General features: G+C 40.7%; 2 protein-coding genes across 2 annotated transcripts; both read right to left on the bottom strand.

Moving 5' to 3' along the window:
* Positions 1–17,762: 17,762 nt before the first annotated feature.
* LOC147417255 (uncharacterized) lies at positions 17,763–18,501 on the bottom strand. Its single transcript, XM_086507764.1, has 2 exons — positions 18,406–18,501; positions 17,763–18,227 (listed from the first exon to the last, which is right to left on the bottom strand). Exons 1-2 carry the CDS (start codon positions 18,499–18,501, stop codon positions 17,763–17,765), a joined length of 561 nt encoding a protein of 186 aa, XP_086363890.1.
* Positions 18,502–19,732: 1,231 nt separating this feature from the next.
* LOC147417254 (uncharacterized) lies at positions 19,733–20,053 on the bottom strand. The gene has a single exon (XM_086507761.1). It carries the CDS (start codon positions 20,051–20,053, stop codon positions 19,733–19,735), a length of 321 nt encoding a protein of 106 aa, XP_086363887.1.
* Positions 20,054–51,392: the final 31,339 nt, after the last annotated feature.

The following is a 51,392-nucleotide window of genomic DNA, read 5'->3' as shown; positions in this document are numbered from 1 at the left end:
GAATATGACGAGAGGGTGTGTACTGCTACCCACCTCTTGTCAGTGCTAAGAACTCATGCAACAGTGACCCTTTTCATTTGTTTCTTCAAGACTCCTTCTCTTGCAACAAGTGGCCCTTCACCACCTTTCAGTTTCTTTATTTGCCCTTGATGACCCCAACTACCTTCTGCAAAACAACATCCCTCTCTCCTTCTGCGGGTTGTTCAGGTTGCTCACATTCTCTCTGTATATCTCCTACACAATAGCCCCCTCTATCATGCAACTTTCACTTCCTTATATTGTTCACGGTTTGCCTCCTTCTGTAGCGCCATCTCCAGTTGTTCGTCCTTCTCCTGCGGTGGCCACTTTTCACAACATCCCATTTTTGTCCTTCACTTGACCTTGCAACCTATGACTCCCCTTACCTCCATGTCTCGATGCTTACGGCCAACCAATTGCACCCTCTAAGGCCCTTCATCTTACACCATTCATGGCACCCCTTCCTTTGCAACCCCAAGGTGCTCACGGGACCCTCTTGCTTGATTATTGTAGCACCACCACCTTTATCTATTATGTCACATGGCCTCCACAGATCCCCCGCTATCAACCACCCCCTTGGTTATGCAACTCCCTCTTTCAATATCTGCATGCCTCCTATGGCGACTGCAATATCCATGTTTTTTGTGGTTCTCTCATACAGTTCCTTCTCTACTCGAATCTCACGTGATCAATAGTCACCCACAGTGCTTTGGAGTAGCACCCACCCTTCATCAATCCCCCATGCAGCTCTTGATTTTTTCTGTATCTCTCCAGTATTGTATGGTTTGCACCACCCTTAGCTGGAAAAATAAGGTCCACTATTTTTAAGAAAATCTCAACTTGGCCTTGTTTCACACCACTGCATTTCCCATAGTAGGAAAAAATCCTGCTTAACTTCACACTACACTCCCTTTGTTGATGACCTTGCCTTCACAACCACACCATGCAAAACTCTGATCCTCCACCATCCAAGTAGGAGAAAACTTTCTCTTTAACCTCTTTTCTTGCATTCAACTACACGTCCCTAAGATCCACAATCAAACTTTAGCAATTTGATCCTCGAAGAGGTCACATGTCCACTGCCAAATCAAATGGGACTTGCATATGAGCATATATCCATAGAGAGCACCACATCCAAAGCTTCACACTCATTTGTGAATATAGTTGGTTTCATAAAGAGGACTTTCAGAGAGAAAAACCTCCAAGAATAGCACGATCATCATGACCATCTTCGATTTTGAGCTCAATATGATGCTTGATTGGTGAACAACCATGCACCTTCTCTCAAGCACATAAACAACCTTGACACTTCTAATCTCTGTCACCAATTCAACATATATACCACAACTATATGGCCTTTAAGCTTCTTGACTAATAGAGCTCCAAATCAACAACTTGACCTGCAAAATGTCCCATTTGGCATGCACATCCCAGTGGTGCTTGTTGACCCCTGCATCAAATAGCTACCCGAGCGCTTTGCCATATGCTTGCAAACCTCCATATACCAGCTCCCTAGGCCGACCAAGTTTGACTGCACCACCGTGTTGTGCAATTGGGGTTGCGGCTACCACAAGCAAGAAAAACAACAACAAGCCCACATCCAAACAAGTGTAGGGCACCACCTAGCTAGAGAGCCAAGTAAGACTCAAGAGGGGAGAATCCACAAGCAAGAAGGAAGTGTACACTAACACTCACACCAATGCTACACACCAACACACCAAAACACACACACACAGAGCACCCACAGTGAGATCTTATGCAAGGATTTAACTTCAATTTTAATGATTGATGTGGATGTATAAACAACTTGGAGGAGAGTCAAGAAACACAATTAATCTTGATGATGTTGCAATCTACACATTATCTTAGGGTTATGGGAACCCCCTCACCGTAAAACCCTCTTACAATGTGTTCCCAAGCAACAAAACAAACACAAGCTCTCTTGAGTCACATACAAGAAAACGCTACAAAAGAACTCCAAAATGAGAACACTTAAACTTAAACCAAACAAGATGAGGTTGCCAAACGTGAATTGGAGAGACTCAAGATAGATTTTTGGACCACGGTTGCCCCTAATTATTGATTCATTTGATGTGCAAGAGTAGGTACAACCTTGATTGGAAGCTATGAATCACTCACTTCCTTGCAATGCCACAACTAGCTCTTAAAGAAGCTTTCATATGCACCACTAGTAATGGTGTATAGAGAGCTCCCGCTCTCCCTACAACTAAGACGGAGAATGATATGCTCAACATAGCGTGCAATAGTGTAGAGAGCATTCCTTTCACAAAGAGGAAGAGCTCTATTTATAGGCGAGGAGAGTCCTTACTAGGATTATCTCCTAATAAATATTTACATAGAAAAACATGTTTATGAATTTTTTATATGTTCTTATGAGATGAGGCTCTCTTGTCTCTTGAGTCAATGAATGTGGGATCAAGATTAGAGAGTTATGGAGGTGAAATAGAGAAAATTCAAGAGAGGTGAGTGATTATTTATGTGAGGTTGCCTTTTTCCAAGGTAGAGTAGAGTGGGTGAAATTTACAAGAGAGGGTTAGTAATTAGTGTCATTAATCACTAAAAAAAGGTTAGTAATATACTTACAACACGTAGAATGACTTGAAGGTCTAAGGAAAAAGGGTGAATGAGATGGGTGAACCCTTAAGAACGTGAATCCTTGGGGAATCTTGGGCTCACCCATGCAAAGATTGTCGATTATGACTATCGGTCTTCTTCTTCTTCTTCTTCTTCATGCCACCGCCATAGTTGAACACCAAAAAGAAAATGAGGGTTTTTCCATTTTGCAGAGGTTAAACATTGTTAGGTTGCTGAATTTTTATGCATTTTTGAAAAAGTGAAATAAATTTGTAATATGGGAGTAATAGAGAGAGATATAGAGATGGTGTATGTAGGTAGAGATTGAAAAGAGAGATATGGGTGTGATAGGGGAGGGTAATGTGAGGAGGGTGAGGAAACCATGGAAGGTGCAGGTTTGAGTGAGGTATGGAGAGAAGGGAATGTGTGTGTGTGTGTGTAAATAAGGGAGTGTAAAAAATTAGGAAGACTCTTGTGTGCATTATGTGGGCATACTAGGGTTTACCAAAAAATTCGTATCTCCTAGCCATAAGTCCAAAAAATTATGAAGAAAATTGGACAAAATTTATCAAGTTATAAAGTATAATTTTTGTATTTTTCATTGGTTCAAATGCGGATGGGAGATGGTCCTTTTTTTGGTTGAACCACCATGTGGATCCAAGAGTGTGTCCCTCCATGCATTAGGGCATGAAATTGATGATTGAGATGTTCTTTACTAGGTGAGCCCAAGGCTCTTTTTGTAGTATCTCAACACACAAGCCACCACATGGCATTAAATTTAAATTTAAAAAAAAACATCACTATGATGAACAACTCTTAAAAAAACTCCGTCGTGAAAAGCTACCAAAAAGAACTATGTGTTGCTCAATTGCTCTCATAAGCAGTTTGTTTGCAGATCATCAAGCTGGAGAGTACTTCGGATTGAGGTGATTAGGACTCTCAAATATCAGATATTTCTCGTGCTCGCTACTTGCACTTTTAACAGAGAGTGTGAGGGGATTAGTGGCAGACAACTGATCAATGTCGAGGGAAAGGAATTGGGAGTATTGTCACTTATAGTGCAAGTCGTGGTCTGATGAGCCGTCAACTTTAGTCGCACTCCTCGTCTAGTTCTGTTGATAGCCAACCTGATGAGGCAAGCATTTTGAAACAATCTGCAGACAAACAAAAATATCTCTCATGACCAATTCAACGCAGAATATGGTGTCTGCTGGATTTGGTTTATGTGTAGCTCCAAGGACATGCAACAACATTGCAATGGAAGTCAAGTACTCGATCACGCAGGTGCCTATGTTGCCGACCACGATCAAAATAATAGTCAAAGAGCACAAGCGAAAGCTAATTCTTTTTTCCACACAAAGAGATTTGATGTTGGAGAAACCAAAGAACACGGATTGCGGAGTAATGGCATTTTGGGAGACATGCATACCAATATGTTAGCAACTATTAGCCACCAGCAACGGTTCACTTTTACCCATTCAACAACTAGGTGAGAAACTTTACAGACAATATGACCAATATTGCAGCATGTAAAGATATTTTCTTGATAATAACCATGATTCGGTGGCGGATCCTATGAGCAAAGGTCCATGCACGCACCAAATATGAGATCAAGTTCAGATGGCTGCAGATGGTAAACATCAAATTGGAGGAGGGTTGTCTGGACAGAGGGGTTGGTTCGGGTGTTGCGGATTGGAGGGTCACCAAGTCTTGAGAAGGAGAGTTGGTTGCATGGGTGGTGGCGGCGACATCAATTGGACTGAACATATGGAATTTTGTTTTATGCCTAAAAGGGCCAGATTTCTCACAGGCTTCATGTTGCCACCTCACTTGTATGATTAACAGAACTACTATTACGTTTGTCTTAAGCATTGGCTTCTACATCTTTTGAGGGATCGCACCTTCACAGCCTTCAAGTTGCTTTTTTTGACTAGAGATATTAGTTTCTAATAGATGGTTGTTTCACACCCCTTGCACATCAAAAGTGGTTATTGGAGGCCCAAAATTCATGAATTTTTAGAGTTGTATTTTTTACTGCTGAAAGCATGGGACCCAGGAAAGTTTAAAATCAAAAGCTCAATGCAGAAAACAAATCTATTGCTCTTGAAAGTGAGATGATTGTCAAAGGCATCAATAGATCTTTTACAGTTGCTAGTGATGAGCTTGAGTATAATGTCTCTATGGCAAGAAGTCATAATTGCTGACTGAAGCAGCTTACAATACACACACAAAGAGAGATACAGAGAGAGAGAGAGAAGAGTAATACTGATCAGAGGACATAGGACATAAAGTTACATATGCATGTTTTGTGTATGGCAGGGAGGACATATATTCACAACACTATACGTTCCAATTGCACAAGCGCAGCTCCAACTCGATAACACTGCAAGGTTTGTTATCTCCATCCAATTTCCCATGCGCACGCGTTTGCTTGGTGCAACACATAAATGCTATGGGGCACGGCATGGCTTTTGTTTCTTATAATTTTTTACAGAGACCACAGTGCCAGATCTCCACCATACTTTTGTATGGCACCTCTGTATGGCTTTTGTTTCTTATAATTTTTTACAGAGACCACAGTGCCAGCTCTCCACCATACTTTTGTATGGCACCTCTGTATGACGTGCACTGTATACTTTGCACTTTCAATCTATGACATTCCATTGCAAGACGATATGTTTGACTATTCACTTTTCTTTTCTGTAGCTTGACTCAAATATTGCCCTGTAGATTGGACAATAAAAAAGAAAAAATACAATATTGCTGGTCAGTAAAGCACCTCATTTATTGTTGCAGCTGATTCATGATTTATCTATTTTCTTGCTTTAGAATTTTCCGCATTACTTTCTTTACTTCGGTTCATTTGGATCTCATTTTCAGAACTATACACTCGATGTCAATCAACATATGCATATGTTAGTTACACACGAAACTCTTGGCATACAATTGCTAGCCAATGCATTTGATATATTACAATACTGAATACACAAGTAGTGAATGCATGTGGTGTATCATAGTAGTGAATTAACCTTGTGCATCTTTACTTTAGCTTTGAATAATTGATACCATACCAGGAGTCTAAATAATTGATTCCATACTATATATGTCCTCATTTCTCTCATACTAGGTATCAGTATGAAGTTCTCGAGACCTAGAAGATTACAGTCTAAGCATCAATAAGCTAGGGAGCAAACCGGAGCCAACTTGAAACTATCTTACCATCCATATTCTAGGACATGTTTTAAAATTACTGCATTGTATAAATATTGGAGCATGCAATGTCACATCTTTGCTCGCAGTCTAGAAATATATCCCTCCTGCGCAGTGGCATACCTCACATATATAGCAGTTAACGAGATCGACAGAAAAATAAAATAGACACTCCTGTTGCCCTCACTTTTGTATTATTGTTGGGCACTTTGCCATTCGAGCGGCAGCAACAAGACTTAGTAGCATTGCATCTACAGTCCGTTACCAGTTCAAGATACCAACCATGAATCAACAATATCCCCTCTCTATTCATGAGACCAATGAGAGATATTTGGACATAAAAGAGGTAGATATTATAATTATAGATGATCTATCCATGTTAACCCAAACAACTTTTTACCTTATCGTAAGACAAAATCAACGTAACAAGAAGTACATTGGCAGATCCCTTCAATAAAAAATGTGTTCTCTTGCTTGATAATATTTCCCAACTACCCCTAATTTGTAGTTACACATGTGAGATTTGTAACACATGTCATATCACAAGCTGGGTCCATTGTCTACATGCAAATTTCTACAAGATGTCATGCTCTGTAAGACATGCAACGGACCTTGAATTGCTTCAGTTCTTGACCATTATCTGTGAAAGAAAACCATTTGTAGATGAGATCTATCGTACCTTTGTGGATGCATGTATTATAGATGAAGCCCATGTGCATGACTACATCAACAACTTTATTCTGATAATTTGTACTCATAGATCAGACGTCCAATACTATAACAACCTTGCCTTGAATTAGTTGTACAATCAAGCTGACATTGTAAAAGTTGAAATGAAGACAAACGGGGGCAACATAAATTTCCTTCAATAGTGGCTTCTAGACCCTAAGTTCAACAAGCTAGATTCGATTGCAATTGGCATGCACTCTATGATTATTGAAAACATCAACTTGACAAATGGTGCGGCAAACGGTGCAACATGCATTGTTGATGCCATAACACAAAACACAGAAGGTGAAATTGCATGTATCATTGTCCTCATTCATTGAAATGGGAATAACTACAAAAGAAGAAAGGCAAAACACAAATAACTATAAAAGAAGAAAGGCAAGGCACACTCGACATCCACTTTCAAAAATGCGAGCCAACGTTCTACGCTACCAACTCGACGAAACATTATTCTTAAAATACTTTCCGTTTGCAAGAATCTACATGTAGCACGTATACTAGAAAAAACATTCATCAGTAGACAACCTCGCTTGGGTATAATCTCAAATGTAACCATCCCTATAATCTCTAATAATTGATGCACTTAACTTTGTCTCTTCTCATAAACATTATAGCATTTTTCAAATGTATATCCCTTTCACGTAGTGCTACCCTTGCCAAATTAGTCATGCTCTTGTTCCCTTCAATGCTAAATACTAATGTCAATTTGCATGTCTTGTTATATTCTATAGGCTTTATATAGCAAGGCCCACGAAGCAAGTCTAGCTACACATGTATGGATGAGAGTTTTTGGTGAAATAAAATATGTACAAGAGGGAAGAACAAACAAACTAGTGCATTGACTTGTGATAGGATTTTATGATAAAGAGCTAAAAATATAAAAATTAATAAAATAAAATAAGTGTCCCTCAATTATTGATTAGCATGGTAGATGATTGTGAAGTTAATTTTCTATTGTAAAGAAAAATAGATGTAATGGGTAGGAAAAATTTCATCTTGTGAGAGTGAAGGGATTTCACGTGAAGGATTTTTTGTGAATTTTGTTGGAGTGGAGTCACACCTAGCTTAGTGGAAGCTTGAGTGAGGACATCGAATGCATGAGATGTATACATGGATGACATTAAAATATATTATGGATGGTAACTATGCGAAGTGTGTTACTTAGGCTTGGTAAAAATGCACACCTTAACACTAGGTTGGTAATGGGACACTTTTATGTCTTGGGACACTTTTATGTCCTATTAAGTGACCATTTTTCTTGAATTATGTCAAGAGTTTCAAAATGGATTTTGAGGTGCTATCTATATAGAAAGTTGTCTCATTAGCTGAAAAAAAACTTGAAATTTTTTTGGTCCATCTTTAACATTGTCCTTGCACAACATTTCACAACCTAAACTGTGTGAAAAAACGGGTCCTGTTTTTGGCTTTTTTCAACTTTTTGCAACTATATCACTCTAGAATTCATGTTTGTGAGGTCTATAATGCTAGAGAACTATCTTTAGTAGTCCTCAACATGTCCTGATGCTTCTAGGGAGAAATAAATATTAAAGTTATAAGTTATGACCATATTACAAAAATTGTCAAATCTTGTTTTTTAGCCAATTTTAGCTCTTCTATGATTTTTTTGGTGGATTTCATGATATCCAAATGCATTTTTGATTTTCTATGTCGCATATTGTAAGATAAAGCTAACATTCCTTGAGTTTTGGGGCACCTAATACCCTATTTTGCATAGTGCACAACGATGGTTGATTTTTTCAATTATAAAAGAAAACGAAACATTCTAGTATATCAAGTATAGCTTTTTCAATATTGTTCGTTTCTTGTGACAACTACATGCATTTTGTAGGTAATAACCATATCTAGTCATAAGGATCAAATTTGGCTAGATATTGAATAGTTTCTATGGGATTCTACAACTCATAATGTTGAACCCAGTTTTTTCATGTTTGCTGTATTTAACACTTCATCTTTGTCCCCAAGATTCCCCTTGGTAAGAGATGTATTATTCTTTTGACATGCTCCATGGATTCTTATGAACATAAAGGACAATAGGGAACTAAGAAAACATGCATATATTATTTGTATTGAGCGTGGCTATAGAAACTTTGATGATAGGTTTGCAGAATGGTAAAAATTCAACTTTTTTGTACCTATTTATTTTGGCAAAAAAAAAAATAGTGAGTGAGAAGCAATCATAAGTTCTGATTACCAACCCATTGAAGCTAACTAGGGAATTTATCTCAAGGCCTACAAAAATCCCTAATCTTATTTTTATGCAACAAAACATAAGAAATGACAGTTTTGATGAAAATTCACTGGTCCATTAACTTTGGAGGCTTGGTGTGACCAAAAGATGAAGAAATTTTACAAGTTTCTTATTTTTTCCATGTTTAGTAGGCTTTGAACTATAACCTCATGAAAGGATTTTACAAAATGAGTGGATCTACTATGGTTTTGGAGGTTTTCTTCAAAACCCTGAAAGGACACTTTTATGTCCTGTTAGGTTACCAACCTAGTGTTAAAGAGTATACACATAACTCTTACATAGTAGAGTAATTAAAATTATCATATAGTTAGGACCAAAGTAAGGGAAAGTATCTACATGCAAAGAGTGTACCATAATATTTTTATGTTTTTTAAAATTTTTGCTTTTTTGAAACTAATTGGTAATTCATACACACCTATGTACAATGAGAAGAGAAGGTGAATTTTTCAAACATGTGCCTTGGGTTTAAAAAAAAGGTTGCTTTGCAAAGATAACCTACCCAAGAGCATATATTTTATTTCAAGGATGAAGGGCAATAGCTTGTTGTTCCAAAATTGAAAAGCCGAAAAACAATTACCACCGCACAAGTAAGTACTTGGCTATACTACTATAAACTTATTTTCCATACACGTAAGAGATAACGAGTATTATATAAGTATTGATTCTAAGCTTAAGTGAACTTGGCAACACTTATACACTAGCTAGCATACAAGTGTATGCCTACTAGCATATATGTGTATGTTAACTAGCACACACCCAAGTTTATGCTATATAACATAAAATTGTATGCCAATTATCAGAGATTTTATTCACATCTTAACGTGAAGTGTGAAGTGGTAATAACTCATAGTATAAGCATCCCATGGGAGTGTTAATAACATCAATTCACATTAATCTACTAAAATCGGGAGTTTCTATTTTCTCAGTGGGATATTTGATTTGCCCGTCGGGCCCTCTTCGTAGCCCGACGGGCTCAAAATTGCCTCCAACTTTTCAAAGAGGTGCCAAGTTTGGAGGGGCCTATATAAACAATATTGGCCCATCCTCTCAGAAACCCCTTTTGGCACACTCTCTAGAGTCCTCACTAGAGCTATTATCCTTGAGCTTTATCATGTAAATTTTTCCCCTATAAAAACATCCACGTATAGTTACCTCCCTTAGGTGTCTATCCGCTTGGAAGCAGGTTTGGGTAGGAAGCATTCTCATGGAGGTTTAAGGTGGTGCAAGTTCTTAGGGCTCATTTCTATTGTTGAAATGGAGCACTCCTCATGTGACTAAACCAGTGTACTTATATTTTATGACTAGTTACCTCCTTGGGTGTCTATCCACCTGGAAAGATGTTTGGGTAGGAAGCCTCCTTGTGGAGGTTTTAAGTGGTGCAAGTGCTTGGGGCTCATTTCTATTGTTGGAATGGTGTACTCCTCATTTTTATTATTCAAATTATGATTAGGATTATTCAAATTATAATGAAAATGTATTACTAATGGGTTCAACAAAAGTAAAAGGTATTCCTAATTCAAAGATTCCCTCAACAACAACAAAAATGATGTGCTAGTCTATAGCACGTAGCAAAGGACGGATACAACATTGAGAGAGAGAGAGAGAGAGAGAGAGAGAGAGAGAGAACACTTTAAAGAGAAGAAAACGCTAAAAAGCCATAAAGGAGAAGAGAAACACCTTTTTATATGGATACAAAAGGTCTTTTGACTTTCCACTTGCAGATGTCTTTTTACTTTCCACCTTCATTTGTCTTTTCATTTCCTAAACTCACCCTTCACTTATGCACTTAATATGTTTTGAAAGAATTATTATTTTTTTGAGATTAGGAAGGTCTAATTGATCTAATTAATCATTAACCCCTATTAGACCTGAAATTAATCAATTTTGATCATAATTAAGGTAATCTAGATAATTTAAACTTAGATATTTACAAGATAATTATCAGATCTTACTTATCTTTTTAGGAAGCTGAGAAAATTATGTTTTAATTTTTTGATAGTTTTTGTATTTAATTAGGTAAAAATTAATTGTTTTTAACATTAAAACTAATGGAAAACTTAGCAAACTAGCTTAATAAATCACAATTTAATTATCAAAGATAGAAAACATTGTTGGAAATAAGGGATAGTTATCTCATGATCAAAAAATTACTTTAGCTAATTAATTAAGCCAAAATTATTTGATTTTAGCCGCAAATCAAATGGAAAAATTAGTTATGTAGCTTAGAAAATTACATGGTAATACGAGCAATAAAAAAATCTATTAGAAATTTAATAAAATTATCTCATGATCAAAAATTTAGTTTAGCTATTAATTAAGCTAAAACTATTTAATTTTATTTGTACATTAAAGAGGAATTTAATTAAGCCAAAATTATTTGATTTTAGCCGCAAATCAAATGGAAAAATTAGTTATGTAGCTTAGAAAATTACATGGTAATACAAGCAATAAAAAAATCTATTTAATATTTAATAAAATTATCTCATGATCAAAAAGTTAGTTTAGCTATTAATTCAGCTAAAACTATTTAATTTTAGTTGTACATTAAAGAGGAAATTAGTTAATAAACTTAGATAGCTACATGCTGATTATCAAAGTTTGAAAACATTGTTACCAAGTTGAGATAATTATCTCATGATTAGAAAACTAGTTTAGCTAATTAATTAAGCCAAAATTGTTTGATTTTATCCATAAATCAAAGGGGAAAATTAGTTAATTAGCTTAGATAATTACATGATAATTATCAAGGATAGAAAACATCATTGTCAAGCTGAGATAATTATATCATAGACAAAAAGTTAGATTATCTATTTGATTAAGCTAAAATTATCTTATTTTAGCAATAAATCAAAGGGAAAAATTAGTTAACTAGCTTAGATAACTACATGGTAGTTATTAGAGTTAGCAAACACTATAACCAAGCTGATAGATGATTCAAAAAATTTAGTTTATCTCTTTAATAAAGCCAAAATTATTTGATTTTAGCCATAAATCAAAGGGGGAATTTAGTTAATTAGCTTAGATAATTACATGGTAATTTTTTGAGATAGAAAACACCATTAGCAATCCAAAATAATTAGCTCAAAGATAATGATTGATTTTATCTATTTAATCAAGCTAAAATTATCTGATTTTAACTATAAGTGAAAGGGAGAAATTAGTTAATTAGCTTAGATAAATACATGGTAATTACTAGAGATAGAAAATCTTGCAGAGTGTATCTTTTGTAGTGCAAAGGAACACTGATTGCTTCTAGTTTGTTGCCATCTGACTCTTATTCAGTAGTCCAAGCCTCTTTTAGGGTTCGTTTCAACCCTTTATACTTCGCCTTGCATGCAGTTTGAGGTTCTTTTGCCTTAGTCTTGTTAGGCTTGCTTGATTTCTATTTTGTTTGGTCAGTTGATTCATATTTTTCATGGTTAGATATTTCCCTGTGATTTTGTCCTTGATGCAATCCGATGCATCTATCATCGTCAAAAAATGAGTTTTGCTCTCACTTTATTTTCTCATTTTATGGTATACCTTTGTTGGCATCTATGATGCTAATTTGAAAAACCAAGAAATGTTTCTTTCTCTCCCTTGAGTAGTAGTTTGTTCCTTATATGTTTTTTTTCAAAGTCTATTTCCTTCGTTGTGAGTGTGTCCTCCTCTATTCATCTATGGCATCATCATAATAATGATCCAAGAAAACATGTTGCTCCTCAATCAGTTCAATAGATACTATCTGAATGGGAACTATGTCGTAACTTCCTCATCACAAGTGGGTGGAGGTAGATTCATTAACGCATACATCCATAGTAGCTAGAATTTGAGTCCACTCAAAGTCTTGCATCCTTTACCTCTCAGCCTAATATGCAAGCTTCTCTTAGTAGTAAAGTGCAGACTCAAAATACCCACTCATCCAAATTGGAGTATCTTCATGTATCCATGATGGTGGAAAGGGAGAAGGGAATACACACCTAGAACACCAAACAAATGCCTCTCTATAGTCTAGGATATACACATCACCCCTAGCCACTTAATTTCACCTTCAAAAACAACACAATATCACTTGCAAACACACGTCCTAGTGCACCAACACATGCATACACATCTCAAAAAGCTCAAGCACATGCCATGCACACAAACCCTTGTTCCTCATTGCAAACACGCACAAACCTCTCTCTCTCTCTCTCTCTCTCTCTCTCTCTCTCTCTCTCTCTCTCTCTCTCTCTCTCTCTCTCTCTCTCTCTCTCTCTCTCTCTCTCTCTCTCTCTCTCTCTCTCTCTCTCTCTCTCTCTCTCTCTCTCTCTCTCTCTCTCTCTCTCTCTCTCTCTCTCTCTCTCTCTCTCATCTCTCTCATCTCTCTCTCAGCACACCATAGCCTCTGTCCCGCATTACACATAACCGTGCCGACATCAGAACCATTGAGCAAAGCACAAGAGAAAAAAGACAAAAGGGGTAGGGAATCAACACTAGGTTGGTCAATGGTGAGATTTTCCTTCAAAAATGATTGAAAAAGCACCTCTCTGTTGTGCAAGGCACTCTTCTCCTTGGTTTCCTCCTCCACCACATAAAAAAGCCCCTAAAAAATGAAAAAACGGGCCCTATATGGGGCATTTTCAACCTTTATAGCATGTCTTTTCCCCTTTGTAAAGTGTCCCCTTTGCCATCTTTGAAATGCATGAGAACTTCCCCCTTCTATTCTCGGCATTACTCGCTTCCTTGGATCTGTGTGAGCCTTCTCGTGAGCCCTAGGGTGAGGTCATGGCATTGTGACAACCCCTTGGGTTACTTCCTCCTCAATAAAAAATATTGGTGCCCTACGGCACTGTCGGAACATACCACACAAATTGCCAATTCATCGGCTGCCTTGCAAGGCCACTGGCCATTGATTGATAGTTCACCTCTGAAACCACCTGCAGGCCAGCTTACACCGTCGCGCTCCACCTAGGACATCGCCACAACGCCCCGCAGGGCCGCCCGTGAGCACTTCATAGCCAGGGAACTCCCAAGGAGCTCTCTCCACGTCTTGATGCCCCAAGTGAGTGCTCGCCCCACTATAAATACCCCAAAGGGGCACCAAGAGCTTTTGCATGTGGGTCTATGGGAGGTGTCATCTAGCACACCCTTCTTCATTCCCCCTCAACACCATTCAAGGACCCCCAACAAAGCATAAGAAAAATAATTTTTTCCTACCCACTTTTCTTTGCCTTCCATTTGCTGCCCAAGGCTTCAATCTCCAAGCCGTAAAGATCAATTGATCACCCACATTCTTGTCCCCAAACTCCTCCATCTGGGTTTCACTCTAACTTTGTCGAGCCTTCCAACCAAGCCAATTAAAACTTGAAGAAAACATTCGGTGCCGCATCACCATCAACTATACTCAAATTTGACAGGTCGTATCTTGCTGCCAAGGCATCCGATTAATGAGCTATCACTTCTTGTTGGCTTCTCATGTTGGGCACTAGCTTTGCAAACCATGGCAAGGCTCAAAATCTCCAATTGGCATGCTTTCCAATGCAATCTAGCGGGCACACAACTAGCGCCCCCCCCCCCCCCCCCCCCCCCCCGAAAAATTTCAGCTAGCAATATCTCCCCCGCCTTTGCAATCCGAAAGGACCTACATGACACATAACTCAAGCACTTCATGTTTATCTACTGAAACCAGCCCTAACCACCTATCCTCACTTTCCCTATCTACTAAAAATTTGCAATGCACTCCAAGTTAAGTAGCCTTAACTTTCAATCCATGGCTCCCTTTGAGGAGTTGTCTGGACCGGCTTCTAGAGACCTTTGAATACTACATTCCAGAGAACTAATTCAGCACCTTGAACGCCTAGACGTGCCAACCCAATTGGCTTGCTCTTGAGACCTTTTGGCCTAAAAGACCACATTGAACATACCTTTCCACCGCCACATACCTGCCTAGGCCTCCCATATGTGCTTTAGCACTTTATCCCACAACTTTCATAACCCCTAGCATTGCACACCACATCTCCTCGACATCCACTAGCTTTGGTTGTACCATCATTTCCCACGCCTCTGTTGAACATTCGTGTTCAACCAGAAACAAGTATTGAACTTGAAAACTGCAACACCCTGCTAACTGAAAAAAGAGTAACCATATATACAATATATACAAAGCTTCATCTCCTCTATGCTTGGTCCTTTTTAGGTGGGTTGCCTAGCCCCCCTGGCTATAATGTGATGATGCACATCAAGTACCAAACTCTTGTCAAAGTACAACTTAAGTTGCATCCCATTCACCATGTTCTATGTAGCTTACCATTTGACCACACCAACTAATAGGTTCCATCGGGAAAAGCGTTTTCTACTCTGTATGGACCCGTCCACTTCTTCTTGAACTTCTTTTGGAAAGTAAAATCGAAGTAGATCTCATACTTCATCACCAAGTCTCCTTCCTATATCTTTTTATCTGGCAAACTTTAACTGAACTTATCAATCCCTTTCTCCCGTTGCTTTACATAGTAGTTATTGGTGCCTCTTTGTCCATCCGCAAAGATTCAAGGTTGAAAACCCGGTCCTACAAAACCTTGAGCTATGTGGCATTAACTCGTCATATCTCCTTCAAGGCTCATAGTTGTGTATGGACTGTCAACACTGCTTCCTTACCATATACCAACTCGAACGGAGTGAAATTGGTAGCCACTTTAAAAATCATCCTCTTGATTGGGAGGACACACTATAGGTAGCTGGCATAAAATTCCCTTCACCTTGTCAAACACTTCTTGAGCTTCATCATCCCATTGAAACCCATGCAACTCTTGAACCCTCTTTTTAAGAGGATACACATGCTGGGACAACAATGTGATAGATACTTTCACTTATGCACAAACAAAGCCAAACCTTCAGCACTAGAAGGATGCTCCATTATAACAAGAGCCTTAACCTTTTTTGGGTCCTCCTGAATTCCATTTTGTGACTCCATGCTTCGCGTCCATTTCAACCAAAGACACTATCCTACAAAAATCCATGTAAACCGGTCATGCCTACCTTGACTCACCTTCCAATGCATCATACTTTAGCGGTGCCAATGTGCATCAGCAAATGAAAAGGTTTGCATCTGGCTATCTTCCTTAGGCATTCACAATGATAGCATATATATAGTTCAAATTAAAAGCATGCGCGTCTTCACAAAATCAGGAGCAATGAGTGTGCTCCTCATTAGGGGCACTAGAAGATGGAAAGGGGTGTAGGGAGACATTGTAGCATAATCTAATCGCAACCCACACAAAATTATCAAATCCGTGGATCGACAACGTGGCTAGGGTATGGAAGCACCGGATGAATAGGACTAGAGGATTCAAGAGATCAACTCTCCAATGTAAGTAGAGATTAGCCATTGCAAGACTAACTCTAATCATTCTCTAATCACTAATTTAACAACTCCTACATGCATCAAGCCCACCAAAGTCCCCGACTTGCCATAGATTAGAAACCCCAAGCACACTAATGATAAGCACACACTAATTACCACATGTCAATTACGACACTTCATTAATAGCTACACACACAAGGTGAATGGTGCTAGAGCTTCATAAAACCTATCTACACACAAGCAAAGAATAGGGTACACACACAAATTACAAGATTGAGACCCAACTTAATCAACCTAATTTGTGATGCTAAATATCGCAAATCAATTGCTCGTAGAGAGATAAGAGTGGTTATTAGCAAGAAGTACATACATCTCTCAAATCTAGAATAATGAAAGTGTAATACTACTTCATGACAAGATGAAATGTAGAGAAGAAGAGACTAATGAGAAAATAAGGATTAGATTAATCAAGAAGAGCTTACTCTAATTACAATGGCTAGCACTAGCCTCTCAAGCATAGACATTAAGCTCAAGGCTAAGCCAAAGAGTGAACACTCTAGAGACTTTCACCCACAATCCCTTCTACTATGGGTTTAAACTTGAGCCCTCAAACTACCATATACAACTTTGGAACTCCAAGTGAGCCCAAGCCTTATACAAAGTGAGTGGAAATATTATGCACAACCATAGATATCTCCCGCTTGATGCATATTCGTGTAGCCTGTTGTTATAGGGGTTATCTAAAAGCATTGCAATTACATTCTTCACCCACAACATCCATGAAACATGAAGATAACCTCCATAACAATGTTCAAAACGCTTTCAGACTCATTCAGAATGTAAACAGAATTACAGGTAACACACAGGAAACATTCAGGGCATTAACCAACATCCTGCTTCATCTTCATCATCATTCCGTGTTACAGAACAACATTTCGCCCCCACAAGGCGTCCAAAAATGAGGGTACTTACAAGCCAAAAGTCGCATCCCTTAAAACATGCCTTTTAAAGTTTCAGACATCAATCAGAACTCTGATTAGTCCATCAGTTCTTTGAATGCATCCTAATCACTACCTGACAGTTTACTGATTGCCCATTACATAAATATCCTTCTTTACTAACTTAACTAGGTAACTTGTGGTCAAGGTCCCCCCTTTTACACCTGGCACACCCGGTGGCATCAAAAAGTTACTTTTTGAGGACTTGAACCCACAGTTCCCTTTACTCTTTGCACTGCATCTTCATCCACTTCAGTTGCCATATTAATACTCTCTGCATGTAACGGTCTGCAATTAGGTGGTAAAACTTCACTAGCCACCATCTTCATTCGAACTTTCTTCTTTCCTTGCTTTAACACAATACTATCAGCTCCCCAATGTTGCTTCACTTTGGCCGCCCTTAGCCAAGGTCGTCCTAGAATCATAGGATAGCTTTGAGTCGATGCCTCCAACTTCAGCACCACAAAATTAACAGGGAATTGAAGACCTCCTATCTCAATTCGTTTATTTTGAACAATTCCTAATGGCTGAACTCTCCACTGATCTGCCATCTTGACTTGAAAAGGAGCCGGGTCCCATTTCACAATTCCAAGTTGCTTGCAAGTAGCTTCAGGTAGCACATTTACTCCTGATCCTCCATCAACAGTACTCCATACATAGAACATTGCTCCATAGTCACACCAATCACTGGCACTTTATAATCCACATCAACAGGTTCATTAGAGATAACTTCAGCCTCTTGACTCAGAATTTCTTCTCCCCAAGCTTTAATCTGCTCCACAGAGAATCCATACTCTTGAGCTAGCCTTTGCATAAACTGATGGGCAAAATTGGGAACCAAGCTTAATATTTTCCTCAAACTCAGTTGATTTGGAGCATCCATTAAAGTTTCAAAGAATTCATCTGTCAAAGTAATCATCGCCTTTGCAGGTACAGATTGGCTTTGTTCAGGAGCTTGACAAGAACCTGAATGTTGTCCAATAACATCTGTTTTTTGAACCATGTCCGCTTGCTTCTGGACCTTGCGACCGCCTTGTTTTTGTTGTACCCTGTTAATTTCTTTCATCACTCCTTTTCTTACTTGATCCTGTTCTCCCCAATTAATAGGGTATTTTTCCTTTCCTTTCTCACTCTGCTTTGTTGTCTCTCTCTTTTACTCCCGATCTTGTCACCACCATTGACTCAGATGCTTTATCCTTTTGGTCTGTATTATTTGCATTCACACACTTTGTACAGTCACATTGAAAATGATGAACATCATATACCTGACCTTCCCGTGGAATTTTTGCTTGCAGATTGCTATCAGAACTTCGTTCAGGTATTGCTTCATTCATCCATTTCTTTGATGTCCCCACATCCATTTCCTCCAAAATCACTGCATTCAGCTTCCCAGTTAGGTAGTTGTTGTGAAGGCGCCGCTTTATTGGGTATCGAATAAGTGGAATACCTCTTTCGGTACGATGTTGGCACCACAAAGAGCAATCAGGACCCTGTCTGTGCCCTGAAACTCCACAATAAGTACATGGGGAATTTGCATTAGTTGCCTGAAAATTATGATTTCCCTGATTCATCCATCCAACCGCCTTGGTTTCTAAATCTTTGTTTTTGTCCTCTATTATTCCAGTTCCTGAAATTAACCGGCCTTGGTTGATTGCCACCTATGCCCACTTCATTCACTGCCGATGCTTGCATTTTTTGCTTCAGATGCTCGGGTATCCGTCCTCTAAAATTAGGGTTATACCAACACCTATCATCCGAATGTCCAAATATCTGACAAATTGTACAATAAGGCCTTTCTGGCATCCCCAACTTTGTCAAACCCATAGTTTTCAATTGAGCAGAAATCCGTCGATCAATTTCATCCTGTTCAACATCAACTTTGTCCTTTCCTTTTCTTTTCTTTGCTTTATCTTTCTCCTTCTTGGAGTCCTTCTTCTTCTTTTTCTTACTCTTCTTCTTTTTCTTCTTTGGCCCTGACCAATCATTGTCCTCATCATCAGAGGAGTCATCAATCTCATCCTCTTCCTGATCACTGTCTGAATCTGAATCATCCTTCTTAGATGTCTTCTTTTTCTTATCTAGACTTCCGTATCTCCGCTCTGCTCGAGTAGCTGCTTCTACCAACTCATTAAAGTCAGATGCCGCTGCAATTACTCCTCGTCCTGCCACCAAACTCCTTAGTTCAGAATTCAGTCCATGACAGAAATAATCACCCATCTGTTCCCAAGATGGTCTCTGAGCAGGAAGAAGTCTTAATCTTTCTAATCTTAATCAGGACATCTTCAGGTGTCTTCTCGGTTCTGAATTGTGTCAAGAACCTGTTCAGCAGATTTTCATAATCCACAAATGCATTGATTCCATACTGCATAAACCACGTCATGGCCTTCTCTTCAAGGGTAGCAGCAAAATGCTCTTTTTTGGTATCATCATTGTGAAGTACCTCATACCCACTTGCTCTCCATCTCTGCTCAGCTGTGCAACATGGCTGTCAGCATCCTGCTTGGATTTTCCGCTGAATTTAGCCACCCCAATTCTTGGGTGTTGTGGTGGTTGAGCCATTGGGATCTGTGTTGGTACTTGTAGTTGATTAATTCATCGCAATGGATCAAATGGTAACAAAGTTCCTCCTTGGAATAATTGCCTTCTCGGTCGTAGTGCTTGACTGAAAGCCAATGCCCCAACAAATCGATGTAAAGGTGCTAAATCAGAGACCTCATCTGGAATTTCATCAAGGTCCTCGGTGCCTCCTGAAGGTGTACTAACCAGGCTGTCAGGGGTGGGTATTTCCTCTTCCTCCTGATCTTCACCTGTGTCTTCTTCTTCAGTGGCTTCCCTGGCCTGAGTATTTTGTCTTCGCGAACGTGTCCAATACGAATATTCTGGGGGCGTTGGACTGCTTTCTTTACTAGTCATCCATCAATTGCTTCTTAACACTTTTTCAGTCGCCTGATAACAATCTTCTCCCGAATCTCATGATATTCTTTCACCAACTGTGGGTCTAAATAACTCCAGCATAATGGCATTTTGCAGCCTCCAAAAGGTACCAGAAACTCAAGATAACGCTGAACTTTCAAACAAATAACCTACTGCAATTCTATTGGCAGTTTCCTGTAATATTCCTGCAGGAAGACATTGTTGTACTCCTTTTGTTCCTCCTCTGATGTCTGCCAATTTCCAAACTGATGCAGCAAGTCACCCTGTTCGCTCTCTGACATGCCTTAGCGTCCCATTTGCGCACCACGAACAAAGGTTTAACCGGCGCTTCTTGCAGAAACACTGTTTGGGTACAATGCTTCAATTCAAGGTTTTGCAGGATCTCCAAGTGTTATAGGGATTATCTAAAAGCATTGCAATTACATTCTTCACCCACAACATCCATGAAACATGAAGATAACCTCCATAACAATGTTCGAATGCTTTCAGACTCATTCAGAATGTAAACAGAATTACAGGTAACACACAGGAAACATTCAGGGCATTAACCAACATCCTGCTTCATCTTCATCATCATTACCGTGTTACAGAACAACATTTCGCCCCCACAAGGCGTCCTAAAATGAGGGTAGTTACAAGCCAAAAGTCGCATCCCTTAAAACATGCCTTTTAAAGTTTCAGACATCAATCAAAACTTTGATTAGTCCATCAGTTCTCTGAATGCATCCTGATCACTACCTGACAGTTTACTGATTGCCCATTACATAAATATCCTTCTTTACTAACTTAACTAGGTAACTTGTGGTCAAGGTCCCCCCTTTTACATTGACCAAGCGAAAATCCCAACCTGTAAGCACAACTTCCCTGCTTTTAACTTTTTAGAATTTTCCCTTCCATCCTCTGCTCGATCTAGTTTTGCTTGGTCTCTAATTGGCACAACAATCCCTTTACACTGCTTCATTTTCCCAATTATGTCCGCTTGGAGGTCTCAAAGTTCGCTAAGAAAATCCCCTCTTGTTTTTTTGCTAGCACAAGAAGCTAAGTTTCCCTTCTTTGTTCACCTCCCTCCTCTTTTCATGCCTTCCACCCCTTCGTTCTTGCCCAAAAAAACCTTCTTGCTTGCTGATCCCTCTCTTCTTTGCCCTTTCTTCGAGGTTCCAAGAGCATAAGATAAAGCACCCCTTTTCCTCCTCCTCCCTCTACTCCCCTTGCATGGAGACTTTCCTCGTTCTCCCCTTGCATGGAGATGTTCCTCGTTATAGCCCAACCTTTGTCGAAGACGACTGAGAGAGTTAGCTCCAGAGAGAGAGAGAAATCCCGACAGATCAAAGTTGCCCGCCCCTCCTTCCTGTTGCCACGCTTTTTTCTTCCCCTCTCAAAGCCCTTCCTTCTTCTCTTGAGAGCTTCGTCGTTCGAGGCAAGCTTGGCTCCCTGCCTCTTCCAATCTTCCACTCCTCCTCTTCCCTGCTCTCCCCTCTACCTTGCCTTCCTTCCGTTATTCCCTTTCACGTTCCTCTTTCTTTTTCAATATCCTACTTTTCCCCAAAAACATCCCCTTAAATTTCCCTCCACGACAGTCACGGCACCATGATCGATGTGGCATGGGAGTAGCCTTGATTATGTGGAAACCGATCTTGGGAGGAGGGCCAAATGCTGCCAGGCTGGAACCGAATAGGGTTGCCCTGGGGAGATGAGCAAACTTTACTTCTTGGTCGCAACCATATGAAGACGGTAGCGTCCCTAGGCAACTAAGCAAACTTGCCATCTTGGTCGCGACCATCTGAAGCCTATAGCGGCTGCTACAAGCACTTCCTCTTCCAACTACTTTGCTGCCCACTGCTCACACTTTCTTCCTCCTTATCCCCCCCCTCCCCCCCTTTTCACACCCATTAACAAAACTCCCCACCTCTTTACTCATGGCTTTTTGGGTGCCCACTTCATGGCTTTTTGGGTGGCCACTCTCAAGTACTCCTCATTGCCTCACACACATGCTCACGCATTGCCTCACACACAGGTTCATGCATTGCCGAGCACAACATTTCTCTCCGACACCCCATCAACCAAGGCACTGCCTAGCATAACATGGTTCTCCAATAGCCATCGACCGGCTTACTTAAGCAACACATTTTCTTCAAAAACCAGACTTGCAATCATGCACACCGTTAATTCTCCCTTGTGAGGCCGCTCACCTTCAAGGTGTAAGCATAGACGAGAGCGTTCAAAGGAAGACCTACGATTAGCATCCACTTTAAATAAATTAAAAATACCCTTCCATAGCAATGTAGGGATTATACTGCAATCAATGCATTTCGAATAATGACACTCCAAATTGATAGCCCATCAAGAACTTTATGTGCATTCGTAAAAGCATCACATATGATTTATTTATCAACCAAAGCATTGCCTGTCACAACACATTTGGCATACATCTTGGCCTTAGCATTGACGATCATCACATTTGATTTACATCTCACCCTATGCTGATGCCGAGCATGCCCAGCTATCAATGCACTACAAGAGATGACATTGCGGACAAGATGCTCCTTAAATACTTATTGCCCTCAAAGCATTGCCATCACGGTCAAAGCATTGACAAATCACCATACTAGAACCACCCCGTGCGACAATCGCGTATCAAGACATGCAGTAAAATGCAGGTCATCACTTTTCAGTTTCTATGATCCTAATGTGTAGCTCTAATTGTCGTGAACCCACAGGTATAAAGAAATCACCAACCGGACACACGGTTTCCAAGAAAACACACCCGAAAGCTTGTAGGAGCTCGCTTCACGATGACACCAAAATCGTGCAAGCTTGGCGTTGGATTGAAGCCCTCGTTGTTGCTAACGTATTAGTGGTGTCACTTTTGCAATGGAAGATCCATCAAGTGCGTAGGGGAGAGGAGAAGCCTCTCTCTCTCTCTCTCTCTCTCTCTCTCTCTCTCTCTCTCTCTCAGATACGCACCATGTAAACGTAAGATTAGATTAATTGAATATTCCCCCTTAGGGTTACAAAAATTGGCTTATATACAATTCCTTCTTAGAGACTCTTTCTCACAAAGAATATTGTTTGCTTAACCCATTACAAAATGTCATGTTGTTTCTAAAAAATAAGCGATACAAAAAATTGGGAAAGGCTTCTTTTGTGTTCAGTCGTCAACACTCCCCCCCTCCGCATCCATGTCGTCCCTGACATGACAGTTCTTCTTCTCGTAGGCTGTCTGGTTGATTCATCTCTAGTGAAAATCGGGTGGCGTGATCATCTTTAAGTATGATTCATTCCTAATATTGCCGAAGCTGATTGTTGGGCCAAAATTTTTGATGTCATATGTAAAAAAACTGGTGTATAAAGCTTCCTCAAAAGCTTGCATGTGATAGCTTGGCAAAAACATCACTCGCTAGTAGAAATGATGCAGCAATTGTGGTGATGGTTGAGTGGATAGATCATAAGAGACCTTGGTGAACATGTCACCCGTTGATAGCAATGAGAGTCTGTGGCTTTATAACGTTTGAGCACTTTGATGCAAACTAATAAGGTCTTGCAGATTTTTTTGAGCATCACACATGTCAAGTCAGGAGAGCCAGTGAAAACCTTAATTGCACCTGTTAGGGTTTTGACCATATAGTGTTACTTATTCTCTCACCTGCATTAGGTGCTGGAAATTGACGGTAATTTAGCCATGTAGGATGTTTCTATATTAGCCTGGAATGTTCTGACCATCTTCTCATTCTAGGTACTGGGCAAAAAAAACATCATCTATAACCAGTGTAAATCAGGACATAATCACCTGTTTTGAATTCTTTTGAGCGTACATGCTTATCGAAAAACTCTGTTTGTCTCCTTTTTTGCGCGTAGATGGAAGCTACCGCTATTAAGTGAAGCTCATCTAGCCTTTCAAGGTCATCTATTTGTGAAGACATTTCATGGCATGTCCACTCAAGTTGTTTGGCTACTCTTAGTGTTGGGATTAGGAATTCCATAGGCAAGATAGCGTTAAGACCAAAAATACCATGTTTTACGGTGTTGTTCCCATTGAGGTTTTATAAGAAATTCTATAAGCCCATAGTGTCGAATGTAACTTTTAATCCCAATCCGTTCTTGACTCTGAGACTATTTTTGTTAAGAATGTACATAGAGTCTTATTTGTAACTTATGCCTACCCATTAGCCTGTGGGTGGTACGGAGCAGAATTTTTTATGAACTACCATGAACTCATCAAGAAGATTTTCAATCACTTCATTTATAAAACGTGTGACCCGATCACTAGCAATTTCTATGGGTAGACCATATCTAACAAAGACATTTTCATATAGAAATTATGCAGTAGTCTTGGCATCAGCTTTTTGCATAGCTTTAGCTTCGACCCTTTTAGTGAGATAATCCGCCACTACAATGATATATTGGACATGCGTTTTGTAAGCGGCGGGTGAAATTGGTCCCACAAAGTCTATTCCCCACTTAGCAAAAGCTTTAGCTCCCATTATTGGCCGTAAGGGCATCTCATCCCATTTTATTGGCACTTTGGTGCGTTGACAATAGTCACATCGTCTTGTTTATTCTTCTGCATCCATACATAATGTTGGCCACCATATTCCAACGGTCAGGATAATTTTTACTGTCTTTTCCCCTGAGAAATGGCCTCCACTTATTCCTTCACGTGCTTGCTCAAGGATTGGAAGGTACATGATTTCCATTGCGCATAGTCTAAGCTAGTTATCATTTCCTCATTTACAAAGCTGGTTTTCAATCAAAATGAAGTCACGAGCTTTGATTTCTATTGCTCTCTGACCTTCTCTAATGGTACTTGTCAAGAAATGTTTGTGTTTCCATGAAGTCAACAATGTATTGACTCCCTTTTGGTGAAGCAATATGATGAACCATCTTAGAATTTGTCCTGTATTGCATGGTTTGTTTACAAGGTATAAGAGGGCTTGATGGTCCAAGAAAAACACAAACTTATTTGTGAGGAGATAATCCACAAATTTCTTAACATCATAAGTCATTCCAAGCCCTTTTCTTTCAGTGGTGGTGTAAGTTCTTTTCAGAACAGTTAAATTGTCGACTAGGAAATTCACAGTTCCGTCTCCTGGTTGAGCATCCTATAGCAAATGCAGATGTATCAATATGAACGTGAAAGATTTTTTTTCAATCCAGTGCTTTTAACATTGGAGCGGATATGAGAGCATATTTCAATTTCTTAAATGATTCCTAACATGCATCTGTCCATTCAAAGATCACTATAAGTCTATACAAAGGTTGGGAAATGATTGCATACATGTGTATGAACCTCCTGTAATAACCACAGTGTCCCATAAGCTCTATACTTTCTTTGCATTGATGGTAAATAATCACTTTTATTTTATCCAAATTTGTGGATATGCCATTTTTTGAGACAATATGTCCTAAGATTCGTCCTTGTTTGACCATAAAAACACACTTTTCTGGGTTAAGATAGATCCTATATGTCCTGCACTTCTCGAATACTTTCTTGAGGTTTTCTTGTATGTTCCTCTCTCAGGAGAGAGTGTACACATAGGTCATCCATATAGATCTCAAGGAATATCCTAAAGTACTCTTTTGGAAGCATGTGCCATCAATCTTTGGAATGTTGCAAGTGGATTTGTCAAACCAAAGGGCATGACTCGATGCGACAAATGCTGTTTTATATTGATCCTAGGTGCAGTTGCAAGTTGGTTGTATCCTCAAGGGATTCACCTCTTAGACATGTAAGTTACCATGTGAGTTTAAATGAATGGGTTTCTAAATTGCCAAAAATCTTAAATTTTAACAAGATTATACTAACAAAAGGGGTTCTTTAATCAATTTTAGAGAAAAACCTGTAAGTTTTTGAAAAAAAGGGGTCATTTTATTACCTTAAGCATGTAAGTAAAGGGTTTTTTTTAATACCCTTTGAACGCACGTTATGTGAATAGTTTCTTAAAAGTGCACCTCCCGCGGTTGTAACCAGAGAATCCATCCAAGAAGGAATATGCACGCTTGCCCGCCACTCGTTCAAGGACATGATCCATGATCGGTAGGGGAGAATTATCTGTTATCATGGCTGCATTAGCCTTCTTGAGATTGACACACACTCAGAGTTTTCCATTCTTTTTGGGCACCATGATGATTGGAGATACCCAGTCGGTGTGCTCTATCTCATAGATGAGCTCAGCTTCCTTTAGCTTTCGATTTCTTCCTTGATGCGCTTAAAAAAGGTGTCATTGTATGTGTATGGACTTTGTCTGTTAGGCTTTGCATTAGGTTTGAAGAGGATAGTATGCTGGCATATTGTAGGATCCACTCTCTTTAAGTCCTTACATGACCATGCAAACAGGTCTCTCGGGGGGTTCATCGTTCAATACCCCCCTATATAACGTGCGTTTGTGGGGTATTAAGAAAACCCCTCTTTTAGCATGTCTAAATGAATAAAACGACCCCTTATTTTAGGATTTTTTTTTTCTAAAATTGAATCTAAAAACCCCTTGTTATAATGTATTTCTCTTAAATTGCCTAATTTTTTTTTGCATTTTAAAACCCCTCCTTTTGAACTCACGTTATACATTAACATGATTACATAGTGCACCCCACGAAACACGCACGGGGGATTCACTAGTAGTAATAGGAGAATGCCACCTGTGTGCAACAAAATTTTCTTTTTAACCCCTATATACGGGACCCTCCTATGTAAAATCTATCGATTTGGCATTAGAAAACCCCCCTATTGTACACTTACGTGATACCATACGGTAACCCTTATGAACCCCCATGGAGACAAGTCCTTATATTCTTAGAGAAGGATTGCAAGCTCCTCTTCCTCTCCGTGATTCAGATCGGTTGCTATATAGACTGGTTTTGGTTCCTCTCTAGGTCTTGCTAAGTCTATCTTCTTTGCATCTTGTGGTCCGTCATATGACTCCTTATCACGTCGTTCTCGTCTGGGCTGTACAACTCAATACTATCTTTCGATCTTGAATAGCAAATTTTTTGTAGTGGGAGGGTATGCTCATATTGTTGTCACCTTTGTCTTTTTCATCCCCTCCACTTTCTAACTAAGATGTCCATACTTCCCTTAGAGTTTTCTTGAGCTCCCAGTACTTCTTTTTGCGCTCAACTTTGGTCCATTTTGGTTCTCCCATTTTGTTCAGTTCTGTTTTGTGCTTTCTTGGGTTTAGTTTATGTTTTCAACTTTTGAGTTTGTTTTCTCACGTCTCTAGCTCTGTCTCGTGTCCTAGAGTCTCGATCCCAAGAGAATTGTCCTAAAGTTTTGTTTTAATGTTGTCTTCGTGTTTCACTAGAGATAAAAATTATGTTGTCTTCGTGTTTCACCAGAGATAAAAATTTTTAATGTTGTCTTCGTGTTTCACCAAAGTTTTAATGTTGTCTTCGTGTTTCACCAGAGATAAAAATTATGTGGGCCGCCTTCTTTTTCTTGTAGCGTGCTTGAAGTCTAGGTTTTTGATTTGGGAAATCGTAAAACCTCACCTCTGCTATCATGTTCTTTTGCTCACTTGGGTTGTCAGAGCACTCATTATTTGTATCATTCTCTTGTTCAAGATGCTCTGGAGAGTTGTTATAAACAACTCCCCCGTCACCTCTTCCGTGTGTGTAATTTTTCCTGGCGGTCCTACGATTCGTTCACCATCATCATCATATGGAACCACATCATAACTATCCTTGTCACAAAACTTCGTCGTCGGTTCCTCCGTAATAGCACACGTATGTAATGTTGCTAGAATATGCGTCCATTCTAAGGGTTCTAGGGCCTCCTCTGGGAAGGGTTTTGGAATGTATTCTTTATCCTTGATAACTCTTTCTAGAATACACACTTCTCGATTTAAGCTTCCACAATGGGATGCCCCACACATCCATAGTTCCTTTGGTTTACCTAACCATGCTGGAAGCTCAAATCCTACTAATGTAGTAGAATCAAATTCCTCTATCCTGGGTTCGGTTCACATCTTTGTAACTATGGTCTTTAAGGTTTATTTGCGTAGTGGTTTCCATGTGCTTGAGATATATATGATTATAGCCCCAGTCTTGGACCATCTTTAATTGTCACATGAATGGTCGTTTAAGTATTATGTTGTAGTTATTCTTCTTGCCAAAATCCACTATTGCAAAGGTATGCTCGTACTCAATGCCGCAAGAGGTAAGAACTAACTTTTCTAGGAGCCCTATGGGTCTCTCCATATAACCATCTGCAAGTTGCAACTTTATTCTGGTGGCTCTCAAAGCTGTTTTTCCCCATTCTTCCATACATCCTTGGTCACAATGGCTACACCATCTCCATTGTCGAGAATTGCCATGGTTGTGACACCTTCAAACTCGACTGGAAATGTTAGTGCAACCAAAGTTGGTCCCTGCTGGAAAGTGTTAGGTGTAATGTTGTGTATACAAACAGGTGCATGGTAAAGGGCTAAAGCCAATGTGGGAGACCTGGGAAAGACAAGGGCAACAAAAATGTATGCTTAAAGTGGGTTTTTAGGTGGCCTCCAAATTGGGATAATTGGGATGGCAGATTGAAATGTGGGGAATGTGCCCTGGAATGTAGGGTTTAAGATGATCTAGAGGCCCATCCAGATGGCTCGTCAAACAGAGCTTTGGTGTGAAAGATACGCTAGTTCCAAGTTGGAAGGTTTTGCAGATCCCCGACGGGCAGGGCAGATGGGGACATATGGTTAGAGTTGACGTCAGTGTATAGGCATGTGAAGCTCAAGTTGTGGAGCATGCAGGTCTTTTTGGATTGCCAATCAGAGTCTGGATGGGAAGGTTATGGGCATTTGAAATTTTGCTGGGGGTCGGGTGTGTGCCACATTATCTGCATTAAAAGACGTACCATCATGTGTTTTTTTTGGCCTCGACTAGGTTTTGCAAGGTAGCATGCACTGCGTGGAGTCAGTAGAAATTGATGGCTTGCAGATCGGTATCATGGGTGGTTGGATACACCAAGGTGAATGTGACGCGATCACGAATATTTTGTCATTTCTTGGCGGTTTCGATTGATGGGCTGAAAAATTTGGACTGTTGAAAAATTTCTCACGGTGTTGAACCGACAGGACAGAGTTCCAGTGCATTGACGTGGTGTATATTTGGCAGTTTTGATATGGGGGAGCACAAATAGCACGGAAACCATATGTTGAAGGGCCTAATTTGTGAATACCAAAGTAAAGGGTGGCTGGGGGGCTTTAGTAGGCAAAAAATGTTTTTTTTTCGTAGTTGCACAACTCACAATTTTGAGTGAATTATATTGATCAACCTAAAAAATTACAAGGTCTTGTCATGCTCGTGTTGACAAAATTACATCGGCTATCAGGGAAACCACCCCTACCAACCCGCCCCCTTTTAATTACAGATGGGCTAGGATTTTTCCCCGTCCTAGGCATACCATCTGCTGACAACAAGGCACAAGTAGTCTTAGACCAATCCTCCGAGTGTTTCTTGCGCCCGAGTGTCCATATTAGCACTTTGCTTTCTTGTATTATTTCTGCGAAGCTTGCCACCTTGAAACCTCCTTCAAACACACGGCGGTTCCTTGTCTACCATACATTATGTAAGAAGAAGTATCGGACAATTTGAGTGCTAATGAGGAGGGCAGGACTACCTGAATTCTTCCCTCCAAGTAATAGATTAGTCTTGAAAAAACCAATTTATTATGCTCTTTGGACCCACTTGCATATTTTCCCTACGAGGCCTTTGATAGTTGGGCAATCCATAAAGAGGTGGGCTAGATCTTCACTAGCGAACCTGCACCCCAAGCATCGATATGACCCAATCCCTCTCTCCTGAATATTCACCCCCGTTGGTAGAGCACCCCAGATTACCTTCCATAAAAATACCTTCATGTGCTGCGGAACCTTAGGCTTCCACATGTTCTCCATTACTTGCTCCCACCTTTCCTCCGGCCATTGTTTTTTCCATATCTTGTTAAGGGAGCTAGACCAATTCTTCTTATGTATCATTGTATGATAAATGTCTTTAGGATGGGGTTTCCATAAGAGACTGCTTCCGGGCCATTTCCAGGCATTCTAGTCAAACTCCGAATCACAGATTGGCATCACTATATTGTCAAGCTCTTTCATCACTTTGTGGACAAGCAAGACCTCCAAGCTATTAGGTTGGTACTGGGTAACCAGAAGATCAATGGTTTTCCAACTCTTGTTGTCACTGTCCTAGAGGTTCCCAAGTCAATTCAGACCCTTATTATTCAGTTTCCTAGTTGTCTCTATCCAATAGGGAATTTGTGGCGGATCTACAACTTTGGACAGCTAAGGGGACCGTTGCAAAATGGAGTTCTTGAAGTATCTGGTTTCTTCCCCCCACTTTAAGACTCCTGCTGCTCTATTGCATATTCTTACCAATTCTCCTGAGCTGCCCCCCAGTCTAAGGGTAGATCATGATGGGCCTAATAGTTTGTCATGAATCTCCACCCCTCTCCATTTACCACCTTTTGAGCCAAGTTTAGATCATGACAACCCAAACTTGATCCTATTTAGCCAAGGATGCGATAAATTTGGTGCAACAAGCTTCTGCATGGGCCATCGGGTTGAGAATTCCGAGGCCGCCTTGATTCATCGGCTGAGCAACTGATTCCCAACGGGCCCATTGCCATGGCCTGGAGGATTTCGTGTTGTTTTTCCGTAAAAACCTTTTTACTGGCTTTAAGAACTCTATCCAGTGACATTTAGCCATCTTGAGAAGCGGGCTAGTGAAGGCAATTAAGGAATCATGAAGGCATTTATCACTTTTATCCGACTTTGGAATGGGAGAAGAGCATACTCCCACCTATCCATTTTTGTTTTGATTTTTTCAAGCACCCACTCAAATCTTTGCTTGTGAGTTACGTCCACCCCAAGGGTGCTCCCAAATGTCTGAAGATATTCCCTTTTGTGTCTTTCTACCCTGACCAGTCAGAAGGGTCAAATGCGCCATTTCTGATAGAGATATTAGCCTTGACTTCTCTATATTACACTTGGACCCTGAAGCTACCGAACATATTTGTACAATCTCCACAGCTTTCCTGATGACCTGGGGGCACGCCTTCAAGAAGAGGAGAGAATCGTCTGCAAAAAGTTTTGCTAGGAGTTGGCTATTTCCTGGTAAATCCAGGGCTTGCAACTCCCCTCCTTTTCTTAATATGAAAAGGAGAGTCCCAACATGGAATTAAGGGACAAGGGCAAAAGAGGTTGTGTGTGGAAAGTATAAGGTTTCTTTTTGGCGAATTGGAAAAGAGGAAAAAGAAGCAATGACGGCGTTGTCGTTGCTCCTTGGGTGGATAAAAAAGGAGAGGGAAGAAAGAGGCTTTTTTTTGTGTGTGTTTTTTGAAGGAGGAAAGAGACGAGGGCTCCCCAATCTTCTTCGGCACCTATGTTGTGAAGGTAGCAAGAAGACGAAGAGAGGACTTTTGTGAGGCGAGGTAAGGGATTCTTGTGGTTGGTCCTTCGAGCTCTTTTTTGTGTGGGGTGAGACCAAGAAGGGTCCTTTCCTTTGTAACGAGGAGTCAAAGAGGAGAGAGTGTGTTGCCATCACGGAGGTGTGTTCCTGTGTGCGAGGGAGCTACAGGGAAAGGCTGTCAAGCTAGTGTTTGTGGCAAGTCGAGGTGTGGCTATGGTGCCGCAAAGAAGATTGTGTCAGTTTTTATGGATGAACAGAAAAATCTCTTGAACTGCATCATTTCTATGGTGTCGAATTCCTTCCCCCCGCTCTATTTTGCCCTTATACAGGGTGTCTCCGGGTGTGTGTGTCGACGTGTGCACCCCACCAAGGTTATGTGTGCAAAGGGAGAGAGAGTGTGCGGTGCTTGAGTGCATGGGAATGTAGGAAACAATGGAATTTGTGGGTGTGTGTTAAGTTATGGTGGTCTGGTATAGTGTGGGTGAGTCAAGAAGTGTGCAAGCAGTGGTCTGCGAGTAAGAGTGCGGATTTTGAAGGTGAATCCTAGTGGATTGGGGTGTTGTGTTTACCCTGAGTTGTAGAGAGGTAGATTGTTTGTGTTCTGGGTGCATACCCCCTTCCCCCTATCCATCTTCTGGTGCCCCCATGGAGGACCATGTTGTTTGCTCCCATTGGTGAAGCAAAAAATACGGGTTTCTGTATTGGTAAGGATGGCATCTCGAAGCTATTGTCCGATTTTTACAGGTGAAGAGAATCTAGACGAATGGCTTGCACATTTTGAATTTTACATTGTCTTTGCGAATGTCTAATGAGGACGGCAAGGTGCAAACCTTCCCAATGGTGATGCGCGGAAAGGCCAATTTGTGGTTTGAAGCTCTGGAGATTGAGACAAGGTAGGCATGGCCGGCTCTACGGACAAGATTTTTACATGATTTTCACAAAGAAGCATCTCCATTTAAGATGGATGTGAGGCTAAAGGCTCTAAAACAGGATGTAAGTGAGGAATTCAACTTGTTTCTAGATCGTTTCTGAAGCATGTTGGGCAGAGTTAGCAATGGCTATGCAGCTAGACAATGGTGATTAATGAGGGGAAAGAGAAGCGTGAAACTAGCAAGAAAAGAAGGCATTGCAAGATTAAAAAAATGGGTTTCTAGCTTGGGTGCGGCTATCTAGAGTATGATTTGGTGAGAGATGTCCAAAGTCAAAGAGCTATTATTACTTTTGGACAGTTATTGGCATTGAAACCAACATTGAGGTGACAATGGTCGACTAGCGTCAGCACCAGGTTGCTAAGGGGTAAGGGAAATGTGTAGGCAGTGCAAAATATGGCACTCAGAGTAGGTAGCCCGATGAATGTTCTTCCTTTGGTGGATGCTTTCATTGAGAAAAGGATGCAGGTTCAAGCCTATATAGATGGTGGAGCACATGTTTGCATCATGACGGAAGCTATGACAAAAATAGGGGTGGTAGCCAAGTCGTATGTGCGCATGAGGATGGCTAACCATGCTAACGCTAGGTGTTTGGGCGTGGCCCAGGATGTAAAAGTGAAAGTGATGGGCATAGAGTGCCTAGTTGACTTCTTTGTGATGAAAGTTGGGGATAGCGCATATCCTATCATCTTGTGTAGGCCATGGCTATTGGCAATAGGTGCCAAACAGGATTGGAAAAGCCGGGTGTTTACCTTGGCTGATAAAGAAAAAGGGAGGTAGGTGGTGCTAGATCTAAAGACAAAGGAAATCCATTTTCATCCTATGGCGGCGAGGGACAAGGATGACACCACCAAATATGAGTATGAGACTAAAAATGCCTATGATGAAGGTTACACAGATACAAAAGAAGAAGGAAGCGAGGATGATATGCTCAAGATTGATGTTGACTTGTTTGGGGTCACTGTGGAAGAACCTTGTGCAAAAGAGGAGGTGCCAACACAGGTGCATGCCATAGGTATTGAAGAGGTGATCAAGCAGGAGAAAGAAAGCTATGTCCAGTTGTGTGCATCTTTTTCGAACTTATTTGCAAAGGAGTATAAGGATTTGCGAGGAGCCAAAGGTGTTGAACACAAAATAATCCTCAAGGAAGGATACAAGCCTAAGGTGCAGAAGCTAAGGAGATTGGGTGAAATACAAAAGGAAGCCCTTTGGTAGGAGATCAATCAATTATTGTGGATGCAGGTATTATATACCCTGTGAAGGAGTCAGAGTGGGTTTCCCTAGTAGTTATCACTCCTAAAAAGGATGGGAGATGGAGGGTGTGTGTCAATTATAAGCCATTGAATGCCGCAACCAAGAGGATCCACTACCCATTGCCATTTCAAGATGAGATCTTAAATCAGGTGGCTAGCCATGAAAGGTATTCCAGTATGGATGGATTTTAGGATACTTTCAAATAGGGATTGCTCTTGAAGACTAGTTGAAGACTACCTTCATCTCTCCATGGGGTTGTTTTGCTTATCGTAGGATGCCATTTGGGCTGGTAAATTCCTATGCCACCTTCCAAAGGCTAGATGAAGAGGGAGGTCAGTTGAACCCCAAGAGGTGCACATTAGCACAACCACGAGCATCATTGTTGGGACATGTGGTGTCACAAAATGGAATTGAAGCCGATCCAAAAAAGTTCAAGGCTCTAGTCTTGATGGAGCCTCCTTCCAGCATGCAGCCCTTCCAGCATGCAGGGTTTGGCGTCATTCGTGCACAGGGTTGAAGTATTTGTCGAGGTTTTTTTGGATGCTATCGCAGTATGTATAACCCCTTCAAAAGAGGGCACATCAAGTGCATGGCTTTGAATGGGATGAAGAGGCTCAAGTAGCTTTTGACAGGGTGAAGGAAATTCTGTGCCAACTGCCTACGTGTGTCCTCCCAATCATGAAGATGATTTTTATGTTTCCATGACGGTAGGCACCGTAGCCATTGGGACAAATACTATTGCAAAAGGTGGGAAGAAGCTATAAACCTATTTATTTTGAAAGCAGGGTGATAAGTCTTGGGGAGGTGACCTACACCAAAGCCGAACAGTGGGTCATGGACCTAGTTTGCCTGCAGGAAGTTCAAGGTGTATCTCATCGTGTGAAAGTTTTTTGTGCTAACTCCCAACAAATTCTTGCCGGAGGTAGTGCTGCACTTGAGCCAAGGAAACGGATCATGAAGTGGGTGATAGAGCTACAAGAGTTCAATTTTGAATTCAAAATTGACCATACAAGTTGATCTCACCTAGCAGATATTTTAGTCTGCAAGGTAGTTGATTTGCCAATCTATCCCAGGGTGGTGCATAATGAAACCAAGGAGGAACCCGATTTAGCGGGAGCTTTTACCATGTGGTTTGATGGAGCATATAGGATGGTAATACAAAAGGCACGTGGAGGTGTGGTGATACACACAACAAGGTGGTCTTTTCAAAAGCCTACGACTTGGAAGATGTTCATACCAATAATGAAGCAGAGTATCCCACCCTCCATTTAGGTTTGAAGCAGTGTGCCCAGTTTGGTATCTCAAGGTTGGTGGTGAAAGGTGATGCACTGCTAGTCATCAATGTTGGGCCAGTGGCAGGTGAAACGAGATTCATTAAAGCCTTGGCTCTATACCATCAAGAAGTTATTGAAGTTTTGTGAGAAGGTTCAATTCAAGCATGTTAGGAGAGAGCAGAAGCAAGAGGTAGATTAGCTTGCAAGTAGCAAGGTACAAGTGCAAGCTACAGGGATATATGTGGCCCCAGCCACCTATGCTGGTCGTGAGACCTTAAAGGAGGTTGAAGACTTTTTGAGCACCGGTTTGTGCTCCAAAATATTGTCTCAGCTACAAAAGCAGAGGATAGTGCAAAAGTCTCGCAAGTCTACACTGATAGGGAAGGATCTTATGACCTATGGACGGGATGAAGTGTTGCAAAGGGTACTTTATAAGGAAGAGATCATTATGGTACTGTACCAATGTCATGAGGAGAGTGGGGGTTTTGTTTCAAATCTTGAGAGAAGTGTTTTGGTGGTCGTTGATAGTACGTGATGTGCACTATTGGTGCAAAACTTGCCATGAATGTCAGACTATGGGTGAGAGGAGGCTGATAGCCGAGTTGCAAGGAGATATCATTGCCCATAATGCTTTTGAAAAGTGGGGCCTGGATGCCATTGGTCCACTCCCAAAGTCAACAAATGCAAAAAAATACATTGTCGTGGTGATTGACTACCTGACCAGGTGGGTCGAAGCCAAAGCTGTGAAGGAGGTAAATGCTCATGTGGTAGCTTGGTCTATTTTTGACAGCATCTGTTTTCATTTTGGAGTGCCATGGGTGCTCGTGTCGGATAGAGGACAGGGATCTAGGAGTAAACTTATGAAGTCTTTAGTAGAGAAGCTAGCTATTTATCAACACCAATTTTCTTTGCCTTATCATCCCCAATGCAACAGTTTGGTAGAAAGTGCAAATAGCCAATCATAAAGATGCTGACAAAATATGTTTACAAGCAAGAAGCGGAGTGGGAAGTGAATCTCAAAAAATGTTTGTGGGCGTAACATCCTACAAGGTGGCGACCAATTCTACCCCATTTTAATTCGTCTATGGCAAGGAGGAGGTGTTGCCAGTGCATATGCAATTGGGTGCTTTGAAGGGGATGTGACGAGTCTATGCCACACAACAAGGGATGCTATAGGATCAAATTGTTAGTCTCCAAACTTTGCAAATGAACAGGGAGGCAGCCGTAGATTATTATGTAAAGCAGCGAGAGAAGCGAATTACTAAGTTTAATAAGAGTTTTCCTGATAAAAGAATAGAAGAAGGTGATTTGGTGATGAAGTACAAGAGCTATTTGGATTTTACTTTCCAAAAGAAGTGGAGAGGTCCGTACTAGGTACAAAAAACTTTTCCAAATGGGACCTATCAATTAGTAAGGGCAAATGGCAAGCTACTTAGAAACAGGGTGAACGGGGTGTTGCTCTCTAAGGAGACTTGGGAGTAGCGGATATGCAGTGTTGTACATATTGCACATATTGTACATATGGTTGTGCCTTTTTCAATATGCTTGAGTGCTAGAAAAATTTGCAGGTTTCAAGTTCTATAAATATGCTTGTGGTTGAACATAAATGTTCAAGTCAGGGGTAGGCAATGATGGTGCAACCAAAGTTGGTCCGTGCTGGAAAGTGTTAGGTGCAATGTTGTGTATACAGAATGGTGCATGGTAAAGGGCTAAAGCCAATGTGGGAGACCTGGGCAAGACAATGGCTGTGAAAATGTATGCTCAAAGTGGTTTTTTAGGCCAGGGGGCCTCCAAATTGGGATAGTTAGGATGGAAGATCAAGGTGTCCAAAATGTGGGGAATGTGCCCTGGAATGTAGGGTTCAAGATGATCTAGAGCCCTCATCCAGACGGTTCCTCAAGTAGAGCTTCATTGTGAAAGATATGCTAGTTCGGAGTTGGAAGGTTTTGCAGATCCCCAACGGAAAGGGTAGATGGGACGTATGGTCAAAGTTGACGTCAGTGTATAGTCATGTGAAGCTCAAGTTGTGGAGCATGCCGGTCTTTTCGGATTGACGATCAGAGTCGAGATGGGAAGGTTATGGCCATTTAAAAGTTTGCCGGGGGCCGGGTGTGTGCCACATTATCCACATTAAAAGGCGTACCATCATGTGTTTTTTTTTTGCCTTGACTAGGTTTGGCAAGGTAGCATGCACTGTGTGGAGTTAGTAGAAATTGATGGCTTGCAAATTGAAATCATGGGCGGCTGGATACACCAAGGTGAATGTGATGCGATCACAAATATTGTGTCATTTTTTGGCAGTTTTCAACTGACGGGCTCAAAAAGATTGGAGTGCCAAAAAATTTCTCACGGTTTCGAACCGGCAGGACAGAGTTCCAGTACATTGACGTGGTGGGTATTTGGAAGTTTCAGCATGGGGGAGCACCGATAGCACGGAAACCATATGTTTAAGGACCTAATTTTGTGAATACCAAAGTAAAGGGTGGTTGGGGGGCTTTCGTAAGCAAAAATTGGATTTTCTTAATATGAAAAGGAGAGTCCCAAAGTGGACTTAAGGGACAAGGGAAAAAGAGGTTATGTGTGGAAAGTATAAAGTTTCTTTTTGGAGAATTGAAAAAGAGGAAAAGGAAGCAACAATGGCGCCGTCTTTACTCCTTGGGTGGATAAAAAAGAAGGAGGGGTTTTTTTTGGTGTGTTTTTTGAAGGAGGAAAGGGACGAGGGCTCCTCAATCTTCTTCGCTAATAGTCAGAGAGACAAGATTTCTAATGGATAGATTCTCGTCACCAAGTAACTTGAGTCCGAGTCATTGAAAAGGGGTCCTAGCCCTGTCTTGTAGGGAAAGCATGAACTAACACAATAATCTGACATTCCTAATTCTCACCTTTCAAAAGAGAGAAACCCCGAATGTCTTTTTCCCCATGATTTTCAGAGGCACGTAAAATTGGGACTTCTCAACTCTTGGCACAATAAGTCTCTAGTTTCTCTTCTTCTATCAATAAGAGCGGAGAGTTTCTTGACGAATCGAGACCACCCATCCTTGACTAACAACCTAAGCGAGTCCCCACTTTCCACCCCCACATTCACACTTTGTTTTGCTTCTTTTCTAATTACTACAACATGGTTGTTCATACACAAAGTTCCTTTTTATGATTTCCATCACAAGTTCGTTAAGACAGCCCTTCAACCATTATCAAATCCGCACCAAGACAATATTTCCTAGAAGAAAAACAACATACGACCTTTCTTCATTAAAATATCCCAACCCCAAGTGTTCACTCCTCTTGGCGAGAGTTTATTGCTCCCGGTGTCTTTAGTTACCCATACAACTAAATTGTCCTACAATATGGGCACAAACCCAAAGTGACTAACTTGCAACCTAGGCACAAACCCACAAGTAATATCTTGCTTTATGGGCACAAACCCGTAAGATGTGTGCACACATATGCACTGCTTTAGTGTTCACTCCGCTAAGCTCTCCACCCTGACTATCAAAGGGAGTTTTGACTATATCGGTATAGTATTTTGAATGAATAAGGTTCGAGAGTTTTCCCACTAGGAAAACATTTCTTTCCTACTTTAGACAATATATTCTCAAACAATCCTTCCCTATTAATACAACTTAAATAAAATTAACAAGTTCAATTGATACATCTTTAAATTGTGACTAACTCAATATTTAGGCAGTTTTGTCCTTCTTAATTACTCATGATGCATTGTGAGTGTGTGATACACCATGGCGAGTTCTCTTGGGTGCCATTTCCACTACTAGATACTTAACTTAACTTGAAAAGTTGTAAGCTAAAGTTTAAGAATCCAATGAAAGTAGGGTAAATGATTATAAGTGTTTTACTTCCAAGACATACATGGTTATTCCACACATCAAACCAAAAACATATGCTTGCTTAATCTTGCCATAATTTTATGATAAACATGAGTTATAAGCCATACACTAATCACATGATTAATCACTAATATCTACTTGCAAGAACAATCCATCATTTTAGTCGAACAAAATTCTTGAATATGATTAGCTAATTCACGCAAGCATTTAGGCTACATTGATGAAGAATTATGCTTGCAATCAAGACAATTGATTATGTAATTGAGCAGTGAGACCTTCATTACTTGTGATGTAGAGAGATTCCCATAAAATAGGTATAATGATTGTTGATTTCCAATTGAGGATAGGTGAATAAGAGTATAGCATTTGCAAAGTAATGTAAAGAGATTACCATAAAATAGGTACAATGATTGTTGATTTCCAATTGAGGATAAGTTAATAAGAGTATAGCATTTGATAATAGAGTAACAATTAAAAATGATTCCAATTTTATAATAATATGGTAGTAATTGGGAAGGATTCAAATTGAATAATGATATGGTAGCAATTGGAAAGGATTCCAATTGAGAGAAGAGATTGATAATAACTTGATTAATTAAGATATTTACATTACCCAAGTGTGCTTTCAAGTTATTGATCTCTCAAAGCCTTGTTGAAGCTTCACCAACGAGTAGCGACAACAACAGAGTCTCCCTATCTCCAATGCGTGTTCAAGTGTGTCTAAAATTGAGTGTGAATGCCCTTTATATAGGGGTTGCAAGTTCTTTGTTGCCCAAATCATCCCCATACCTCCCTAGCTCACCCCCTCTTGCTAACATAATGAGTAGAGGTGTCACAAGCTCCTATTTATCCATTAGAGGTGTCCCTCTTTACCCTTTTGTGTGATACACCTCATGCAGTGGCCCCATGCTCATAGTCAATTATTCTATAAGAGATGGGTCCATGGGCATGGGTCATTTATGGGCATACATGGACATACATACACATGCACATACATATACATGCACATCCATGCCCATGCACATGCATACATACACATACCTTAGACTTAGGAATTAATTTACTACCACTATGATGAAAATTAATTATCTAGAGTAAGCTTGGCTTATCAGAATTTAATTCTGAAACTTGCTATTAAAAGAAGAGTTGGATGACTATAGAAAAAGGTGATAGATGCACACACTTGCAATATTTAGCAGTTTTTGGGACAAACAACTATTTTTATGGAAATTCAGGACATGGTAGATTTTGAGAAGACAGTCGCGTCTAGGTGGGTAAGCACCTCAAAACTTTCTATTTTTTTGACAAAAAAGACAAAAAAAGTAAAAATTTTATTTTTCAAAATCTTACAACAATATATTTATCATTAGCTCATCAAAGGTGGAAATACTATAAAAAAAAGTAACTTTTTGTATATGGCAAGAATGGGCTGATATGTATTCCTTTACATGGGAATCTCCTCTCCAAGGGTGGCAGAGACCTTACATTCTCCCCAACTTGAAGAATTGAGATTTTCTTATCTCAAAGGTAAGTCTTGATGATATCTAAGGAGAGCTATATCGTCTTCCCACGTTGCATCTTCTTTAGGGAAATCTTTCCATTTGATGAGGTGTTCGATGATGCTTCTGTTCCTAAGTTTCCTTTCTCAAGTTTCAAGGGTGCAAAATCACTCTCTCATTAGCTAGGTATCCTACTGTTGGATCTTCCATAATAATGGCATGAGTTTGAGCCATTGATCCTCTTCCACGACCTCTTCCTGTGTTCCTTTCTCCACGACGAACAGGTTGGCCCCTACCATTTGGTGCTACATGAATTGCATTTTTAGTAGTTGTTACACTTCTTCTGGGACACTTGTTCCTATAATTTCCTATCTCATTACACTCATAACAACAAACATAAGAATGTTCAAGTTGAGTTGTTGTAGTTGCGGCTGCTACAGAGTGAGGTTGATAAGCTTGATTTGCAGGTCTAGGGCTCCAATTGTTTGGCCCATCCCTTTGGTTTCTAAAGTTTCCTCTTCCCTGATTCCTAGCCGTCTCTTTACCCAGAGGTGTTTCCCTTAAGAGAGCATCTTGAAGTGATGTGGGTCTCATTGCTTCAAGATGGGTATCCAACAGATGATTCAATCCTTTATTAGAATCGTGCTACCTGTTGCTCAATGGAAATTTTTGGGGCATATCTTCACAAGGTCACAAATTTGGAGTAGTACTCTCCCACCGATAATGATAACTGTTTTAGAGAAAATAACTCATTCATTTTGGCGTCTCGATGAGCGGGTGGAGGATATTGTGTTGTAACCGCTTCTTTAATATCCTCCCAAGACTGAGAAGATCCTAAAACACCCAAGTTTTTGCTCGAAATAGTCTTCCATTGCCTCAATCTAGGCTTCAACATCACGCTCGGCATGGGTTCCCTCGTCTTTGTATGTGGGTGGTTGGGCTTGTGTTTTTTCTCCTGTACATCAGTGTATAAAACATTTGAAGATACCTACGCAATAGTACACTTGTCGATGGTTTGATTAAAACTCAATGCAATACCAAGTGCATTAAACTTCCACAACTTAAGACAAAGTTTGGAAAGTAGATAACTTATTAAATTCAAGAGTTCATAACTTTATTTATATCAAGATATGTACAAATTTGAGATCTCATCAAGAAGCTAGGTGAGCATCTTTTTATTCTATTATGATGTATACTGTCATAATAATCAATATATAATTCTCCTAAATGATAAAAGTTAGAATATTGGTTAAGCTGGCAGACTTGCCACAGTAGGGATCCAAAGGAGGCAAAATAGGGATCCAAAGGGGGGGCCATCTGCAAAAGAGCCATGTGCAACAATGGGCTAAAAAGACCTTAAGGTTCAGCCCATTAAGACTTCCAAAATGATAAGGTTCCAAAATTCAAAGGTTGTGTCCAAAGGTCAACCTTAAGGGAATTGGATGCTTTGTGTGTGTACAAAAAATTCTTTGCAATCCCTACTTGGGAGGGGGCGAGCCTTGCATGTAGGGGATGAGAGAGAAATCCACACACACACACACACACACAAGCTCCCTTTACACAAAGGGAATGAGGGACACATGTCAGCTCCCTAGGCCAGATGCCCACAACGTGTACCCAATTCCTATTGGATGGCCTTGGAGGTGGACCAATGAGAATTAGGCTAGAGTAAATCTAGTTTAATTAATTTAAAAACACTTAATAAAAGAACCAATGAGAATTAAGTCCTCTAGAAGACTATTGGACGGTCTCCCAAGGGGTCCAATGAGCATTCAGCAGCCCAATGGCTTGCCTGATTCCTATTGGCCAGGAGGAAAAGGGGTCCAATGAGAGTTTAGTTGAATTATTAAATTACCTAAAGCTCTCACTAAAGGGGAAAGGGGGACACATGTCAGAAGGCTATCACTTATACTACTTAATTACCATTGGGTAGGGCTGGGGAGGTCCAATGAGGGTAGAGCAAGAGAAAATAACAAGAGGGATCGCCCAAGAGAGAGAGGGGGCTGATTTTTGCAAGGCATTATCACACACACACTCACACAATCTCATGTGTGAAGAAAAGAAGACTATCTCTTCCCAAGCTTTAATGGAGAGCTCATCACCTACTCCAAGCTTGTGAGATAGAAGCCTACATCGACACACTCTTGGCATGTGGATGCAAATCCAACCAAGAGCCAAGCTTCAATGCATGCTCATCTCCTCTACCATGCTAATTACTAAGCTAAGCTATTCTAATATGAGTGATTTTGTGAGGAGATGTACATCTTTCTCGTAAGATACTCCTTCTTCCTCTCAATCTACTCTCATACCCTGCTAGCTCTTACCATCTTCGAAGGTGTGTGAGGTCTTGGGTTTGAGACCGGGGATAATTAATGTTGTGTTTGCTAAGTGTTTTTCTTAGTGCATGAAGCTTTCATCTTCATTGCACTAGCTAGTCTTGAAGGAACACAAAGAATTGTATTGTACAATGTCTCTCTTGATGGGAGAAACCATAGTACAAAGCCTTTTGGAGGGGGGACCGGCTCCATGCAAATCCGGTCCTCAACTATTGTCAATAGCTTAATTTCTCTCTCTTTTGAAAGTATTGTTTATGCTATCTAACTAGGTGTTATGATTTTTGTTGCTCTCTCCACCCAAGCACTCTTATAATTCTCATTAGGAATCTATTCTAATGAAATGCCCACTATGTTCATGCTAGTTTCCGCTACACACAAGTTGTTAGGCCATTAAATGTTACATTGGTATCAGAGCACAAGGTTTCTCTTTTCTTGCTCAAGAAGGGAGGTCCTCAAGCTAGCTATAAATGGTTGGTATTATTAATTGCCTATGAGTAAGTAGAATAGGGATTTTTCAGCCTTGCAGTGCGCCTACCTTCATGCAGTTAACGGGGCATCAAAGTTGAGAGCTATGGTCTTAATAGTGAAGTCCTATGGGGATTGCCTATGGATTAACCACTATTGAGCTATTAGAAGCTTGACAGGAACCGATGTTGTTTTGGTGTTGAAAGACCCTCTCTTCTATTCCTTGAAATTAATGGTATTCGAGCCACAGGTACAGTAGCTTGAGTGCTTTTTATAAAGGGGTAAAGAGGAGTAGCAACTAGGGCTTGAAGTTCCAAAGTACACCTAAAAGGCTTACACCTAAAAGTTGTTAGAATGGCTGACAATAGTAAAGAGAGTGAAATTAATGTTGATAACTTTGATTTTGCTAATGAGCAAGCTACTAATGATGCTCCGATGCTTGTTAACTATCTTGTTTCTAGGCTTCAACAAGCCATGGGCAATCCATCTCTCCAAAGTGAAGTGCAACGGCAGCTCCGTGCTCATGGGATTCTCCAAGCTCATCACCATGACGAGAGAAGACCTAGGAAGCCTCCTTGTGAGACTTCCAAAAGAGGTCTCTCTCCGATTCAGGAAGAAGAAGAGAATCCATACGAAGGGCTCAAGAATTTACTTCTTGATGATGCATCTCCTTCCCAAAGGAGAACTCAAGAGCCTCCACCGAAGGAACGAGAAAGAAGTGAGTCTCCCGCCACCTCGGCTGAGATGGCTCCACGAAGACGGCGGGCTAAACGCTCTCCATCACCACCAAAGTGGAGAAGACCATCCCACTCTTCTCCACACCATAATTCAAAGAGGGATGATAAAAAGCAAGAGAAGAAAAATGCGAGAAAGAGGACACCCTCTTCTGCATCTTCTTCATCCTCTTCCTCTTATGAAAGTGATGGTGAAGACGACGAAGATCAAGACAAGAAAAAGGCGAGAAAGAGGTAACCCCCTTCTCCACCTTCTTCAAATTCTTCACCTTCTGAAGAAAGTGATGTTGCAACCTTTGAACCATCAAAAAGAAGAGGCCATAGGAAATCCTATGCTGCATGGAAGAGGTGGTCCAAGCTGAAGAAATTCAAAGAGGGAGGGAAGAGCATCTCTTTCCTTACCTATGATGGTACCTTTGGTTCTACGGACAAAGTCTTGGCCTTTATCCAACAGTTCAATGCGGCGTTTGGAGATGAGGGCTTCACGGAGTCCTCTAAGCTATGCCATGTAGCTATGCACTTTCAAAAGTCCGCCAGGCATGGTGGTCTAGCCTACGAGCCAACGGTGAAGCTCCACGAACATGGAAAGCTTTAAGAGCTTCCATTATGAAGTAGTTTTTGGCCACCGATGCCAAAGACAAAGTACTCACCGAATGGCGAAGCTTAAAGCTCTCTCCCTATGAATCCATCCACAAATATGTAAACAAGTTTTGGGACCTACAACTCAAAGCCATTGTCTTCAAAAAGTTGGATTTTGGAGAGCAAAAGAAACAATTTTGTGCGGGCTTAACCGAAGAAATGGCGGAGTATGTCAACTCCCAAAGGCCACGTACCATATCGGCGGTAATACACTATACTATGGTGGCCTCTCGAATCAATTGCCAAACGGGGGCTAAAAGAAATAATAAGCCCACGGAAAACAAGGGTTCTAACGAGCCCAAGGGGAAGGACAATGTCCAAAAGTCTCCTACGGGCAACTCCAACAAAGCTAAAGAGAAGGGAGTTTACAAAGGTAAGAACAAACTCTCTCTTGAAGAGCTTGAGCGTTATCGCAAGGATAACCAGTGTTTCAAGTGCGGAGAACAAGGCCATGCGTACTGCGCTTGTCCCCAAAAGAACAACCGCCAAGATCCTCCTAGAGATTCCTTGGTTGAAATCCAAGAGGAGGAGACTGACCAAACTCACCACAAAGGATCTCCTCTATGCCATGCTTGGGGAAAGGTAAGAGAACATGATGCTTTTATTCTCTTTGACCCTGGTTCTACTCACAATTTTATATGTATAGAGTTGGCCACCAAGCTAGGAATACAAGCCTATGAGATGGGAGATGTCCTACCCGCAGACAGTGCTTTCAAGGAGCAAGACGCTTCAGTCACTCCCTTTACCGGGAAATTGAGGCTTCATGTTCAAAGCTATGTGGACAAAAAGGACTTCTTTATCTCTCCTCTCAAGCATGAGGATGTAATCCTAGGGGCACCATGGTTTGATCGCCTGGCTGCCAATGTTAAATTCCCTAAAAGGAGAATCTCCTTTAAGTTTAGGGAAAAAGACATGTATATAGATGCTAAGGAAATGGGTAACACTATCCCCATTGTGCATACACCAGCTTTCAACAAGTCAATAAAGAGCTCTATTTCCGTGTACATGATTTTTGTTAAAGATTCTCAAAATGAATCTAATTCTTTAGCAAAAGAAAATAAAAGCAACCAAAAGGAATTAGAGTTATTCAATTTTCTCAAGGGGTTTCAAGATGTTTTTATTGACGACATCCCTTGTGAGCTACCTCCTAAACAAGGTAATGATGACCATGCAATTGAACTTCTTCTAGGAAGTTCACCGCCTAACAAACTTCCTTATAGAGTTTCTCAAGCTCAACAAGAGGAGATTATGCGGCAAGTGCATGAGTTAGTTGAGAAGGGCATGGTTAGGCCTAGCTCATCTCCATTTTTCTCACCTGTGCTATTAGTGCAAAAGAAAGACGGCACATATCGTATGTGTGTCGACTATAGAGCACTAAATAGGATCACTATCAAGAATAGGTTTCCCGTTCCACGGGTAGAAGACCTATTTGATAAGCTACAAGGATCGACCTACTTCAGTAGGATTGACCTAAAAAGTGGCTATCATCAAATAAGGATAGTTGATCAAGACATTGTAAAGACCGTATTTCGCACCACATTTGGTCTTTATGAATACATTGTCATGCCTTTTGGCTTGACCAATGCACCAGCCACATGACGAGTGGATATGTATGTCATGCCAGCTAAGGGGGAGGGCTATCCCATCATCCTAGGGAGGCCTTGTCTCATTGCTGTGAATGCAGATCAAAAATGGGGAAGTGGTCGTTTGATTTTTAAGAAGGGTCAACCGGTGGTGTATGATTGGCAAGAAGGAAAGCAACTAGATATCAACTATGAAACCACGGCAAATGAAGAGAGCGAGGAGGAGAGTCCTTACTCAAGTGATGAAGAAGCATCAACCAGTGCATCAACCAGTGAAGAGGAGTCTTCTTTGGAGGTAATGGGAATTGTATTCAACGCCAAATCTCAAGATGTTCCAGTAGAAGAAAAGCCAACAGACAATCACACACGAGGGGATGAAAGACGCCACCACCTTGAAGAAGGATTTGAGAAGATGCTTGCAAAAGATCTTACTTGTGAGGAGAAGAGGTCCTACATCAATATTTTAAGGAGGTATCCCAATTTGTTTATCACTGACTACTCACAAATAAGAGGTGTAGATGTAATAGAGCATCGAATTGAATTGAAACCAGGGACCAAACCCGTGGCTCAAAAGTTAAGGCGACTAGGATCTGTGCAACAAAAGGCTCTCCTACAGGAAGTGAATCGACTCTTGAAGGCTGGCTTCATCTATCCAGTATCCAACTCCGAATGGGTATCACCTATTGTAGTCACTCCCAAGAAGAATGGTAAGTGGAGGGTCTGCGTGGATTACAAACCCCTCAACGCTGCGACAAAGAGGGACCACTTCCCTCTCCCTTTCCAAGATGAAATTTTGAATGAAGTAGCAGGTCACGAATGCTACACTGTGTGTGATGGGTATTCAGGATATTTTCAAATTAGAATAGTAGAAGAGGACCAACCAAAAACCACCTTCATCACACCTTGGGGATGTTTTGCATTCACAGTAATTCCTTTTGGGCTCACCAATGCTCCTAGCACCTTCATGAGATTCACAATATTTGTATTTCAGCCATTCTTTGGAAAATCTATAAGAGTCTTTATGGATGATTTCTGCATTTATAGTTGTAGATCACTTCACTGCCAAAAGGTTGAAGAGGGGCTTAAGAGGCTCCATCAATTTGGGGGACAACTCAACCCAGAGAAGTGTCATATCGGTGAATCTCAGGTGGTTTTGCTAGGCCATGTGGTTTCTTCACAAGGAATTCAAGTGGATCCCTCTAAAGTAGAGGCCCTTTTGTCATTATCTCCACCAACAACAACTAAGGAGCTAATGAACTTCAACCACAAAGTGAGGTACATGTCTCACTTCATCCATCTCCTAGCAGAAGCCATCGCCCCTTTGCATAGGTTGGCAAGCCAATCTACATTTGAATGGGGGAGGGAACATGCAAAATGTTTTGAGGAAGTGAAGGGTATTCTTAGCTCTCTCCCAATCCTAATGCCACCAGATCCAAAGAAGACCTACTATGTCACTCCAAGTGTAGGTTTCGAAGCAATTGGTGTTGTTTTGATGCAAAAAGATCCTAAAACATCATACATGAGGCTGATCTATTTTGCAAGCAAGGTGATGACTCCGGCCGAGAAGGGATACACTGAAATGGAGAAAGTGGCCTTTGCAATCTTGTTTGCGGTAAGGAAGTTTCGATCGTATCTTCTCCCTGTGCCATTTGTTTTTCTCACCTTAGAGCACAATCTACCATATGTAGTACAACACATGAGCCTCTCATCTAGAATAGCAAAGTGGGTGCTTGAACTCCAAGAATTTGAATACACTTTCCTTGTAGAAGATAGCACAAGAGCAGGACTTGCAGACATTCTCACCTACAAAGTGAGAGAAAGGGAAGGATCACGACTACAAAGAGAGGAACGCTCAAAACAGTTCAAAGTGAAGGAGATTGATAATGCCTATACTTTATGCTTTGACGGAGCTTATCAACGCCAACAAGACAAAGCAGCAGGGGGAATCATCATTTTGAACCCACAAAAGTAGGTAATGGTTGGAAAAGGTATCACTCTACCCAATGTTCACTCTAACAATGAGGCTAATTATGCTGCTCTAACCCTTGGGTTAGAAGAATGCAAAGAATTAGGCATACAAAGACTTATTATAAAAGGTGATTCTTTGCTAGTGGTTAGGCAAATCCAAGGGACTTGGAGGTGCAAGAATCGGACATTGTTTGAGTGGCTTAGTAGTTTAAGAGCTTTGATGAAGGGTTTTAAAGCAACACAAGTACAACACATTGCGAGAACTCATAACAAGGAAGCAGACTTACTCGCAAATGAAAAGCTTCAAATGGCGGTAGGAGGTGTGAAACTATATGAACCCAAATATCAAGGTCAAGAGAAGCTAAAAGACATTATCTTCTTTCTACAAGTAGGTGAGTGTCCCAAACACTTAGACAAGGTGCAAAGACATAGACTAGTTAAGAACGCCACACCTTACCAGTTGATCGGGGATGATTTATATCACAAAGGGAAAGAATTGGTCTTGAGGAGAGTACCAGGTGTGCAAGAGATAGAGAAAATTCTTCTTTCATGTCACCCCCATATAGATAAATTCCCATGGAAATCAACTCTCCACTTGTCTTTACCAAAGATTATGGTCCCTCTCTACAAGTCTTCTATGCCCCCTACATAGGTGGCCCAATAACTCTTAAGAATATACATATAGTTTCTCTCCTTTCAAAAAGACTCCAATTGTATATTCTTTTCACAAGAAAAAAATATTGGGCCCTCCTCTATTTGTTTAAGCATCATAGCCTTTTGAAAAAGCATGATTCCCCTTGGATGCATACAAGCAAAGGGCCCATACAAGAAGACTTGGAAGCAAAAGGTTCCCTAGCCTAGTGTGGACCTTCCAAACCTAATTCCTTGGTGCATGGACGTGAAGAATAGTCTAAATTCATATCAAACATGTTGAGAAGGTCAATTTTGCCTTTTGAAGCATGTCATTCCGAGCTACAGGTAAAAAGTTATGGTCAAAATAGTGTAAATCTGTCAGATTCGCAGCAAAAGGGAACTGTAAATCAAGTAAATCAAGAGGGTGAGATCTTATTTTTCCCCTACTCATCTTCGAGAAATGAGTGTTCAAGGTCACTTGCATGTGATGGGACCAACCTAAAGATGCTTTCTAAATGCCAAGACAGACAAGTTGAGATACCCCGAAGGAGCCACCCGTAGGGCCTCATGGTGGAGCCCACCTACATTATGCACCCCTATGGAGCCTTCACGGTCTAAAATGATATTTTTGGTGAATAAATAGTCCCTTTTATGTCCAATATTCAATGAGTGGTCAAAGGACACTTAATTAGGTCTAATCACTTACTCTAATTAAGTGTAGCATAATCCCACTCCTACACAACTATAAATAGTCCCCCCTTGGAGAGACTCAAGGACACACACCTATATTTTCAACTTCATGTTTTTTCTTGATCAATAGTAGAGAAAACCCCAACTCTCCCTCTTTCACATCCTCCCTCCTAACCCTCCTCTTTGGAGGAGGTGCAAACTCTATTCTCCACTCTTTCCATTCTACAATCTCTTACTCCATCAACCCAATAAATCATTTGTAGCACCTCAATAACTTGTAAATACATCATGATCTCTCTCATGGTTATGTTAATGATCATGAAATCATCTTCAAGACTTTCACTGGAGTGACTATCTCTTGGGCATGGGGAATGAAGAGCATTCAATGCATCAAGAAGATAACCTAGGATTTATGGTTGTCAATCAAATGAGCTCTAGTTATGAGGTGCATTTTGAGGTATTTGTGGGTTTGGCTGATTGGAACAAAGTACCATGCGGGTGGTCGCGTTCATGCAAGAAGATAGATGCTTTATTCTTTGATGTGAGTGGAATTCTTGGGCACATAGGTGGCGCTATGAAAATTGATGAGTTTCCATATGATCTTGGAGGAATTTTGGGGTCACTTTTGCAGTTTTATGTCACTGTTTGATTGCGCATAAATGCTCAACTAGGGTTGGGAAATGATGATAAACCCCTTTTGGTATGTACAAAGTAGTGCATTTATGCATGTTCATATGTACAAAAGGATGGAAATACATACATTTGGGATATTTGAGAAGCGGTTTTGAGTTTCAAACATGGTGCATCGTGTGCACATTGTAAATAATCAAGCTTGTGTGTCGACAGTTGGGCACACACATGTGTCTGGAAAGGGTATCAAATCCCTGGATATGGTTCCAAGTGGCTTCTTTTGGCTCTAGGGAATGTGATTGTGCTTACTAGAATGTAAATAATGCAAGTGGGAGGTGTGGGCACCCTCGACCCACCCGAGAAGTTTGGCACATGCAATAACTGTCTATTTGGAGGTGCCTGATTGCTGTGATGCCTGCACTGCCTTAGAAGTGGTCAAAAAATGGAATGTGGGGATATGCAAAAGTGATTTGGGTATCAAGGATCAAGAATACAAAATTTGGTGAATTTTGGAGTCCATTTGGGGGTTTTCCCGTGAAAAATGCCCGTCGAGGGTCAAAACTGCCCAAAATTGGGCCCGAAACTGTCAACAAATGGTCAAAACTGGTGAGAAAAGACTTAAATTTGACACATCACTCACGGTGCTATGATGGTTCTGGATGATGGAGAACTTTTGAAGGGAAATATCATCACTTTCACCCCTCTGTGTGGGAGAAAGCAGGGTTCCTACAGGTGGTTTAGTGCAGTCCCATATCATTCGTGTCCTATTTCGAGTGTGTGGAGGAGTGAATGAGAACTTTCTCTCTTCAATTTTGCACTTGGGAGAGTCTATGGAAGTTCTAAGGTTTCCATGTATGTGTGTGTGCAAGGAATTGAGGGAAGAAGGTGCGACTTTCTGCAAAACTATATGACCCTGTATCGGTGACATTAGGGTTGGCGCTACTCCAAAAAGTCCAACAAAGTGGAGTTTGGTGAAGGCTTTGCAATGTTCTGAAAGAGTCCTTTTGTGGCTGGAGTTTTTGAGTTTTTGATGGTTTTTCTTGTATATTTTGGTCACCACCATCAAGTGTGATTTCAAGTGTAGATCAACTCGACTCACCTTATAGTGTCTGCGGGCAGGTAAGGGCTTGTAGGTCGAGGTGTTTGGACTTTGAATTGAGCTTGCGAGTAGTATTTTTATTGAGCTCTTGAGTGGATATGTGTGTGGATTGGAATTTAAGTGGATTCTTTGCATGGTGTTGAGTTGTCTGGGTGTGTGAATGTGTGCACGGCGTCTTTTGCTCCATCAACGCTTCCTGGCTATCCACTTGATCCTGGAATAACCTCTTCCGGATCCACTTAAGAAAACTGCTTTCTTTAGCCGAGACTAAAGCAAGCAGCCATCACACAAGTGTTAGTAGGAATACCTACCTAAGTCCGTGTATTGCCGGCAACGGCGCCCATGTTTGTGG

The sequence above is a fragment of the Adiantum capillus-veneris genome, unplaced genomic scaffold (genome assembly GCF_014529385.1).
Source record: "Adiantum capillus-veneris isolate H3 unplaced genomic scaffold, ASM1452938v2 Hic_scaffold_302, whole genome shotgun sequence".
Classification (NCBI taxonomy): Eukaryota; Viridiplantae; Streptophyta; class Polypodiopsida; order Polypodiales; family Pteridaceae; genus Adiantum; species Adiantum capillus-veneris.
The sequence above is the reverse complement of the archived record's forward strand: the minus strand, read 5'-3'. Positions and strand labels throughout refer to the sequence as shown.

Excerpts from the sequence above, each read along its gene's own strand:
- LOC147417255 (XM_086507764.1), bottom strand. The coding sequence starts at position 18,501 with ATGGATGTGGGGACATCAAAGAAATGGATGAATGAAGCAATACCTGAA. Across the intron at positions 18,228-18,405 it reads AAATTCCACGGGAAGGTCAG|GATCAAGTAAGAAAAGGAGT; the intron begins GTATATGATGTT and ends TGGGGAGAACAG.
- LOC147417254 (XM_086507761.1), bottom strand. The coding sequence starts at position 20,053 with ATGACTAGTAAAGAAAGCAGTCCAACGCCCCCAGAATATTCGTATTGG.